At 37.3% G+C, this 72,089-nt stretch overlaps 3 protein-coding genes across 3 annotated transcripts in view; 2 read left to right on the top strand and 1 right to left on the bottom strand.

Annotated features, from left to right (window-relative positions):
- The first annotated feature begins 753 nt into the window (after positions 1–753).
- Positions 754–23,289, top strand: ggt5b (gamma-glutamyltransferase 5b). Its single transcript, XM_084103736.1, has 12 exons — positions 754–985; positions 12,003–12,130; positions 13,596–13,691; positions 15,460–15,667; positions 16,470–16,630; positions 16,750–16,896; positions 16,987–17,114; positions 17,578–17,759; positions 18,336–18,427; positions 18,519–18,625; positions 19,038–19,148; positions 20,145–23,289. The coding sequence occupies exons 1-12, from the start codon at positions 819–821 to the stop codon at positions 20,289–20,291; spliced, it is 1,674 nt and encodes a 557-aa protein (XP_083959862.1). The 5' UTR covers positions 754–818; the 3' UTR covers positions 20,292–23,289.
- A 4,959-nt stretch (positions 23,290–28,248) lies between these two features.
- Positions 28,249–41,474, bottom strand: ggt1b (gamma-glutamyltransferase 1b). The gene is made up of 12 exons (XM_084104685.1): positions 41,241–41,474; positions 40,338–40,468; positions 39,641–39,730; positions 38,733–38,925; positions 38,398–38,558; positions 37,400–37,549; positions 33,204–33,340; positions 32,645–32,832; positions 31,954–32,081; positions 30,811–30,923; positions 30,610–30,723; positions 28,249–29,085 (listed from the first exon to the last, which is right to left on the bottom strand). The coding sequence occupies exons 1-12, from the start codon at positions 41,405–41,407 to the stop codon at positions 28,939–28,941; spliced, it is 1,719 nt and encodes a 572-aa protein (XP_083960811.1). The 5' UTR covers positions 41,408–41,474; the 3' UTR covers positions 28,249–28,938.
- Positions 41,475–46,615: 5,141 nt separating this feature from the next.
- lrrc75bb (leucine rich repeat containing 75Bb) overlaps positions 46,616–72,089 on the top strand; it is a 31,589-nt gene continuing 6,115 nt past the window's right edge. Inside the window, exons 1-3 of the mRNA XM_084105611.1 lie at positions 46,616–47,145; positions 51,315–51,443; positions 57,439–57,551. Of these exons, the coding sequence (XP_083961737.1) occupies positions 46,864–47,145; positions 51,315–51,443; positions 57,439–57,551 (524 nt within the window). The 5' untranslated portion in view covers positions 46,616–46,863. The remainder of the gene's footprint in view (positions 47,146–51,314; positions 51,444–57,438; positions 57,552–72,089) is intronic.

The following is a 72,089-nucleotide window of genomic DNA, read 5'->3' on the forward strand; positions in this document are numbered from 1 at the left end:
AAGAAGTGCAAGATAGTTTTTCTAACTAGGCTCGCTCTAGATTCCGGGAGATTTTAACTAACTTGCGCCATAACTAGTGGTCCATCCAGTAGTTAAGAGCCTGAATTGTTTATAGTAATTCTGAAATTTAGTGCACATGAGTGAAAAAAAATACAGCACAGAAGAATGTCTAATTTAGCGTGAGATTTCTTTGTTAAGCGTGAGAGCGTGAGATTGAGGCTGAATGCGTGACTGTCACGCCAGATGCGTGAGAGTTGGCAACCCTGCTACTATATGTAATAAAATGTGTAGTTCCGATTCTAAATGGATAAACGCGTCTGAAGCATAGGGTCTAAAGGTCTAAAGTCGTAAACAACGATAAATGCACGTATGTGACCGCACATTCGCCACATTTGGCAACCACCAAAGAACAATATTAATTGGGGGGGAGAATTGTTTTTTGTTATCTGGATTATTAAACAATAAATGTGAACATTTATTAATTTACAATAAATGTGAACATTTACAATAAATGTGAACATTTATTGAACGTGTTTTTTTTACACCGTATTTTGGTTATCAAGGTTTTATAGCCGCAAGGTGCAGCGGCAATCATGGTATGCAACTCACGTCTCTACTGGCTTGTTTTAATTTTGATTCCTCCGAATGTAATCGTGTTCTTCTCTCACATCTCACTATCTCTCAAGTAACTTTATAAACTTAAACAGCCTTCTGATTTGTAAAGTCGCGAGACTCTTCTCCGCCCCCAGCAGTGAAAGTAAAGTGAGTGAGCAGCGCGAGCGTTTCATTCTACCTGCTGATCACGCGCTGCTCTAAACATGGCCAAATCTCAGCCGAGACGCTGCTGCCTGTGCGTACTCGCTTTAGTGTGCTCTGTTGCAATTATTTGCATTTGCATAATTTTAGCAACCAAACAGAGTCAGAGATGCGCCTTCACAAAAGCTGCTGTTGCTGCGGACTCTCTCATGTGCTCCGATATCGGAAGGTAAGACATATGATGCTTATGAGATCTGAACCTTTCAGCATTGAAAATATTTTAATGATACATAATTGACTCGCTTAAATACAATAGCCTACAGCTCCAGTCAGGTAGTAGAAAGTTAAGCTATAATATGCTGTTGACACCTTTCCCTTTGTTCTAAATCTTGTTAATATTAAACCATGCTGTAAGTATTTCAAACAGTGATCCACATGAACAATGCAACAGAGATAATCAGTTTAAGAGATTAGATAATGCAATCTTGCAAGTCTACTAGTGGTTGGACACACACTTGAGTTTAGATACTTGGACCAAACATTTTGATTTAAATATCTTCTATAGCTACTATATATTTACAATCAATACCATTTACCTCCTTCACAACTAGAGCATATCTTCTGTATATATATATCTATATATCTATATATATACAATATTTCTATAACTATATATATATATAGCACTGACTGCACTAACATCTGCATCTTAAATGCACTTTAACATAATACTTTTATATGCTCATATATATTAATACTTGTATATTACAGTTACATTAAATTTTGTGTGTGTGTGTGAATTGTATAAATATGTATTGAAATATTATATTATATTTGAAATATTATTCTATATTTGAATTAGAATGGGTCTGTCCAGACAATGTGTACATGCGATCTTGTCAATTGATCTCGGATCCTGTCTGTTTGAAATATTTCTGCAACCACTTAAACCCTGAGTGAGGGTTCCAAGATCTTTCTTTTTTCCTGAGCACTGATCAAACTGACATACAGACCAAACTTCTGTCAGTCAAAACTGGATCAACCAGCTGCACAATGCCCTATATTGACACATTTTCTGTCCTCCGTCCACGTTTCCTGCATTTTGTGCCAAACGTACATTGTGTTTCCTTGTTTCGATGTTTGAAGTATTTTATGACTGCATTTCAAAGAACTTGACTTTGGTATTTCATCTGGGGTCACGCTTTAACCTGCTCTAAAAGGATACAGAGAGGAGTTACAGTTGCCAGGCAAATCTTGTGTTGAGGAGGCATTTGTCTTCTTTTGGATTAATGGCATGTGATGCTTGGAACTCAAATTCACACATTTTGTCAAACAAAACAACATCTGACTGTGAAAGAAGTAAAGAAAATTGTGTCTTCACACACACTGCCATTACCCAGTCACTTCAGTCTGACACATCGCTATCTAATAGTTTGTCTCACTTGCCTCAAATAAAAGGGACTGAGGTTTTTTCTGTCTGGCATGATTATTATGCAGATTACATAAGGTAAGACAGGCAGAGTCATTGATGTCTTAGTGAAAGCTCTGCATTGTGTGTTCAACCCCTGCAGGGCTCAAGTAAATACATTTTGCTGGCTCATTTGGACCCTGCCAAGGTTTTTTACTTGCTTTGCCAATATGTTCAGTGGCCCATGAGTCAGAAAAAATATATGTAGATGTTTAATTATACTCTTTTTATTTACCTATTTTCTTAAACAGTTACTACATTTTACAATTTCAAGTCTCAAATTAATCTATTTTTTGACTGAGCCTTGATTCTACCAATTTTTTTTCTTCTCTATTCTGATGGAGTTTGGGTTTCCTTGCCACTGTCGTCTTTTGTCTTGCTTAGTTGGGGTACACTCAGTATTCAGCAATATTATTAGGTTGACACTATTGGATGAGAATTGAACTGAGCTGGATGATGACATCACTGTTTTCTCCAGAGCTGTTTTATAACTGAATTTAACTCATTAACACTAAACTGAATTAACACTGAACTTATTTCAACTGAACAATGACTGTTGAGAATTCCTATGGATCACATGACATAGCCAGTCATGGGAGGAGCTAAGTCTCCTCAGGTGCACTTAATGATTGATAAATCACTATTGTTTGGTGTGTTGGTGTGTGCCATATGCAATGGAAGCAGACTGTCCTTTTTTTCTCTTCTAATGAGAGCCTTTTGTAGAGTTGATGTGTTCCTGACAATAAATCATACAACGCTATATCTGATTCCCATTTTACATATGGCCTGATTCACGATCTGTTACAATAAATTAGTATGGACTGAGTAATGGACCCCTGTGTTTTAATGGACACACCATCCTGGTAGCACATTTCCTGAACCAAACATTCCCAAACTTTACATGTGGTCCTTCGAGCCGGAGAGGCTGCTAGGAAGACTCCAGCTCGAAGGACACACCAACACACCAAACAATAGTGATTTATCAATCATTAAAGGACAACTCCAGTGAAAAATGAACCTAGGGGTAATTAACACATGGTTACCGAGTCGATCGTTCCCTGCGATGCGTTTTCATGAAAATCGAATGTATAGAGTTTAATCTTTAAAAACATATTAGCTCATAACACTAGTATATGGGGCACAGAGTAAGTAAAAATAAATCGCTAGTTAATACCACTAACAAGGCTCAAAATAGCCTCACACTAACACGGTAACATAATGAGGGTCCTTACATACAAACCGAAGCATAGAGAACTTGAGAGCATAGAGCACGGCGTTCGTGGCTCGATTAGTCGAGACTGTTTTCCAAGATGGATCCTGCATGTAAACGCGTAATGTACTGTCTTTATAAAGTATCTTCTTATTAAACTGTCTGTACACTTACACAGTTCTCAATGCTTCGGTTTGTATGTAAGGACCCTCATTATGTTACCGTGTTAGTGTGAGGCTATTTTGAGCCTTGTTAGTGGTATTAACTAGCGATTTATTTTTACTTACTCTATGCCCCATATACTAGTGTTATGAGCTAATATGTTTTTAAAGATTAAACACTATACATTCGATTTTCATGAAAACGCATCGCAGGGAAGGATCGACTCGGTAACCGTGTTAATTACCCCTAGGTTCATTTTTCACTGGAGTTGTCCTTTAAGAGCACCTGAGGAGACTTAGCTCCTCCCATGACTGGCTACGTCATGTGATCCATAGGAATTCTCAACAGCCGCCCCCAAATGTGTAAACATTTGACCCTAGAGAATTCTGTACAATTATTAATTCAAGTCATTTGAAAACTTAGTAAGGACCACCAGACGGCTGACTGGGCGTATATAGCGTTTTCCTTCAATGAGAACCTCCACAACCCTTATCCTGCCATCAGGACTTGGCAAGATCTGTGTGACAGTTCCTAGGCCAGAGTCCCCGTGGAAGCTGCGGGTCGACGACCATAACTACAGCATCACATGAAATCGAATTTCCCTCCTGCATCCACTTCTGACGAATTTGAAGGGAAGGAAGATAATCTCTGACAGACAGAACTTGACTATGCCTCCACTTTCTACATGAAAGTATTTCAGAATTAGCATACATTACTTGAGGCAGGGAAGCATCTTGCCGGCTGCCGCCCCATCAACATTATATTAGGAGTTATGGGATCAGGATCTGATATATTAGATGTCACGTATCCAAGAGGTTTAGAGTACGAGCATTCAGTCAACTTCCAATCCTCTTCAGCTGGGACAGGGCTGGACTCTTAGTACTGGACCCCTGTGTTTTAATGGACACACCATCCTGGTAGCACATTTCCTGAACCAAACATTCCCAAACTTTACAATGACTATTACTATTGTGTTTTTTTAGAGCTGCTTTACAGCAGAATTAAATTCTGTTTGCATCATTGAATCATTATTTGTCTGTTTGAATAACTGTTAAGCTACTTTAAAACAACCTGTATTGTGTAAAGTGCTATATAAATAAAGGTGACTTGATGTTACTTGATTTAAGTATGAACTTTCAGATGTTTCCTAATGAATTTGATGAAATATTTGAGCAAAATATGCTTTCAAGGACTTGTTGAGTTCTCTGAGCACAATTTGAGACATTGTTGAGATCTTCTGAGACGGGTTAGGCCTACTTGGAGCTTTTTTCAGGAGAAACATTTGAGAAGCATGAGACTCCGGAAAGGTTTTACATTTATGCATTTAACAGGCAGATTTATCCAGAGTGATTTACAGTACAGTAGGTTTGAACAGGCCTCATTTCCCAAAAAGATGGACAGCTTGCTTAGAAGCAATGGCTTTAGACTATATATATATGAAAACATGAAAACATTCTTTAAGTCCCGCTGCTCTTGGTTGGATTCAAGTATTATTTCTTCAACTATTGATTGTTTTATGTTGTGTGTGTGTATATATATATATATATATATATATATATATATATATATATATATATATATATATATATATATATATAATATATATATGGTTTATGCTTATGTATGTTAATTATTATTGTTTATAGATCTATATGTTGTCCTGTAACTAATGTAAGAACAAATATATGAAAGTTGCAATAGTATTTTCTTCCCTATGATGTATATCCAAGTCAAACGGCTTCTCGAACAAGACAAACATCAGGGCGGGACTTGATTTTGGAAATTGTTTGGATGCTTGGATCATTGTGATTGCTGTGATGTCTTGTGGGGAAGATATTTGGATTAAAAATTACAACGACATATGAATTTAAAAATAAAATAATGGTGTGCAGTTATAAATCATTAATAATAAATACTGCAAAATACTGCAAAAAAACCCAAACATTCTAAACAGATAAGAATAAGAAATGAGGTATAATGAGGAAAAATAAGGAGTTTTTCTTTTCTTTTCTTTTTTTTACTTGTGGAAGAGGTTTGTCTCCTTGAAAGTTGTGATGCATATCAGTTGGAGATTTGAGGAGTGGAGAGGGTAGAGGCGCTGCTTGTTTAGACCATAACAGGCTTGGAGCGAGCACTTGTAGGAGTGAAATCTGATCTCCATTTGTTCCCTTTCCTGTCTAGGATGGACAGTTGAAATATTAAAAAGAAAATTTCCTTTCTTTACTTTTGTGTTGTAGCTGGATAACATTACAGCTTTACACTGTAACTCTGATCTAATCTTTAATATCTACCCTCAGATTTAACGGCAAACAAAGAATAGTTTTCGTCTTGACAGAATTGTTGACTTCATGTACATACCATGACAATCTGATATGCTTTCAAGGACTATTCATTATCGTGAATATGAGTGATGCATCATTATGTGATTGATGGTCAACGTCATTTCACTTACGTGATATAAAGACCGGTACTCTTATAAGATGTGCTCTTATGTTTCAGATGTTTCCTTTCATCGGGTGAAGACATTCTGTGAAATCAGACATCGGAGAACACATCCTTTGTGGCGTATTGCCCTATTATCCTTACAAGTCACTGCTGCATGCAGAGACACAACCAGCTGACCCATATATGTGCTTAAAACACAAGAGAGTGCTAACACTCATTTAGAAAAAAAAGGATTTTCTGAATTCTGCCAGATTGTGCACATGTTTTGGTGCGTGTGTATGTGAAGGCTGGAACTCTCAAGGTTCATTGAGCTCTCGGGTATCACTTCTACTCTGGCTCAGACTTGCTTGAAGATTCTCATTTTTCATACTAACATGAACACGTAAAGAAACGGTAATATCCAGTATCTGCAAGAAATGTGCTTGTGAATGTGTCATATTCCCTGAAGCATTGAGTTTTTAAAGTAACAATATATAAGATTTTTGGATTAAATTTCAAAAAATTACATTTTGTTGCCTTATGTACATAAATTATTCCCACAATGTTTAAATCCTGAATTTTCAGAGAAATCAGCCATTTAAACAGTGTAACGTCCCACGTCATTGCGTCATTTCCGTGTTACCCTCAATTTCCTCAAAGACTTTTTAATATTATGATTTCTCTCAGGACCATTATCATTAAATCAAATCAAATCAAATCAAATCAAGTATATTTGTATAGCGCTTTTCACAATACAGATTGTATCAAAGCAGCTTCACAGTATTAAAATAAAATAATACAACAAAGTTTGTTTCTAGTGGAATTTATTGATTGATAGAATAAACTTAAATATCCCCAAAATATCCCCAACTGAGCAAGCCAAAGGCAACAGTGGCAAGGAACCGAAAAAAAACTCCATCAAGCGGCCTAATGGTGTCCTAAAACTCCATCAGGTTTCACCAAAGACGAACTTCTGGACATTAGGAAACACACACCAGACAAGTTTTTTACAGATTTTGATAACTCAGACGTTTTACTGGACATTCTCGTTGGAGGGGCAGCGGTGTTGTTCAAACGCGCGGTCAGACGCAAACGCGGGAAGCGCGCGGGCGCGCTGGTTAAACTCCGCGAGCGCGGCCTCCGCACTGCACTACCCAGTATTCATCTTGCGAATCTCCGATCTCTTCCTAACAAAATGGACGAACTTCTTCTCCTCACCCGCACTATCAAGGATTTTTTAAACTCCGCTGCTCTGTGCTTCACTGAAACCTGGCTGAGTGAAGCCATACCGGACAACGCACTACATCTGCCGGGCTTCCAGCTGTTCCGAGCGGATCGCATCGCGGAACTAACGGGGAAAACGAGAGGTGGTGGATTGTGTTTCTTCATTAACGAAAGTTGGTGTTCAGATGTAACAACACTGAAGAAGATGTGCTCTCCTAATTTAGAGGCGCATTTCATAAACTGTAAACCTTTCTACTCGCCGCGGGAGTTTTCCTCATTCATTCTCGCGAATGTTTACATTCCTCCAGACGCGTGTGTGAGCGCAGCGCTACAACAGCTGGCTGAACATATAGCTGAAATGGAACAAAGGTACCCAGACTCTCTTTTAATCATTCTTGGGGATTTTAACAAAGCAAATCTCTCCCGTGAACTGCCAAAATACAGACAGCATGTTACATGTCCTACCAGAGACAGTAATATATTGGACCACTGTTACACCACGATAAAGAATGCGTATCACTCCGTCCCACGGGCAGCTTTGGGGCTCTCTGATCACTGTTTGGTTCATCTTATACCGACCTACAGGCAGAAACTGAAATCAGCTAAACCTGTAATAAGGACTGTAAAAAGATGGACCAATGAAGCAGAGCAGGATCTACAGGCCTGCTTCGATTGCACTGATTGGACTGTTTTTGAAGCTGCAGCCACCGATCTGGATGAGCTCACAGATACTGTAACATCATATATCAGTTTCTGTGAGGATACATGCATTCCTACCAGGACATTCTTATCATTCACTAATGATAAACCATGGTTTACTGGGAAACTCAAACAGCTTCGTCATGCCAAAGAAGATGCTTACAGAAGTGGGGATAAAATCTTGTATAACCAGGCCAGAAACAGACTGACAAAGGAGATCAGAGTTGCTAAAAAAAGCTACTCTGAAAAGCTGAAAAACCAGTTTTCAGCCAACGACCCCGCATCAGTCTGGAGAGGCCTGAGGAACATCACCAACTACAAATCACCATCCCCCCCATCTGTGGAGAATCAACAACTGGCTGACACTCTCAATGCATTCTATTGCAGGTTTGAGAAGCCCAGACTCACACCTCACACCCGCTCTGATGTGCACTTCACACATCCACCATCACCTCCTGCAACCCCTCTCCTCCCCCCTTCTGCCATCCAACCTGAGCTTAAGGTCTGCGTGGAGGACGTGAGCAGAGTCTTCAAAAAACAGAAGACTAGGAAAGCTTCAGGCCCAGACGGCATCTCATCTGCTTGTCTAAAAGCCTGTGCTGACCAACTGGCCCCAGTCTTCACGCAGATCTTCAACAGATCATTGGAGCAGTGTGAAGTTCCCTGCTGCTTCAAACGCTCCACTATCATCCCGGTTCCCAAAAAAACTAAAATCACTGGACTTAATGACTACAGACCTGTCGCTCTCACGTCTGTGGTCATGAAGTCGTTTGAAAGACTGGTGTTGGCCTATCTGAAGGACATCACTGGACCCCTGCTGGATCCCTTTCAGTTTGCTTACAGAGCAAACAGGTCTGTGGATGATGCAGTCAACATGGGACTGCACTATATCCTGCAACATCTTGACAGACCTGGGACTTATGCACGGATCTTATTCGTGGACTTCAGTTCGGCCTTCAATACCATCATCCCTGATCTTCTCACAGCCAAACTGACTCAGCTCTCCATGCCATCCTCAATCTGTCAGTGGATCTCCAGCTTCCTGACGGACCGGCAGCAGCTAGTGAGACTGGGGAAACTCACATCCAGGACCCTCACCATCAGCACTGGTGCCCCCCAAGGGTGCGTTCTCTCCCCACTGCTCTTCTCCCTTTACACTAATGACTGCACTTCTAAAGACCCCTCTGTCAAGCTCCTGAAATTTGCAGACGACACCACTGTCATCGGTCTCATCCAAAATGGTGACGAGTCTGCTTACAGACTGGGGGTTGAACAGCTGGCTGTCTGGTGCAGTTATAACAACCTTGAGCTGAACACACTCAAAACAGTGGAGATGATTGTGGACTTCAGGAGAAACACCCCAGCACTCCCCCCTCTCACCATCATGAACAGCACTGTGGAAGCAGTGGAGTCATTCAGGTTCCTGGGCTCTACCATCTCTCAGGACCTGAAGTGGGCAAATCACATTGACTCCATTGTGAAAAAGGCCCAGCAGAGACTGTACTTCCTTCGCCAGCTGAAGAAGTTCAATCTGCCACAGGAGCTGCTGATCCAGTTCTACTCAGCCGTCATTGAGTCTGTTTTAAGCACTTCCATCACTGTCTGGTTTGGTTCAGCTTCCAAATTGGACATCAGGAGACTACAACGGACAGTCCGGACTGCAGAGAGGATTATTGGTGCCCCCCTGCCAACCCTCCAGGACCTGTACTCTTCCAGAGTGAGGAAGAGAGCAGGTAAAATCATCACAGACTCCACTCACCCTGGACACCACCTGTTTGAACTGTTACCGTCAGGACGGCGACACAGATCACTGGCCACAAGAACATCCAGGCACAGGAACAGTTTCTTTCCACAGGCCATTTCCCTTCTGAACACTTAACATGCCCCCAAGGCATATGCCTGTAAGTGCAATACTCCCACTGTCTAGTGCAATATTCTCTAACTCAGGTGATATTTATATCTATATTATTCATACTACTCAAAATACTGTAAATATGTTTATAATCTGTAACATGCGCTAGACTCCCACTGTCTGGTGCAATATTCTCTAACTCAGGTGATATTTATATTTATATTATTCATACTACTCAAAATACTGTAAATATGTTCATAATCTGTAAATGTTTATTCGGACTAAACCCAACTGTGACCCTACTTTTTTACTTTTATACAATTTTTATTTATTTTTTATATATTTTTATTCTTAGAATTTGTATTACTATGTTTCTTGTTGTATTTGTATTTGTATATGTGCACTGGAAGCTTCAGTACCAAGAAAAATTCCTTGTGGGTGCAAGCACACTTGGCAATAAAGCTCTTTCTGATTCTGATTCTGATTCTGATTCTGATTCTAATGGAGAAAAAAAAAACCTTGGGAGAACCCAGGCTCAGTCGGGGGCCAGTTCTCCTCTGGCATTTATGAACTAGAGGCCGGATTGTAGTTTGAAACTGTGAGATTAACAATATTATATGAATGCCTGGCCGAAAAGATGCGTCTTTAATCTAGTTTTAAACTGGGAGAGCGAGTCCGAGCAACGAACAGTATCAGGAAGGCTATTCCAGAGTTTTGGAGCCAAATGTGAAAATGCTCTCCCTCCTTTGGTTGATCTGGATATCCTAGGTATGACCAAAAGCCTCGAATTTATTGATCTTAAAGAGCGCGATGGATTATAGGGTGATAGAAGATCCGCTAAATAGACTGGAGCTAAGCCGTTTAGGGCTTTATAAGTCAGTAGCAATACCTTGTAATTAATACGGAACTTTATAGGTAGCCAATGTAGTGATGATAAAATCGGTGTTATATGATCATATTTTCTTGATCTAGTAAGAACTCTAGCGGCTGCATTTTGGACTAACTGTAGCTTGTTTATTGAGGATGCAGGACAACCGGCTAATAAAGCATTACAGTAATCTAGTCTCGAGGTCATGAATGCATGAACTAACTTTTCTGCATCAGAAACTGATAGCATATTACGTAGCTTAAAGACGATTTAAGCTACGTAATATGCTATCAGACGATTAAAGACGATTGAGAATTAGCATACAGTTTGGATTAGCGGTTCTGTTCTGGGCGAGAACTCGCTGCGCATCCATGCAGCCTAGCATGGATAAGAGGGAGAGCAGCGATAACCCCCCTTAGGGTAAACAGAACAGAACCAACATGAATGTATTGCAGATATCATTATTCAATATTTTATTGTACAACATCATTTGAGAATTTAGTCTGATTCAAGGGGAATCAGAATGCCAAATCCTGACTGACGAGAGGAGGAGCTGGGGAGGGAGAAGAGTAATTATGGAGGGTATTACGGTTTTTGAGTCACAAATCGAATAATATTTTGGGATCAGCAAAAAAAAGGGGGTTGGGGAGGCATCTTTGTCAAAGCTGTGTTTTGTTGTTCGATTAACAATAATGAATGACATGGACAGCAGTATTTATTGTATAAGCTGCTGTCACCTCAAGACCTAATGCACGGATCCAATATGATGCACATCTGATTTCTTTCTCAACTTTTTATGTTCACTTAATACATAACTGACTGAGACATAACCGACTACTATTTAACCTTCAAATAAAAAAGTTTACATGTATTGTATTGTTAAAAAGTTATATAGTTATAGTTACATAAAAAATAAGCATACATTGTTTAATTTTTTTTATTCACAATTAAGCGCATTGTCCCCTAATTAGCAATTCTCATTACTGTAATATGCATTAACAGTAGTCTGCATGCATGTGCTGCTCTGCTTCCACTCTCTCTTCCCTTATACAAATGTTACAGTAATATGAAATGCTCTCAAAAAATCTTACTGTAATGCAAAAATCAAAAATAGATTTTAATTTATGCTGATTTGTTTTCATTACTTCGGTAATGAGAATGTGGGGGGTGGGGGGGGTGATTGTCATGAAAATAAAGTCAGCACAACATCTAAATTGAATGTAAATGTAATTTTTTTTAATGCAAAATATAATTTTTCATTTTTTTCTTGTTATTTTAGGATGAAAACAGATTGTAACCCTATGCTAAAGTGATGATGAGACATGTCTTGTGTTCACAGGGACATGCTGCTTCAGGGGGGCTCAGCGGTGGACGCAGCCATCGCAGCGCTGCTCTGCACTGGACTGGTCAACCCACAGAGCATGGGATTGGGTGGAGGGGCCATCTTTACCATCATGGACAAAACAGGTATCTCCTTGTTTATGTATTGTGAAAAGCACTGTCTAGTAAATTTGAGTATTATAGTTATGTTTGTTTTGGCCTTTGCTGTAAAAATTGCAGTCATAAAACATCATCGGTTTCACTTTCTGTTGAAAATTCCAGCATAATCCAGCAGGAATTATGTTTTGGTCTAGACTTGTTTATGGTGTTTTGAGCTGGTTTCCCAGCTAACAAAAACATTGGTAACACTTTATGTCGATGGTCCACTTTAGACGCTGGACTAACTATAAGTAACTTTGCAACTTCTGTACATGTCAACCAACTCTCCTTAGAGTATTAGTAAACTGTCTTAAAGCAACACTATGTAACATTTTTTTACCTTAAAATAATGTTTCCAAAATCGTTTCAGTGGTTCATCAAGTCGTAACAGGGTGAAAGGCACTTATGCCTCCACTTTGCGGTCCTTTATCTGCTATAACCACACTATGTAAGATTGCCAGATCGGGTCGCGTTTCTGTAGTTCTAATGAGACGTAAGAAAACTACAAATTTGACTTGCTTTACGGCAAGCGTTACAATAGTCATTATTTTGTTTTTCTTCTGATGTCGCAATACACCATTCTTTCATAAAATCATGCATCATACTCTACCTTGTCTGTGGACATCGTTCATTCCAAAGCCGGTGCTGGATAAACAGCTAGCGTGCGACAGTAGGCTGTGGTAGGCTAAATGATTTACAACAGCGGTAATGGACAATTCCGCTTCCAACCTGTAGTGGGACCGAAGAGGAAAAGTTCCATAGCGTTGCTTTAATATGTGCTTACACTTTATTTTGATGCTTCCCCAACAGACATTCTACTGAATATAAAGTAATACTATAAGTAACTTTGCAACAATACATGTCAACTTATTCTACTTTCTCGAACCCTAACAGCTAACCCTAACCTAACAGTCTACTACTAGTCTTCTAGTGTTTACTAATACTCTTCTGAGAGTTAGTTGACATGTAGTTGCAAAGTTACTTATAGTTAATAAAAAGTATAAAGTGAAGCATCGAAATAAAGTGTAACCAAAATATGTTCTAAGAATGTTTTTCTAACATTCCCATTAGGTTCAAAACGTCCAGTTATTTAAACATTTTAAAAAAGCTTTTTTTTAACATTGAGGGAACATTCCATTTTATCATTTTGCAAACATTATGGGAACGTTACTTTTGAATGTTCTCGGAAACATTTGAAAAACTTTAGACGACCATCCAACTAAAACATTTTTTAAGGAAAAAAATGATTTATAAATAACGGTTTTGTGCTAACATTTATTAAAGACCAGATAACTCTGGATTTTCCAGCAGGGCTGACCTGTTAGTTAAAAAGTGTTCTTAAGAGAGACAAAGAAAAGTACACATGGCGTAAATAACAAGGCTTGACTACCATTTTGGAAAAAAAAATATGCATAAACCCACCAGTTTAAGCACTCCTCTGTTTTTTTTCAAGGCAAAGTGAAAATCATCAGCTCAAGAGAAACGGTCCCAAAAAATGTCAGAGCGGATTTGCTGAATAAGTGTTCGAAAATACCTACGTTTGAAACAGGTAAAGCTCTACTACATGGAAGCAGGGTAAAGCATCCCACATTAGCCTTTCATTTAGAGTTAAAGTTCACCCATAATTTACTCATTATATACATCATGTATTCAATCTAATGTTATTCCAAAGCCACATTATTTTCTTTCTTCCATTTAAAGAAATTTTAGGTGGTATTAGTAACCGATGACATATCTTTATATGGATTTTTTGGGTTTCATAAACATGCCATTTGTATTTTTTTCCTGTTGTATTAGATCTTATCTTGTGTAAAATAACACATGAGTAAGTTGAAGATATAAAAAAAAGTTCAATGGGACATTGTGTGCGTGTGAGGGGAATTTTGTCTTGGAGAGAATTGTGTACTTAAGTGGACTTGTTTTGCTTGTTTGCACTTCCTGAACAGCTAAAACAGCCAGATAAACTGATTATAGTGACTAATATATTTACCCAGAATTACTCAAAAGCTAGATTCAACTGTTGACGAATAATGTGTAGTTGTCTAAATGTTCACACACTCGTGCATGCATAGTGGCACACTTTTTATTATTGTATTCCTGTAATTTTGTCCCAAAAAAAGAGATTAGTTTATTTCCCAAAGGCATTGATGTAAAAGAACGAAACTACACTGAAATTAAAGCTGGAAATAATCTGATTTGGCAGTAGTTTCAGACCAGTTTCACTAACAGTTAGTCTTGAAATGTGTCTTTCCTTATTGCTCACACTCAGGGTTGGTGAAATAGATGCCTAAGCCTAATATTAAACTTTGGTAACTAATAGTTAAGCAACACCCTGACACCTACGCAAAACTTATTTGAACTGTGGCAGCAAATTATGCTTGGACATGCACATTTAGGTTTCCAGAAAGAGTTTAATTAATCAAGTTTAAATGTGTGTGTGTTTTTTTAAGTGTCACATACTGTATACTACCATTTAAAAGTTTGGGATAGGTTAATGTTTTTGAAAGAAGACTCACCAAGGCTGTATTTATTTATTATTACAATTAAAATAACTGTTTTCTATTTAAATCTGTTTTAAAATGTAATTTATTCCTTTCAGCATCATTACTCCAGTCATCAGTGTCACATGATGCTTTAGAAATCATTCTAATATGATGATTTGCTGCTCAAGAACCATTTCTTGTTATTATCAGTGTTAAAAACAGTTGTGCTTCTTGTTTTAAACCATGATATTTTTGATGATAATTTTGACTTTGATGATTAGAAAGTTCAAAAATCTTTTGTTACATTATAAATGGTTCAGTCATGAAACTCTAGAGGGCGCAGGCTGAGCAGTCCATTACATGCAATCTGCATGCATTCATTACTTATGACACAAGCTGATTGGCTCTGCTGATCCTGCAGCCAATGAGATTGCTTTCTCAACATTAGTCTGGTTCAGTGTTTGCTGTAAGCTAGTCCTGCTATCAGAGTTCCTCTGAAACCCTCCAGCTCCACCTGCCTAGATCTGCTACAGGACTAATGCATGTAGCAGCAGATCTTACGTGCAGCAGCGTGTTTGTGTGTATGTTATCAGCAGCAAGTTTATACTTGCTCTGCATCAGCAGCAATAATCAACAGCAGCAGCAGATCTAGTCCGCCAAGGCCAAATACATTAATACTGCCACATTCAATAACATGATAAAACTATTCAGAGAGTTACTGTAACTTTTGATTTAATGCGTCCTTAAATGCTGACTCTGATTTTTGAAATGTAGTTTAAAGAATGCTGGAAATTCCTGACTATTTTCTATTTTATTTGTCCATGCACCTCTCAGGAAGTCACTGGATAGGCGTACCAGGAGAAATCCGTGGCTATGAACGGGCTCATCAGTTGTATGGAAAGCTTCCCTGGGCCAAACTGTTCGAGCCCTCCATCAAGCTTGCACGAGAGGGATTCCCCATGCCAGTCTTCCTCTATCATTTCTTGCAAAAGATTAAGCAGATCAATTATACTGAGCAGCTAATTTACAGCTCTGGACTCTGGTACTGCATCTTCTCCAACACTCTATAATGTTCAATTCTGTTTGTTATGACTGACATCTCAATGCAATAGTTTATTTAAAGGCCACAAGTATGATGAACCTTGAAGAACATTCCTATTGATCAATGTCAAAGAAGTAGGTTATGACTTGGCCTCAGGCAAACCACAGGAAATATAATACATTGTTGTGTAAAGAGATATTTTCTGCTGCATGATTAAAAGCAGCATTGATTCTCTTACCAGTTTTCTATTAAATAACTTTTTACTGAAGATAGGTTTCAGTTTCATCAGGCAGAAGTCAGCTTCAAGAACTCACAAAGTTCGTAGGTCGCCCTGTTTTACATTCACAAAAATCACAGCAATTATACCCTTCTTCAAGGTCTAAGCTACGTCATTACTTCAGGTTGAATGATTCTGATTGGCTAAGAAATAGATAAACATAGTAATTCTCCACACATGGACAGATATACTGAAGCATATCTCCATCGATTATCACATAAATCTCATTTTAAAATATAATATAATAATGCTGTTATTTTAAAATGTAAAAATATTATTAAATAAAAGCAACCTAAATGAGCATCTCACAGACCCCAAACCTTTGAGCATTTATGTATATAATATTATTATTTTGGGGTGAAATAGGATCCAGACATGTTCTTGGCGGGTTTAATCACATTTTGTTTCAACCGGTTGGCTTATTACCTGAAGAATGCATATGAGCATGTTTGTTTCATTTAGTTCTGGAGTTGTTTTCTGTCTGGTTTTAGTAACTCATTTCTTTGTATACTGTATGTTCTCTAGTGAACTGTTCTGCCACAAGAACAAGACACTTTTTGGCCCAGGGGATATCCTTAAGTTCCCCCGGCTTGCAGAAACCATGGAAACTATTGCCAAAGAAGGAGCCGATGCATTTTACACTGGAAAAATCGCCAAGGATTTAATACAGGATGTACAAGTGAAAAGTAAGTATTGTTTGTATACAAACTGCAGTCGCTGTAACCATAACAGATGTAGTGCTTCCGAAATACAGGTTTTTTTGGCAGGTGTGCTTATTTACAGTTAACTTTTTTGTTTTTTACAGATGGAACATTATCGTTAGAAGATCTGAGCTCTTTTAAGGTCAGAGAGAGTGATGCGTGGACAGTCCAAATAGGAGACTATAAGATGCACTTCCCTCCTCCACCAGCAGGGGGAGCGATACTCAGCTTTATCCTGAAACTAATGCATGGTGGGTCCAGAAATTCACCATGGCTTCGATGCCAACAGTTCTGAAGCAGCTGTCACCTATAAATATTCAGCATCCCTTTGTTCTCCTCAGAGTTCGGGCTCTCTCCAGCCTCCAACCACGGAGACCAGAAAACCTTGACTTTGCATCGCTTCCTAGAGGCGGTTAAGTTTGCAAATGGACAGAAGCGTAACCTCAAAGACCCCCTCTTCAACTCCAATGTATGGCTCTTGCTTCATTAATACTGTGGTGCCTGGGCTAATATTATAGTCAAAATGCCATGCTTTTCTGTCTGGAACATTCATTAAAAAATTACACAACATCAGAGGTTCTGCAGTTATATTTGCTATTTTTGGCTGTAGTGAGCATAATATCACTGGACGTCTGTGTAGGGTTGAGTAAATATTATGAAAGGCCGGATGTTGTTGCTTTTGAAGGCCACACAAATGCAAGTAATTAACGGTTGAAATTAATTTAAAATGTTTAACGAAGCATGCATTCAAAGGAAGTATGATAAGAATTTGATTTCAATTAACAACATAACAAACAATTCCAAATCTGGCATAAAAAGAAAAACGACTCCAAAATAAACATCACACTAAACTGAATTAATTTTGAATTAACTGGAACGATATTATACTGTATGAGATTTATTCATGTTTTTCTTGTGCCCTGTGAATGCAGATGCCGTACATCACAGATGAGAAGTTCATCCAGCGTATCCGGGCTCTGATCACTGACGACCGCACGCACGACGCCTCTTACTACAACATCACCCCATCAGTCGACCGCTTTGGCACCACACATGTTTCAGTGATGGCAGCAGATGGCACTGCTGTGTCGGTCACCAGCACCATCAACCACATGTGAGACACATTTACAGTTCATCTAAATTCCCTAAAAGAAATAAAACACATCAAAAGAAAAATACAACGTACTTCCCTAAGTCCTTAACCCTAAACATAGGATAAACATGTATGTAAAAGAAATGGCTTCACACTTCCATTTTCCATTAAATTGAGTATTTACAAAGAAATATTTACACAATATAACTGAAGGCCAAAGTAATTCAAAACAGCAACCTAAGAGTTATAAATCAAATTAACAAAAGCAAGTTTTACAAAACGCACACAATCACAGAGGAAACCGAGACTCATTTTCATTTTCTCACCCTCATGTTCCAAACCTGTATGAGTTTCTCTTTTGTTGAACACAAAAGAAGATATTTTGAAGAATGTTGGTAACCAGACAGGCAATATTTCACAATATTACAGTTTTTACTGTATTTTTAATCATAATAAAGCATTTAATAAAGCATATCTTATAGATCTTTGCATTTGCAAATCTTACCTTTGCATAGTATATCTCTATAATAATAATAAATATTATTAATAATGTAAATAATAAATAATCCTCTATTTATAAAATCGAATATTTTATAGGTTTGGGTCAGCTGTTTACTCTCCTAAAACGGGTATCATCCTCAACAACGAGCTTGCTGACTTCTGCGGCCGAGCAGATAACATCTCACCAGGTGAAGATCCTTCACCAACTATATCTTCTTACATTTTGCTTGTCTTGAGATTTCGTGTCACCATATTGTCTTTTTTTTTCTCTCTCTCCAGGCGAACAGCCTCCCTCCTCGATGGCTCCTGCCATCCTGCAGTCCCGGCAGAAGACTCTGGTGATTGGTGGATCAGGAGGAAGTATGATCACCACAGCAATGGCCCTGGTGAGTTAGCCAAACTTCCTCCAGTAAAAATGTTACTTGAGTAATAAAATTGTCATGCATTAACATTTCAAATATACGCTAAGGGATGCATTAAAAATGACTGTGGAAGTCGATACTATGCTGCAGATGCAGTACAGAAATCCTGCTAGAACCTAATTTATCTTAATTGTCTTATTGAAATTTGTATGAAAACCTTTTAACCAACTATTTAATGTCTGTTTTCTCTTTTTTATTATTGGATGTCCATGGTCTTGCTGTGTAAAAGAAATTCAAAATAATAGGCTAAGTTGAGCTATAAAATTGGCTGCATTAAAACGATTGTCTTTGGTAGTCGACAGCATGCCATAGATGCAGTGCAGAGATATCCTGTTGAAAATAACCTGAACATCCCTTCGTTCTCTTTCTCTTTCAGTCCATTATGAACCACTTGTGGTTTGGGATGAACCTTAACGAATCTATCGCTGCTAAAATAGTATTTGTGGATGCCAATAATAATCTCAACTTTGAGAAAGGATACAACGAAGTAAGTTCTTTGGAATTTATAATTTCCACTCTTACATTATGAAGTCACCAGGGCTTGACATTAACACCCGCCAACCCGCCAAATGCGGGTGGATTTCAGTGGTGTGTAACGCAGTCACTTCTACTAGCGACTTTGGCGGGTTGATGTTTTTGTAATATATAATATAAACATTTTTCAATTGTAGTCTTTAAAAAAAGCAATCTGAAATAATAAACTAAGTGCAATGTCGATATTTTGATACTGAAATATCTGAAACGCTTCCAATACTCATTTTCCGCAGAATAGATGCACGATACCAGCTAAGCTTTTTTCTCTTTCATCTCTCCGACAGCGCGTTACCCGCCTCCCCTCACTCACTCGTTTCATTTGCTCTGAGTGAATATTGTTGGTGTTGGCTTGAATTTCAGCGTGGGATTGAGCATATTGCGCATAATTTTACTTATTCCCGCAGATTTTGTGCTCACACCCAAAGTGCGCACACATAAAGCTGCCTCACAGTACTAAATGTTGTTAATTTCGCTTCTTATTACGCTTAAACAGTCAGATACACACACAATAATGTCAAAATGCCGGTTTTGGCGAGTATTCACTTACACAGTCAGTTGTGTTTTAACGTAAACAGTTGAGAAAGAAAACACGTGTAACAGTATAATGGATCCATGCATCAGGTCTTAAAGTGACAGCAGCCTAATATACCTGCTGCCAAATTATGAGATATTAAAAATATCTCTATGGCAGTTTTTCTCCATGGTAACGATGTCACAATTGTGGCCAGTGAGAATGCTGGTGAGCAAAAAAGTTAATGTCAAGCCTTGGATGTCACCATGAATCACACTCCCATAATCGCATGTTGTTAGTGTGGACGTACTGATTGTAATTGCTCTTACTTCCTCTGGAAACGTCCCCGGTCACTGATTATAATCATTGTTTTGTAACAAGTAATCAAAAGTGACTTAGTATACAATAAGTAGTAACATATTGTACTTTTCTTCTCAGTCCCTTATTAAGGCAATGAAGGCGCTAGGACACGAAATTGGGAACTACCCATACTTTTTCAATGTGGTCAATGGCATATCGAAAGAAGGACAGTGCATCAGTGCCGTATCTGACACTAGGAAGAACGGCAGGTCGGCGGGATACTGACCCTGCCTCTGTTTGTGCCGTCAGCTGTTAGAGATGTGGTGATTCATCAGGTTCGGGAGGAAGTGAGGGTGGAAGCAAAGGGTCAGCGCTCCCTTTCAGCGACGCCTGTACACACCACAAATTCAAACGCGGGGTGATTGTCCACTGGTGTACGTTGTTTCCGTCCGTGTCCACTTTTGTTGGACTCTTACAAAAGATAATTACTGTAAGATTTGGGTGCATGTGAATATGTTTTGTATGGATTGGGGAGACTGGGGCTAGTCGTCACGTGGAGGAAGTTGAACACAAGGGGAATATCTCAGAAACCACACTGGGAACGTTCAAACAAGAGTCAACTATTTAATATAGGTCATATCACCCTGGTTCCCTCGAAATAAACCCAATAGGATTTTTCCATTGGCTTTTGGATTATTGCAGAAAATAATCTCTGTGACCAAACTAAATTATGATTCTTACCCATTCTGTTCATCATGACAATCTTTACAAATCAACAACTTTTATGAATTTTTAAGCCCAAATACTAGTAGTATTTGTAGTATTTTCTTTTTAGAAGTAAAGCTAATAAACCACCATGTACCACCATTAAGCTTCCAACAACTCTTTCAGTCTTTGTATAAAATATTTTTTTCCTGAAAGCACACAAAGGCTGTAAAAGCAGACTAGTGAGTAGATGAGCTTACCTGTTCGCCGTGATGACGTTTATCGTCTCAGACAACCTCTGTACTCCCGTTTAGCCACTTATAGCAACCGCCTTTTCAAAAAAATCACAAGGAGGTATTACTGATGTACAACCCCATTTACAGAAAAGTTGGGACATTTTGTAAAATGCAATAAAATTCACAATCTGTGATTTGTTAATTCACTTGAACCTTTTTTTAACTGACAAAGTATTTCAATGTTTCCACTGAACAACATAATTTGATTTTGTAAATATAAACAAATTTTGATATGATGGCTGCAACACACTACAAAAAATTTGGGACAGAGGCAAAATAAAAGTGAAAGGATTATCCAAATTAGATTATCCAACTCTTTTGAAACAGTCCACAATAAATTGGTGAACTGGTAATAGGTGAGGGTATCGTGTTTGGGTGTAAAAGGAGCTTCTCAGTCTTTGCAAGCAAAGATGGGTCATGGCTCACCACTTTGTGCCAAATATCATGAGAGAATGTGCTCAGGAGTACTTAGGAAAACCGTTTTCACTGAACACAGTTTGACGCTGCATCAAGAAATGCAACTGGAATCTCTGTTACGCAAGGAGAAAGCTATACATCAGTTCTAGAGATGCCGGCGAGTTCTCTGCACCTAAGCTCATCTTAGATGGTCTAAAAGACAGTAGAAATGTGAGCTGCGGTGAGATGAGTCCATGTTTCAGCTTGTTTTTGGGAAAAACAGACATCAAGTTCTCAGTCCCAAAGACGAAAGGGACCATCCAGATTTTCATCTGCGACAGGTGCAAAAGCAAACATATGTCATGGTATTGGGGTGCATCAGTGGAAGCGGTATGGGTGACTTGCATTTGTGTGAAGGTACCATTGACATGGAGGCATATTTGGATTGTACAGAGACATAAACTGCCATCAAGATGACATCTTTCCTGGGAACCAAGACAATGCCAGGCCTCATTCTGCACATGCAAAAACTGAGTGGTTTCTAGACACTGCACCATAGAAGGGATGTGCCTGATGCTTGCCTGCAGTCCATATCTCTCTCCTATTGAAAATGTATGATCCATCATGAACAGGAGAATCGGACAGTGACAACCACAGACTGTTGAGCAGATGTCTTGTATCAGACAAGACTGGGCAAATATTCCACTTGCAAAACTGCAACAATTAAACAATTAAATAAAATTAAGTTGGTCAGTGAAAACATTGGAAATATTTTCTTTGTACATTTGTCAGTTAAATCAAGGTTCAAGAGAATTAACAAATCACAGATTCTTGATTTTATTGCATTTTACTAAATGTCCCAACTATTCTGGAAATGGGGTTGTATTTTGTTGTAGAATAAAACGTGAAAATATCTTAAGCTTGTGTTAAGCACGGACCTTATTTCAGGCATTTAACCAACAACCCATTCAAAAAATCCATTGACTTTGGGACAATGGAACTGGAAGTGCTAAAATGCAACTCGTTTCCAGGATATGGCCTACAAAAATACATCATCCCTGTTAGACTCTATTTGTTGGCTAAAATATTTGTTTGATATTTTTGTATATGATACCTTATACATTTACCTTTTTGGTGATTATTAATTGTTTGTTTTGTGACGATCTACTTAGATTTTTCTGTTTCTTAGAAAAAAAAATTTTCTGGCCAGTAATATGGAAATCTTCAGTAGCTTTTTTGTAGCCAAGTCTTTTAGCTATACAGTATGTCTATATAGAAACTGACAGAATACATCTTTGCTGAGAAATATTGACTAGAGTGAAAGTGACAACTTTTTCAGATTTTGTACAAAAGAAGCACTTATTCAGTAGGCTACTGTTTCCTCTGGGAGCTAATAGCAATTAACTTGAGGTGAATGTTTCTAAATAGCCTATACATATATAATTCACTGAATCTATTACTCTGTTTTTAAGGTTGTTATTAATGTCGGGGAAACTGTTTTTTAAGAGAATCGAAATGTGAATGTGCACTGCAATTGCATAAATTGCATTTATTGTTTTATTTCCTGTGAATGTTCTAGTTTTCATATGCACTTTTATATTTTCCATACATTTTTTATAAACATATTTTAATGTTTTAGTAGCATATATTTGTTGAACTCCAATCATAAATATTTACTATGTATTTTATACTATTTTAATTTTGTTTATTGGACCTATTCAGAGATGAAAGTTGATGGATATTCAACATAACATGTCCCATGATGCACCAGCAGCACACTACAGAGTATGACATAATAGGCTATAGCCTAACTGAATCGCATTTAAGTGCATTTGACATCTTTTTGCTTGATACGTCAAAAATAAATCGTTTCTAATGTTTTTAAATGGCTCTTTTAATTGACTTTTATTCACGAAGAAATTGGTTCAAGCTTCTCGCTGACCGACGTCCAGGAACAGGCTTAAATGAGACCGTGCATAAATCATGAACACGGAGACGTTATAGTCCACAAAATGTAATGAGATTAAATTCAGTTTTATGTGTGTTCACAGTGAGTTGAATGCAAACGGCTTTCCCTCTAAGGGAAGAAGATATGCATTATTAAAACATGCAAATAATCCTCATTCACGCACCTGTGGGGCAGTTGAAGGCAAACAGAAGGATGATTAATTCGCTCCTCTGCTTGTGCTGTGTAGGCTACTCTGTTTAATCAGGTTCACGAATCATAATTATTCCCTATTTTTTGGTTGTTTCCTTGCACAAATCAAACATAATAAACCTCAGACAAGGTTTTGTGAACCTTTTTTACACCCTCTGTGACCCAATGGTACCCAATGGTACATGTCCACTCACTGTAACGGAAAAGACAAACGCGCATAACGCTGAATGTTTCCGCTTTAAAGGAACACGTCGACTTTTTGGGACTTTAGCTTATTCACGGTATCCTCCAGAGTTAGATAAGTCCATACATACCCTTTTCATCTCCGTGCGTGCCGTAACTCTGTCTTGACGCACTCACCGCTAGCCTAGCTTAGCACAAAGACTGGAGGTAAATGGCTTCAGCTAGCATTCTGCTCCCAGTAAGTGACAAAATAACGCCAACGTTTTCCTATTTACATGTTGTGATTTGTATAGTCACAGTGTGTACAAATAACAAGGTCACATGAGACACAGCCATCGTCTAACCGTAAACCACTCCGCAGAAGCAGCAGTGCTTCGCCTTGTGAGAATATAGTTCCCAGCATGTATACGGTTAGAAGATGGCTGTGTCTCATGTGACCTTGTTATTTGTACATGCTGTGACTATACAAATCACTACATGTAAATAGGAAAATGTTGGCGTTATTTTGTCACTTATTGGGAGCAGAATGCTAGCTGGAGCCGTTTACCTCCAGTCTTTGTGCTAAGCTAGGCTAGCAGTGGGTGCGTCAGACAGAGTTACAGCACGCACGGAGATGAAAAGGGTGTGTATGGACTTATCTAACTCTGGGGGATACCGTGAATAAGCTAAAGTCCCAAAAAGTCAGCGTGTTCCTTTAAGAACGTCTGTAAAATGTACAGCGACTGCGTAAAGTCTATACTTTTTAGTACACCAATAAAACCACTATTTATAATATAGCCTACATGAACAATTACTGCTGAAAAACTATGTAAACTTTATTATGCTTAAATACAGTGTCTGTTTAATACGTTTATTAATCCACCCTCAATCTAGCCACACAATAGTTAGTCAGGGAGGGTAGCACATTTTAGAAATTAAAACGAGGCTGTTACTGAGAGATGAGTGCATTCAATAAATGGTTAACGTAATACAGCGATTGATCAGATTATTATTATTTTTTAAATCAGTAGCCTACTCCATAAAACAGTTTTTAAAATTGTGAGTTGTGGAAATACATGATTGTATTGATACATGGTCCCTCACAGCATCGTTTTAATCTGTATTAATTTCAATAAGGCATCTAGGTCTATGAAAGTGGCCAAATGGCGTTAATTGGCCTAATTTTATAAAAGATGTGTACCAATGTGACTTAAAAATTAAGCTATTATAGTAGGTAGGCCTACTAGATTTGGTTTGAAACACTTCATGACCATTAAAAAAAGAAGCTACATTCATGAACCTGCAGAATGTATAAAATTCAGACATAGCACTATCCGCCATGTTGGACACTGTTGTCACAAATCCTCTCCCATGGCCTCATGGGATAGTAAAGTGTCCATTGAATGCACACTTTAGAATCTCTGTTTTTGCATTGCATTCTATATAGTAAGGAAGTATTCTATTTCGGACACAAAGGTGTAGTCATGTTTATTTTCACATTAATTTTCCACAGCTAAAATATTTATCTTAGGAATCCACACAATCTGGATTTTCGTGCACTGCCACACAGAATTCGCAACAGGTTCAGAAAGCTGCTTGGTGTGCTATTCTTCTTTCTTTCTTTTTTTTAACAAAAGGATCTCTCCCCTTAACAGGTAAACAGCCTCAACATTATCTGCCATAACTTTGCAATTTGTTGACTGCATATGAATGCAGCGATACCAGCTGTCCTCAACTGCCATAAAATCATTAGCAGACCAATGTCTGAATCTACCGTCTGTAGGTCTGTATAGTCTCAAACTGTGTTCCACCTCAAAAATTTGACTCAAAGTCTGGGTGATCTGGGGTAAATTGTGGTGCCGCTGTAGTGACAAGTGCCATGTGACCGGGCTTTATTGTCAGCTCCTATGGGAGAGCCGGGAACAGTGAAAGAGCCTGACCTTTTCCTAGCAGCACGAACCCAACAGCTCTCAAAGCGACCCGACGGGAACAAACGCCCCTGAAAAACACAAGACAATGCTAAAATATCGGCAAATGAAGAGGCAGGGACTGCGCTCAAAACATAGGCTATCTGTGTACTTGTGTAGAGTTTGCTCTATGAGAACATAGTCAGACTTCACAATGTGACCTTTAATAATATGAACTGCTATAATAATGACAGGCTTAGAACTTCTATTTAAAGTGCAAATCAGCTTTCCTTTCCTAGATCACAGAGGTTGAAATAACCTGCTTCTGAACTCAACATTTACTGGTATAAATGAGACACATCACAAAAACTGAGGTGTCTTAGAGTCTGATGGCTGTAAACAAGAAACATGCTTACCAATTATTGATTTGGTAGCCTATTAGCTAGTATTAGCGACTAGATGCAATTAGCATGAGAAACTGGTCAACAAAATCATTAGCATCTGCAGGTACACCACTGATTTCCAAAACACTTTAAGGCACATATTCTACACTACAAGACATTAATTCATCTTCGGAACACAAATTAAGATATTTTTAATGAAATCTGAGAGCTTTCTGTAACTCCATTGACAGCCTACGCAACTACCACTTTCAAGCCCCAGTAAAGACATTATTAAAGTGCTTATTATATGAAGTGCTTATTATATGAAGTGCTTTGTTTGTGCAAAAAAACATAACTTACCACTTTATTTACAAAATATTAATCTTTAACGCTCGTTCACGCAATGTCTTTTTCGCGTCAAAACAACACTCATGCGTCGTGTTGCTCACGTGAAAATACTTTTTCAAATACTGATCAAAATACTTTTTATTTATTTTTCTGTTGCGCATAAATCGCAAATATTTTATTTAATTCTTGATTTATATGTTTGTGGTTCAGTACACGTTACATTTATTTATTCATTTACACACTGGGAAAACACAAATTACTTGCACTTAAAATGAAAATGTAAACATAAATGAGAAAAAAAAAGTTTAGTAATGCACTATGCTCTTCTCAAGACTTAAAGGGATGGTTCGGAGTAATTTCAACTTAGGGTCCTTTGCACCATGACCTCAAGCCAAACACTCACCTTTGCAAAACTCACAAGTGTAAGGGAAAAGCTAGAGAATTTAACACTCCATAGAAATAAATTTTTTCCGAAGTGTTGACAACTGTTGCAAACTGGTACTGCCAACAAAATACTAGTGCATTCCTGGAACTGGGCGTTGTTACACTACATCCTTATGCATCGCTTTCTGCCAGGACTTTTACGGGCTTTTCCCAAATCACAGAAGTGACCTCCCCGTCCGGGGTCAGCCCTATGTTCCCGCAACCCTATGTTCCCACATTTCTAAGAATTTTTTTTTTACTGAAAATTTTGAAAATTAGGCCCTATGTTCCCACAGCCCTATGTTCCCACAGCCCTATGTTCCCACAACCCTATGTTCCCACAACCCTATGTTCCCACAACCCTATGTTCCCACAGCCCTATGTTACCACAGTCCTATGTTCTCTCATTTAACTATGTCCCCTATGAAGGGTAGGTTTTAGTGCTTGTGCTGGTACAGGGATAGCCCAATTACATCCCAGACAAATCTCCCTCCTGTGAGGGGTAGGTTTAGGTATGTTAACAAATTAAGCCCTAGTCCCCTATGAAGGGTAAGTTTTAGTGCTTGTGCTGGTACAGGGATAGCCCAATTACATCCCAGACAAATCTCCCTCCTGTGAGGGGTAGGTTTAGGAATGTTAGGGTTAGGGTTATGGTTAGGGCTGTGGGAACATAAGGCTGTGGGAACATAGGGCTGTGGGAACATAGACATGCTCACCGACGTCCAGGTTAGCGGTAGCATTAGCCGTCAGGCAAGTGTTATTTAAATAAACTCCTGATGTACTTACAAACTTTCCAATGCCTCGTTTTATGAGTACAGAACCTATTTGTACTACTGTAGAGGTTGGGTACCATTCTGGGCATTATTAGTGGGGTAATTTATGATATACAACCTTGGATCCATTAGCGCCTGCACTAAGCCATTCGGCTGATATCTCTAAATAAGCTCTAACTTTAATAATGTTCGACCAAGGGAAAAAAAGCTTCTGGGAGGTGTTTGGTTCGAGGTCATGGTGCAAAGGACCCTATAGGTTGAAACTACTCCGAACCATTTAATGTGCTGCACATCATTCACATTTTCACAAACCAGCCAGAAAAAGCATTAATACTCAGAATATTTTAATTTAGTAAAACAATTTAACAATTGCATTTGTATTTGTAATAAAAACAGCTTTTCTATAATATATATAATTAAATACACTCAATGCATTTGGAGACCATTTTTAATTCAGACACTTTTTACCCCACAGATAACATTTTAGGACAAAAAATGGCAATTAATAATTCATGTAAAATCATTTGCCAAATAATTGCATTGATATGTATATTTTTTAGATCTGGATAAATTTGCTTTGACATGAAATTTGATCTGCCATTTAGAAAATGTACTTTTCTAATGTACTTACATGTCAGATTAAAGATGTCACAAATGTTTCTCATCTCTCAGCCCTGCAGCTGTATTTAATCGGCCTTTTCGAAATATTAAAGCGTGACAAAAATTACGTACAATTTGTTAGATTAAAGAGTGCGACAGTCTTTTCTTATAGTTCAGTACAGCCAAAGTTTGAAAGTTTAATTAAGGGCTGTTTATGTGATTTTTCTCTGTCCCCCACAACTTCAGGATTAATGATGCTGCTTGATGTTGGGCCGGTGCCTGTGGGCAGGACCACATACTCATGGGACATTAAAACGAGCATTTCAACTCTTGTTCATGCTTCAGCTCTCATATTAGAAGCTTGATTAAAACTTCCTCCCCTGAGACACTCCCTCTAAGTCTTGCAAAAAAATTCTCGTGCCTGGATGTAAATCTCAGAACAGACAGAAGACACGTAAGAGAGTTCATAATCGCCATCACAACACGTTTATTTGCGGAAATAAATACGATGAGCAGTACAGATGGTGTTGTGTGGATGTCATCAGAAGAAACAGCCACAGAAAGATGGTGTGTTCTCAATGTGTGTGTGTGTTTAACTCATTCACTGAATGTGGAGTGTGAGGAGATCAACATTGACAGCACTTCTGATTTGCCTGTGGGATCTCTGATGGAGGCACTTGGTTGTTTGCGAGCAGCATAGGGGGAAAGTGTCCTTGGGGTCTTGAAGTAGCATCTCGATTGCCTCCAGCTGGCCTGGAGACTTGGATCGCTGAGTCAGAGGTCAGTACCCAGCTGCGTATCCTCCCTTACGGGGGTCTGACTCAGCGCTGAGGCCAGCACTGTCCCGCACCACGGCTTGAACCACTGCGCCTGTGGACTTCAACACCTCTATAACATGGTTCTTCTGGGCGAGACCCTCCAAAACGGCCTGTGGGTTGAGTGGGATTTGCTTAGCCAAAACTATTCAGAATAACCAAAGAAGTGGAGTCAACATTTAGAAGTGGATGAAAAAAAGTTCATCAAAGTTGTCCTAAGACAAGAACGGGTATTGTTCAAAATTCATGTATAACTTTGATGAAAGGTTTTGATCCACTTCAAATGTTGACTTTTGTATTTCAATCCAGCATTGAAAGAAATTGATTTTTTTGGGGTAATGTGACCATGGATAAGTGGCTAAACTCAAAAACACACTTACAGCCAGCGCTGGGTTGATTACTAATGAATTGTAGTCTGTTATTGATTACAAATACATTATTAAAATTAAAGCCATTTATTAGACTACACATTTTAGTAGTCCAATCGGATTACTTTTAGATTACTTTTGACACAACTTGTTTATCACATAGGACCTTTCTTTGTTATCAACAACGTGAAGTGCATTAAATATTACATTACGTCAGGGTTTCTCAAACTGGAGTTTATGATAGAGCGGATGAAAAGCGTATAATTAATTTAACCATAAAAATATAAAATATGGACGTGGATGTGGGTGATGGTCTAGGACAGGGTTCACCAATCTCGGTCCTGGAGGGCCGCTGTCCTGCAGAGTTTAGCTCCAACCCCAATTAAACACACCTGAACCAGCTAATCAAGGTCTCACTAGGCATACTAGAAACTTTCATACAGGTGTGTTGGAGCTGGTTGGAGCTAAACTCTGCAGGGACAGCGGCCCTCCAGGACCGAGATTGGTGAACCCTGGTCTAGGACCTTCATCGGTCATAGACTCCAATATGTTTGAATTATTGGACAGTTTCTATACTTATGAACAGGTAATTTTGGCATTACAAATGCCATCCATGAGTGGTAACAGATCAAACCAGTTATATTTCTGAATTTCAAGTCTAAAAAGTTATCATAAAAGTGCATCTGTGAAAATTTTTGAAAGATAGTACAGTAGGCTACACAACCCATTCACAAATTAAAGCTAACTTTATGCTAATGCAGCCGGTTTTGCATATATGTGTGGATAACATTGTAAATATGAAATTATGTGAATTTGTACATTTTAAAAAGCCTTCCAAACACATAGTAATACCTGGTTAAATTGCTATTAAATAAATTCAAATTATAACGTTTTTTATGTAATTATTTGATGTCAATAGGAAATGTAGAGTTTATATTGCACAGTAATGTTTTGGCCATATGTCTCCTTAAAAGTGTGCAATTCCACAAATCTGGAAGACTTCCCAACCGTACTGTATAAGTGGTAGTCTTTTTTTAGAAAGTAAAATTTAAAAGAGAAAAAAACAAATGAGGGAAAATCAACAAATTGAATTTACAGTGTAAATTACACAATCAATACAAAAGTAACAATATTCTGATTATAAGCAAAATATAATATAATATTATTACAAGTACTTAATTTTTGGAATCTGATTAGTAATCAGATTACATCAGTTACTACTTTATTATCTTATCATAAAATGACACCTGTATACATTACTTCACTCACCTTGTCAAAGTCAGGCTCTCCCTGCGTGGTGTTTGGACTGAGTTGATTATGAATTCTTGGGTCTTCTATTGCTTTCTTCAGGTCGTATTCGAAGAACAGTGCATTTAGGATCACCTGCGCAGAGGTCAGTTATGCATGAAGTGATAAGGTTTGAACTATGTCCAGCACAACTATCTGGACTACAATAAAATAAAAATGCACCTGGGCCACTGCTGTGGTGATCTTCGTTCCTCCAGAGCCTCCTACTACCATTTTAACCTTGTTGTTTTCGTCTAGCAAGATGGCGGGACACATAGAAGACATGGGCCTTTTATCTGAGCAGAGATGAGAACAGGGTTTCCAAACAATTAAAACAAAATCTTCAAAGTTTCACTAAAGTTTGTGGCTGTGTTTGAAACAGTAAAATTTTGATCTTTTGAATAAGTCAAGAATAAGATGTTAAAATAATATCTGTTATTCTATTATTTGTAATTATTTTTTATAATTATTTTATATTTGCTATTTATATGTATATATTTGATTATATACATTTGAAATAATGATAATATTTATTACCATTTGATATTATTGATGTCAATTTTAAAAAAAAATATATATATTCATTTCGTAGTTTGCATTTTTAATCCAATTTCGATCTTTTGAATTTGTAAAGAATGAGATGTTGAAATATTATTATTATATTTTAACATCTCATTCTTGACTTATTCAAACAAGTTCAAAAAATAAAAATTATTATTGTTGTTTTTGTTGTATTTATTTTTATACACTCAATTATATACATTCAAATATTGATTGTATAATATTTAAAATAATTTATTTTTATTTAAACAATATTGTATTGAGTATTAATTTAGCATTTTTACTCCAATTTTGATCTTTTAAACTTGAATGAATAATTCAATCACATTTGTGAATTGTGACTTATTCAAAAGATCAAAATTATTATTATTATATTTATATTAAATTATATAAATTTGAAATATTTATTGTATTTAATGCTATTCAAATATTTAAGTATTAATTTTGACGTCCTTTTAGAGTAGTAGTTTTAAATAATATATATTTGCCAAAGGTGAGATAAAACACATATAACGATTTTTACTCTAACTAACTAGTGTCTTTTATCATATTGTTGTTTTTATAGAAGCTATAAGCCACGTTACAGTGATTTTACAACAAGTAATGATGATAAGACTGTAAAGTGCAATGCAAAGTGGAATAATCCTAAAGTCACTGTAAGTAAAGCATGGCACTCTTGGCTTATAGAATACATACTGCAAAAAAACAAAAAAACAACAACAAAAAAAGCAGCTATTGCCAATGGCTGTGATCAAGTTTTCTTACGTGGGACAATGAAGTTGTTGGGAGACGGAGGAACTCCAAAGTTGTTGGTGATCAAGGGAGAACTGAAGTCATCCATCTCATTGTTAAGTAAAATTCCTGTGGAATTTGACATAAGCTTGGAGCCAAAACTGGGGAAAAAGAAAGAACATGATGCCATTTACAAATATAAAAAAATGGTGTGTATTTATTGTTAGTGTTAAATTTGTATTTATTTATTTTTGGTTAAAATAACCTTCTATCTCTGCAAAGTTTCAAAGATCAAAGTGCAGAGTAGAAGATCAAATTCAGAGTAGAGTAGACCAATCACAACAGACTGAGTCATGTGACCAATCAGAGCAGAATACACCAATCACAACAGATTGCATCTGACCAATCAGAGCAGAGTAGAGACTGAGCCATCTGACCAATCAGAGTTTAGAGAGGTTGAAGTGTTTTTTGAACTATGCATGTCAACCTATTGTAGGAGAGATCCTAAAAAAAAATTAGGAACCTAAAATAGGAGCTTCCTGAGTAACCTGGAAAGTCGCACCCCCACGTTACCCCTCTTGTGCAACCTAGCATAATAAGGGCACTTTATGTAAGCCAAATCATAGGCTGATTCCCCCTGAAATTGTAAAATCTGTGACTAAGTAATGACAGATTTTTGATGCCTATATGCTGGAGAAAGCAAAGAAAAAAGGCAAATGCTCACTAAACGTTGATGGTGCTGGTGGCGGCGACTGCACTGCCGTCTTCTGCCACCACTGACACGTGAGACGTGCCGTGATTGTCGGGAAGATAGAACTCGGGTTCATAGTAGCTCTCTTGCTGAGTCGTATTATCTGTGATCTTCTGGAGTATCATGTCAGCATAGCCTTTGGAGGTAATGTTCTGGATGAACTGCCAGAGAGAAAGAGGATCACAGATCATTATTGAGGCCCTGCTGGAGGCTTGAAAGAACAGCTGATCAAAAGAGTGAACGCACAATGAGCCGTTCAATAGCGCACTATTTTCATGCTCTGTGATTAGTGTGAGATGCTGCATGTCGGATTCAATAAAGGCTTTGATCACAACTGATCGAGAGAGGCTAACATATGCCAACGCCATCTGTGTCAACCTGAACAACTGCTGAAGATACATATGAGCATTTTTACATATAAATAATACTTTTTGGTTGTGGTTTAGAAATAGTCTACTGATAAAAAGTCACTTAAAGGAATAGTTGTAACTAAATTAAAATTAAAAAAACCCTTTCTCTGTTCACAACTTACATCAGAGATGTTGAGAAATTGTGGATCCCCCAAGATGCTCCTTTTTGCATACGCAAACCGGTACGCCTCGACTATGCGATGATAGGTGAGGATTTTATTTTCAGTGGTGGAGACACTGTCTGGACTAAAGTTGTAACCTGAGGAAAGCGAACAGGAGCTCAGTTAGATTCACTACATTGATCACTCAACCATGTTAACTGTTGTCATATGAATGGATAGAACTGCCAATCATCAAGATGGCTGCCATAGAAAAGTCTTCAGAAGCATGACGTATGTTTCTCGCATTCGTCTTATCAAATCTGAATATGCAGAAGCACAAATGAGATGGGAAATTTTCAGTTCTTAAAGGGGACCTATTATGCCCTTTTTCAAAATCTTGGTTTTGTTTTTGGGGTCTAGGTTTTCATGCTTGAAAAAAACACATTATTTTTTAAATATTTGACATTGTTGCAGCACCTCTCTTCCCAGTCTGTCAGTAATGCTCTGTTTAGTTCCGGCCTCTATGAAGCCCCTCCTTCTGAAAAGCGCAGTGTGCTCTGATTGGTCCGCTGGACCAGTGTGTTGTGATTGGTCAACCGATTCGAGCGCGTTTCGGAAATGTCACACCTTTTACCATAACCGCGAGTTTCTACACACTTCTAACGCAACTCAACCAGGCCTTGCCCATTTTTTTGCGCATGTTTTGGGCAGCAGTTATTTAAATTAGGGATATTGTGATGTGTTCGTTCCCATAAGAAAACTGAAGAATACAATCATGGAGTTTCAGGGAGTTTAGAATCAGTGCGCACTGATCTAGAGAATAACTCCCTTTGGAGTGACTTTGTGCTGTAACTTTCCAGACGTTTTTCATGCTCAAACAGCAGCATTACACACTAAATACAGCTGAAAATGTAAAAAAAAAACTGCAGAATTTACTTCAAAACATCTCATTGCATGTTCCACAGAAGAAAGTAAGTCAAATGGATTTGGAAATGACATGAGAGTGAGTAAATGATGATGTGATTTTCATTTATAGGTCAGCTATGATTTTAATGTTGGACAACTGACCCAGTTTTACTGTCTGAAAACATCTCAAATTGTCTCGCCTATTTATGCCAGACATGTCTGTTTGAAATAATTGAACAATTATGAGAGTTTCAGAGTCGAAGATGTTTCATAACTTCTGAATAAATCAAGCTACATTGTGAAAAAAAACAAAAAACAAGTGCTAACAGTGTTTATCGACGGCCGTGCCCTGTCTGGCAGCAACTTAATGACTAAGTATCTCATCAGTAAAGCTACAGAGTGGGTGTTTTAAAAAAGACCAAGACACAGAGCCGTGGAGAACGTCCAGCTCGCCGCAAGAAAGCAAAGCTGATGAATCTCAGATGACAGGCTCCTTCAGAGTATCCCCTGCTGGTGGAACCCCAAGGAAAGGGTCGGAACACGCTGACTGCATGGATTTTTCCATGCTTGGTTTGTGTCCAATTAGTGGCAAACAGCCCACGTTAGTGTTGGTGTGGGAGACAGGAGGACAGGCATGGCGGAGTGAAGGGTGGAGGGATTTTAATAGCTCATAGCAACAAAAAAAAGTTGGAAAGTTCTGAAGTCTCATCCTCCCCTGACACCGTTCCACATGAGGAAATGATTAAGAACATTAAAGATTGACTAATGGTCATCCTGTAATGAGCAACTGGATGTTTCCTCTTGCTGCTAAAAAGACCAGCGTGAATTCTCATGCTGGTCAACGTTGGTTATATCATGGAAACTTGTTTCTGCCTCAGATTAAAAATAGTTCACATTGTGAGATATGAAGTCACACTGTGACATATAAAGTTGCAGTTTTGAGCAGGGTTATTATAGTTAACAAAAACTAAAACTGACACTACAGGCCCGATTTCCGTTCGCCGACAGGTTTTGGGAGATCGCTTATTGTTAGTAGGCTTCAGGACAATGAGACCTGCCCAGTCATCGATGACTTTGTCACGTAGTGTGAGGAGTCCTACCTTCAATTAAACATATCTAAGACAAAAGATATGATAATTGATTTTAGAAGACATGCCCACATGCATGAAGTCACATCCATTAAAGGTCAGACAATCCTACAAATATCTTGGGACAATTATCGACTCAAAATTGAACTTTGAGGAAAATTGTGAAGCTGTGTGCAAAAAGGGGCACCAGCACCTGTTTTGTTTGAGGAAACTGTCTTATTTTAACATTGATAAAACCATACTTACTTTCAAATCAATTTTAGCTTTCTCTTTGGTGGCATGGTTTGGGAATCTATCTTTACAGAACAGAAACTCCCTAAATCAAATTGTTAAATGGTCTAGTAAGCTGATTGGTGTGTCACAGTTCAGTCCAGTGTCCCTGTATACCAGACAGTTACAGCGGATAAGTGGCTCAATTTTAATTGATGAGCTCCACCCTCTGCAGAGTGAATTTCAGCTTCGTCCTTCTAGACGAAGTATAAGTCCCAAAGTGCAGAACAAACCGGTATAAAATAGCTTTACTCAGAGGAACAAAATGCACAGATGACATTTTGTCTAATGTAATATTGTCTAATGTTTATTGTATGTGTCTGTCTTATAAATGTGTCGATAACTCTGACACTGCGAAACAAATCTACCTAAGGGTACAAATAAAGGAACCTGAACCTGAACCTGATCAGGACAAATGCCGAAATCATAGGCAAATCGGTTCTCGTTCACGTGAGTGACAAGACGCGATCTGAGAGAATCGCTGATTTGTCGCCGATGCCCATGATATATTTAGCGATTCAAAATCATTTGATGATTATTTATCCTTTGCAAAATTATTTATTTACCCCCAACTCTCTTTGCAGAGAAGTCTCACGACGAAGAAGAACTCCGGTCTCACGCACGCGCTATCTTTCGTTATATTTCCTTATCACTTCTCACGTGTGTTTGGTTGTGAAACGTAGTTTGTGGACCAGACAGAAGTTGTCGCTCGGCGATTCTTTCTTTTGTAAAGTCATGCAGTGTGAAACCTCCCGATCCATCGTGCAGTGTGAACACATCAGCAACTGAATGTTACCCCAGATAGATGCAGTGTGACCCGACTACTTTGAAAAATCGTGCAGTGTGAACTCGGCATAAGCAGTCACTTGTGAAATGTGCAGAACAGACGGGTAAGGTTGAACTAAATTGCTGTGGTATTTCTGAATAAATAAACATTAGCCACTTGTATCTTACATTAATGAGAGACTATACACAAGAGACTATAAACGTGAACTGAATTAAAATAAAACATATAAAAATTGTATTAGTTTTATTTCGGCTAGCTGCCAATGCAACATTTTGTATTTTAATTCATTTAACTTAATGTACTAAAATAAGTAAAACTAAAATAAAAATGTATCAAAAATTGTATAGACATATTAAAAAATAAACTATTAAAAAATGACAAAAACAACAAAAACAAAAAATAAAATCTGATTTAAAATATTAATAAAAACTATAATATCTCAATACTAAAATTACACTGGTTGTGAGATATAGGTCATTATGTTTTAATAGCGCTACAAATTACAAATGGCTCATATATAATCTGCACATTAATCTGGGATAGAAGAATATTTTAATAAGCCTACTGTAAAAATTACAGGAATTATATTTATGTACTAATCCAGGGTAAAGTATGACAAATTTTTAACAATAAGATTTAATTCATCTCATGGCTCCAGACTAGGACTGAAATGGTCGTAAATGCGACATAAAATAAATATATGGTAATAAACAACATAATAAACATATACAGTACTATCATTTAAAATCCAGTTGGGAAAGCTTTGTATGCGTCCCAACACGGTTTCATATAATCTTGTTTGAGAGTGCGCAAGTGTATGTTATGTTATATATTTTTTATTATTACACATTTATGACCATTTCAGTTGTAGTCTGGAGCCCTAAGAACAAAATCTTCTTCTTTAATGTTTGTCATACTTTAGTAAATAAATATAATATATTCTTTCAAAACTGACGAATATTTATATTGCACAAAAAAATCATGAACACTAGAGTAAAATCCACCATACCGGAACAAATTTATGTTAAATGCAACAGGAAAAACACCCTCGTTTAGGCCTCGTTTATGTTATTTCAAAATGTAGACTATATATGAAATGTTTAAAACAACAATGCAAAACAATAATGTCCAGGATAGACTGTGCAGTGGTTCAACTCTAAACCTACCGCTCAGGATGTTGAGTATCAATGTGAGGACCGGGCCGCTGGCAGGCGCGTTTGGTGCCACCATTGTGAATTGACCCACGGTAGCGCTGGGGGGGTTTTCATCCAGCAAGGGCTTGTAATCTCTCAAGTCCTCCAGAGTTATAATCCCCTCTGCAACACACACAGATGCTCATATGACACATGATACTAAGCAACTTAATGAGATCAAACCTACTGAGTTATCGATTTAGTCATTAATAACCAATTGTGTGCCATCCTTCAACACCTCTGCCTGGGTGGACTATTGGCAGCAGGAATTAGTGGGATGTAACATATCTGGAAATCAATGAACCACAACATCTCAGCCACAACAGAAGCTTAGAAACTGCACAACTTAGCGTCTTTAAAACATTCATATGGGCAGTCAAGCACATCTGATATGAAATGAAAGCCAAGTTTACCAAGTTTAACCAAGAAACCTGTGGTTGCCAGAACAATTCTGTAAAAAATACAGTAATAATATTTACAGAACAACCTGTAAATTTTACAATTTAAAACTGTAATTAAAACAAAATACATTTTAGACCAGTAAATCCAACAGCCCTTTTCTGCTGAATTAGAAAGGAAATGCTACTATTTAAATCTGTTTTGTACGTTTTACATACTGACATCCACCATAAAAAACATAGGTGGTAAAGAGTAAACCACATGATGAATCAAAGTTCACCACAAGTAGTTTTTCCAAAAGCTGATGTACATAATATAGATGAGTCATGCACACAAATATATATTTATTAAAAACAAACAAGCAAGCCCGGCCCAGGTGAGAATCAATGATGCAAAAGTTACATAATGCATTACTTTCTATAAAAAGTAACTAAGCAATTAGTTACTTTTTTAAGGGGGTAATGTAATTTTGTAATGCATAACTTTTGAAAGTAGCTTTCCCCAACACTGGTGGAGATTATTTTATGAGCTGTTGACACCAAATAATGGATAGACATGTGCGAATAAAAAACCTGCAGCTTGGATGTCCCTCACAAGGTTCTCAGCGAGCGGTCCGCTGTAGAACGCATCAGGCCCATTCTCTGCTATCACCTCGTAAGTGTCTGCCAGCTTTGTAAAGGTTATGGTGTCATTTTCCTTCAGGATGTTTCCAGTGGAATCGCAGAACACAGAACTAAGAAACCAAACAATCAGCAGAAAATGTTAATGTGTAAAGGTAGTGGATAAAACTAGACATATCACACACATTACATATAAAAAGAAGAATTATAGTGCACCTTGTTAAAAAGAATAGATAGATTTTTTTGAATGTTAAATATCTTGGTTGAAAATATCCATGTGTGCTCACCATAACATGTTATCATTCGTAATGATATTTCTGTTTGATCTAATGGCACTGGCCAATGCGCTGCCAACAGGAAAGCCATCCCGGGCCAGTTTTATGCTTGGTAAAAACAGCTCTCTCCACGGAAGCTTGCCATGTCGTTTATAGGCCATCTCATACCCCCGAATCTCTCCAGGAACAGCGATGGACAAACCGCCTGTGAATGAATTTTTACATGCATGATTCCATGTGCTAGTATCTAAAAAGACAGTCAATGTACTTATTTGAAAGTAAGAAAAATTCAAGCTGAGTAATAAAAACCAAATGCACTTGATGACAGCCCTGTTTACACCTGGTATTAAGATGCGTTTTGGTCTGTCGGATCACACATGGGTGACGCTAAAAACAGGTGTAAACGGGGTGTAATACGTTTTGAGTTTGTCCATTTTCGACCACTTCTAGAAGTAGACGAAAACACATTAGACCGGATTGTTTCATAGTGTAAAAGCTCATGTGGTCGAATGTGTTCGAACAGCCACAAAAGACCCATAGACCCTCCCCTCAAACAAATCAGGACAGAAGTGGTTGAAAGTGGACAAAAGAGAGGGATTAAAACCCCAGGTGTAAATGGGTATGTGTCTTCCTCGTCTACTTGTGATCCGATCGACCAAAACGCATCTTAATACCAGGTGTAAACAGGGCCCAAGTTGTTGTGACATATGTCCATGTGCACACAGACACAGTTTTATGGCTTTCCTCGAAAAGTCCTACATTAAACATATGCAGAGCTAGAGTTATTGATTGTTGAAATTGTGTTGATAGTTTTTTATGTTTATCTCTCCATGCTGGCACTGTATCACAAGGCCGCCCATTGTGTAAAAACTGTTTCACCAATGATTTCCCGTAGTTTATGTAATGTAGTTAATGGATACCTTTCTGAGAAAGTTCTGTGCTATTTCCAAACATGTCTCTGGTTGCGTTTGCTGGGGCCGTCTCACGTGCATTGATGGTTTCGACTTTTCCTGCAAAAATAAATCAATTATACACTGCCCGGCCAAAAAGTTTGGATTTAAATATGCAAATGCATATTGCAGTGATTATTATGTTTCTATCATGTTAAATGTTTGGCAGCAGTTCTTCTAACCCTAATTGATGGAGTGTGTAGCTTTTCATTTCTTAAACAACCCTGTAGGAAGACACATCATGGCCATATTCCAGGATGACAATCACAATGTCAACATTCATCAGGCTCAGATTATGAAAGAATGGTTGTGAGGGAGCATGAAGAATAATTTTCACACATAAATTGACACCTCTGAGTTAACTTCATTGAAAGTCTTTGGGATGTGCTGGAGGAGACTTTACAGAGTGCTGGACTCTTGCATTGTCAGTACAAGATCTTGACCAAAAATGTATGCACCTCTTGATGGAAATAAATGTTGTGATGGACTCAATTCTTCATGATTCTTCATGCTAAATGATTCTGACTTTTCTTTGGCCAGGTAATGTATATATATAAGTAATAAAGTGATCTTTATAGAAAAAAGGTACATAAATTCTTCATATACACACAGTTCACTGCAGACTGGTGTGTCAGGTTGAATCAGACAGGTAATGGTGACTGCATACCTGTTTTGGCATCATAAATAGTGAAGAGGAGCCCTCCGCCGATGCCCATGCTGTGGGCATTCATCAATCCCACGCACAGCAGAGAAGCGATGGCAGAATCTACAGCGGAACCGCCTCTCTTCAGGATGTCCCTGCATGGAGAGCACAAAGACAGGGCATTTGGCATGCAAACCTGGGTATGATCATTTTAAATATCAGAGCGCAACAATTTTTATTTTTATTTTGTTGGATGAAGCACAATGTAGTAAGGTTGATTTGGTTCCACTGAATAAAATGTTTGACTTGAATAAAACCAATCAGTATAGACGTTACCACCATTTTAGGCTACTGGACAAAATATAATGTGGCACTACAAAATATCAAATATGTTACAAAATACAAAGGTTTTGTCAGAAATGATGTAGCAGTTGTCCATGAAAACTGTTTTTCTGCACTTTTAACATCTCTGATTACTGACGCGAGGGCGGGGCAATCTGTCACTCACATGAGATCGACCAATAGCAAACCACAACCATCCAATGATCCAATCAATTCCCAATGGACAAAATCAAGTCCCACCCTCAATTTTTTCTTGTTCAAGAAGTCGTTTCACTCATATATGCATCACAACAGGGAAGAAAAAACCATTGCAACTTCTGTTTCATGCCAACTTTAGTTGGTGTAAGAGAGGATGTAGTGAGGATGATTCCGCTATTAAATTAAATCTCTGATGCAAGTTAATTTTTAGGTTAACAAACCAAACATCTTTTACACATGCTCCTCATATGGCCTTCTTAACATCTTTGTTATTTATTTGCAAAAATACTATAATATATGATGTAATGAGATTTTAATGAACTAATTTTATTTCAGCTTCAAGATGGCAAAAAGGAAATATGCATTTAAGGAGAAGAGAGCTCAAACCTGCCGATCTCAGAGCATGTCCCAGCATCTGCTGCCACTGCTGCCTTGAAGTAACCAGATTCAGGAGAGGCCTTCTTGCCCTGAACGGAAAAGAAAACGGCCAAAAACGTGCCGACTGCAGCCAGCAGCAGCAATGCCAGGCCCACCACAGTAGACTTCTGCACCATTTTCCTGCAACATGCAACAACAAGTGTCTAGTTATCTGTTGCTGGTGTATAAACTTGTTTATGTTTCTATGCAACCGTATCTGCAAGCAATCATATCCTTCAAATTTCAAATCATATCCTTAAAATCATATTCTGAATTTAAACCGTTTAGATTCGTGTTAACTGCTAATTGAAGCAATATGTACTAGCCGTTCCAGAGAAGAGATAAGCTATTTGCGGCATGTGCATTTTTCACCATGACTATATTAACTTTTACAATCAATGATTGTGTAATGTAAGTTAACCGTCTCCGTTATGTAACACATCTTAATTCATAAAGCAGAAATACAGTCATTGTTGTAATACAGAATGCATATATGAAGTTAATAAGAAAACTAACAGCTGGAAATTGAATGTGCTTACAACATTTTCTGCTTTCTTGCTAAATACATAGTCAAGGCAGCAATTATGTATTCAAAAAGCATGCAATAAATTGTTCTCTGTTAGTTGGCTTTGAGTATTCCTCTGAGGGAGATTTATATAGTTTTGCTGAAAATGTAATGAATTGCTCTTTTGATCATTTCATGCTTATTGATTCCCAGTGTAAATCAGCCCTTGATTCTGTATTATTTGAGCTACAAAATAGTACTATAAAGAATGACAAAATGCATCCTGGTTCTTTCGTATTCTACATTTTATGTTGCTTAATGTAGCTTTATGTATCCCTGCCAAAGGCAGCAAATTTCCATGCATTTATAAAGAAGTGAAATCCTCCTCAGAAAAGCATCTTTTCATAGTTTCAAAGCCCTGCTACTGTCCACATTAAATCCTGTCAGGCTGTGCTGTGTGTGGGAACGAACTGCAGCACATCTCTGAGAAACCTGCAGTGCCTGCAGCCAACAAAATTAAACCCACCACACAAGAGACTAGAATTTTCTCACACACAGAGAAAAGAGCAAGAGATTGTGTTATTTCCTCCTACAAATCACAGCAAAAGAGTAAAAATTCAGTTCAGTGTGTGTCAGACAGTAAAACAGTAAGACAGTAAAAGACACAACAACATTAGGATGCTGCATGATATTTTAAATGCTTTGCTTTGCATGAGAGAATAGTTGAAGCTCTCATGATGAGTTAAGTTCATAACTGATGAGTTTAATGTACAATGCGATTTGAGTATCACCTACCTGTAGACTTCACAGGCCTCTTGTAGAGTCTCCTATAGAATGAGCCTCCTTTCCACAGGCTGACGAAGCCAATGCTGTGAACCTCTGGCTCTCAATGTCTAAGTATTATGACCATCAAACTTTAACCAAATCAACCTGTGAAATCATCCATAATTGTTTTATTGACCGTGGTGAAAAGGGCAGAGGTTGTGATGATGGTAAATTCACACGTGTCACAATCACAGTAAAATGCAGACTGAAACAACCCTAGTAAACGTTTCATAACTACAGGTGGCTTTTTGTTACTCTATCACTTGTATTCACGCATTTAATCTTTAAATGGTTAAGCCGTTCATGTGTAAGTCTATTACATTTGCTTAGTTCTAGTGAATGATTGACTATAATAAGTTTGAGCACATAATGTAGACATCTAAAACACAAATATTCAAAATCCCAGCTAACGGAACGTTCTCAGAACATTCTGGCAAGTTTCTCTAAGTTGTGAACATGGTGTTAATAGAACATTAAAGTTCTAAGAACATAGGAACTCCAAGACACTTGAATTATGTTGAAAAAAAGTTAAAAAGTCTTTATTTTAATCATGGCTTAAACATTAAAATTGGTGACCACCAATGGTGTTCTTAGAGCTTAATTATCCCAAACAACCAAAGAGCACCGAGATTTCACACCCTGTGCAGCACTTCTATGGCATTCTTTGCTTTGATTAGTACAAAGTTATCTGTTTTTTAATATTGTTCTCAAAACATTAACACGAATATTATTTAGACATTGTTCATGGAACGTATCTGAAATTTATTTGTTGGACAATCGTCTATATTCAAAAGTAACATTTACATAATATTTGCAAAATGATAAAATGGAATGTTCCCTTAACATTCGCATAACCAAGAAAACATATACATTAAATTCACAGAAAACAAAAAGTGTATATTTACCTACAATCAATTAAAGCCAAACCTGCATACAATTGTTTGAAAGTAAAATCAGGTTTGTATTATGTTCAACGCTAATATGACGCTTGAGAACTCTGTCCTTTCTTCAAAAAAAAGAAGAGATATTTATGAAAAAATTCAGTCAGGCCCCATCATAGAAACTGCATTCATTAAAATTACAAATGGCTTACTTCTAGCTACTGACCAAGGTTGCATCTAAATAGTTTAACTTCGATCTTAGTGCAGCGTTTGACATGCACTATATTTAGATCATGACATACTCTAGATTGATAACAAAATTACACCTGTATTCAGAGACAGGCATTAGGGTGCTTCAGATCGTACCTGACCGTTACCATTTTATTTATTTAAATGGGGAATTATCTGAGTTAACATCAGTAAACCATGGAGTGCCACAAGGGTCTTTTTTAGGCCCTCTGCTATTTTCAATATATATAGTTTCTTTGTAATATTATTAGAAAACATGTAATTAGTTTCCACTGTTATGGAGATGATACTCAGTTATATATCACAACGAGATGAAATCTCTAAATAATTCAAGTTGACAGATTGTGTTAAAAGTATCAAATGTTGAATGATAATGTTAATTTTCTTATATTAAATTCGGATAAGCCTGGGGTATTACCTGTACACATAATCTCTTAGAATACAATTTGCATCTAAGAGGATGTTCTGTTACTTCATCCTCTACAATTAAAGACCTTGGTGTTATATTAGACAGAAACTTGTCTTTCGATAATCATATTTCAAATGTTACAAAAACAGCCTTCTTTCACTTCAGAAACATCGCTAAGCTACGGAACATGTTATCTTTTTTTTGATGCACAAATCTAGTTCATGCATTCATGACCTCTAGATTACTGTAATGCATATTATAGGTGTAGTCCTCTATCCTCAATAAACAAACTACATTAGTCCAAAATGCAGCTGCTAGTGTTCTTAGTTCAAGAAATTATGATCATATAACCCAAATTTGTATCTCTACTCTGGTTATTAAGTTCTGTATCCATTTCAAAGTATTGCTACTGATATAAGGCCCTAAATTGTTTAGTTCCTGTGTATTTAACCAATCATATATCGCCCTACTATCCATCATGCCCTTTAAGGTCACAAAACTCTAGACTTTTGGTAGTACCTTGGATATCCAAGTCCACTAAAGGAGGGAGAGTGTTTTCACATTTGGCTCCTATAACTCTGGCCTTCCTGATAATGTTCAGGTCTCAGACTCAATCTCTCAGTAAATCTAGATTAAAGACATCTCTTTAGCCAAGCATAATGCACCGCATAGCCTTGTACTGCAGTTATATCAGATTAAATGCATGTGATTACCTTTTGCTTGAAATGTTATGAACAGCAGCTACGCTAATTATTTTCCATTTGCTTTTCTTTTTTATCTCGGGATGAGCATCTCAAGGTAACTAGAGAGTACGCCTGCTCATATGAAGATATGAACATATGCTCCAGTCCTCATATGAAGATTTCAGATGTCCGCCAAATGACGCCAACCCCTGCGAGGACTTCAGATGACGCCAGCTCATATGGACAACTGCCAAATTTTCTATAGATTGTAATCATTAGGCTCGTTTGCAATTATTACTTTAATGAGATCATTGTTTCTGCCTAAATGAATACGTGATAGCCTATTAGCTAACTGCATGATTTATATAGTCTTAGAACTGTACTATACACTCTTAAAAAAAAAGGGTTCCTCAAGGTTCTATAGGGTTCACCAATCTCGGTCCTTGAGGGCCGCTGTCCTGCAGAGTTTAGCTCCAACACACCTATTTGAAAGTTTCTAGTATGCCTAGTGAGACCTTGATTAGCTGGTTCAGGTGTGTTTAATTGGGGTTGGAGCTAAACTCTGCAGGACAGCGGCCCTCCAGGACCGAGATTGGTGAGCCCTGCTATATAGAACCCTGGGGTTCAGTACTTGGCCAATAGAACCTTTTACCAAAAAAATGGTTCTATGTAGAACCCTTGCATAGCAAAGAACCTTTTTTATTAAAATGGTTCTATAATTCATGTTTTATGACTGAAGTGTAAACTAAAGATTACACAATAATTATAGGCCTACACAACACATTCACAAAGCTTTTTGAGTCAAGACCCCATGAGAATGACTGTTGTAGTCAAAAACAAGAGTCAACAAATATTAATATCTAGTCAATGTATGATTTGAGCTGTACATTAGCATGAAACTTATATTACATTATAGTTTGCCTTTTTGACAAATCATTTTGTGAAGAAAAAAATAAACTAACCAGGTGTTTTCTTTATTTTGTATACCATATTGGTTTTAATCAGGTTTTAATCTATCGAAGGAAACATTAAAAACAAATAATCGTAAAAATGCCCCATGGTGGCGTATATGCGTTGCATCATCCTTGAATTCCTATTGGTGGATTGGCGAAGATGAACCTCGAGACAAGTGGCAGTTAATTTTTCAAACTGAGGAGTCCGCCATTTCTGCCCATTCATACACTCAGGTAAGTTAAGTTTTTACATTTTTGAAATGATTTTACTGAAATATTTAGTATTGCAGTTAATATTTATATTGGTTAGAGTAGCCCTTGTGTTAAATACTGATAGGCCTACTAGAAGCTAAATTTACCTCAGTAAAAGCACTGCTGTTGTCTACCTTTTTGACTTACGGACATTATTTGACAGTCACCTCTGATTATTCTTAATTGTAACTAAGAAACATGCATTTTTATGTAAAGCTCCTTGGAAATGATGTATTGTGAAAAGCACTATAGTATACGAATAAATGTGAATTTAATTTAATTTAATTTAATTTAATTAACAGCTATAAAAAAAAAACATTAGCGTAGGCTACCATGTAAATACCATACAGGGGCCTAAATGGTAGCCTACGTTTTGTAAATCACTGGAAATATTTCTGTGAAAATGTTCTGATTAATTTTTAGGTTGTATTGATGGTTATTATTATATCATTTTTCGTATAGGCTACAGTAGGCTACGTGCTGACAGGACAGAACGGGCTTCCCTCCCATCATCAACACATGTGGGAGTCGAGCGCTCTGATTGGACAGCGAGTGAGACATGGGCGTGGCATGTGCTGAAGCCTGGAAGAACACAAACACCGCGGAGGTTCACAGGGGCAAGAGAACCGCGGGGAAAGTGACATTTTAATATTTTCGTGCGATGAATATGCATTTTACTTGATGAATTTGATCCTACCTGAGCAACTGAACTAGATGAAGTGTAATTATGAGCGTGCACTCAGTAAAAATATCTTATAAGGTTTACTTTACGCATGCTTTATGAAACAACAGCGTTGAATTATTTGATACTTAGACAGAAATTGGAAAGTTGAAACATGGGATCCAAGTTGACCAGGCAAAGTAGTTTAGACAGCCAGGCGACGTTCGTTCGTAAGGATCGACAGCATCATGAACGGGATGTGGAGAAGACAAGTGGAGGAAGAGGAGAGTTTTTATTCAGTTCTCTGATGCTGAAGTCCGACAAGCTTCCCGGAATGCTGCGCAAATCCAGTCCCAGCCCTTACGTCCGGAGAGTGGCTTGGGTTCGGGAGATCCAGACCCTGCTGAAGGAGCAGAAGGGGGAACAAGCCATCGATGTGTTGAAACTGCTTAGAAAGGTACAAAACATCATTTTTTAATAACCCAGATTGTATCATTTTTTAGACAGAACTACAGGTTGTTGTTGTTGTTGTTGATGATGATGATGATGCTGTTGCAGCATGATGCTTTCACTAAGAAAAGAAAAATTACAAATGTGTTGTACTGTGTCTCATAGACTGCAATGATATATATATATATATATATATATAGTCTAGAAATCTCACATGCATCTCCCAGTGTTTAAAATTAATTTTCAGCATCTAAAACTTTTTAGATACTAAAGTCTGCAATGAAAAGTATGAGATTTCTATACAAATTCAAATATTTCTAATAAAATACAATAAAATGGGTACAATAAAATAATAATTAACTGCATTTGAAATAAAACAGTTAAAGTTACAAGCCTTACAAACAGTACTTTGGAAGTAGTGGTAATACCATGGTGCTTTGATATGTGCCAGGGTACTAAATGAGTATCATAATACAGCATGATATTTACTGTATAATGTACTTCAAAGAACCTTTTACACGATAGAAGGTATACCATGTTACGTTTTGTTAAATATATTATAAATGTACTGTATATTATATGTGATATAGTATACGTAATATAAAGATCCCTGGATTATTAATTTGTTGTGATATGTTTGATCATAATGGACAAACTAGCTTATAGGTGCTTTATAGTGCAGTCAGATTTGCATTTACTGCAATTGTCAAAAAGGATGATCTGGACTCCAACAACTGGAGACAAGACTTTCAGGATGTCACAAATTGTTCAGAGCAAATCCCACCTCTCCAAAGCTATTCACTGGATGTCTCCTGATCACGACTGGGAGGTTTGATAGCTGTTGAACAGTTGAGGTCTTTGTGTAGTGCTCAGATATTGCAGCTGATGATTGACAGGCTCCTCAGTGCTCCATAAGTCCATCATTTTATCCTGATAGCAAACCAGATCTGCGTAGACTAAGTCCAGTGATGCAGATTCATTGATCCAGCTTATGCTAATGAAAGCACCACAGTTCAAGCTTGAAGTGTTTATGAGAGAATGAGCACGTATGGACTTCATGGAGGATTTTTGGTCATTTAATTGTGTTTATTGAGTAGCTTGCCAAGAGGGTCCTCAAATCACAGGAACACCTCAATGTATGCAACCTGAAGATGAGGGTCCTCCAGTTGCTCACTCACTGGATAAAAGGGTCTGAGAAAAGCCTCTTTTGACTTTTTTTGTGCAACTTGAGTCTTTTTCTAATGATGTCTCCCAGCTTGTTGAACATCTGGAAGGAGATTCTTGCCATCTGAATCAAAAGATAATTGGAACAGAATGAAATGATGGGAGATCTGATAACGTCGTGAAAACAGTAAAATAAAGCTGGATTGTCAGAGTTTCTGTGCTTGTCTGTGCAAAATGATGCTAAAATGATTTCCAAGTGGTTGCCAAGACGTTGCGATTTTGTTGCTAAGGTGTTCTGAGTGGTTGCTAGGTGGTTGTTTACCCCCAAGTCTCTACATATGGGTTGTTTTTTTCATCCATTTAATTTGAGGCACAATTTCAGGTATATTTATATACTTGCACTTTAATCTTTCTGTTATCCCATTATGACTCTGCTTTGAGTCATTAATTCTGAAGTATATTTTAATGTCCCTATCATATATGTCTTAAATTGGATAAAGTCAAATGGATACCAAAATGAGTTTATCAAAATCTTTAAAAAATATATATGATCAAAAAGTTATGACAACATGCTTTTTTACATTGCTTTAACTCAACTAATTTTTAAAGTCAGTTTAATGTAATTTTTTAAGTTGAAATGAATTAAACTTCCAACTTTTTTGGGTTCTGTATAGAACCATATGTTCTTGAATCAATTTTAAAGAACCCTTTATGCCAAAAAGGTTATTTATAGGGAGAAGTGTCATAAATGAAAGTATTGCATAATAACAGTAAGTTATGCATAATTACAATTACATAACTAACCCTAAACCAAACCCTAACTCTAACCGTAACTCTGTAAGTACATGTAGTTAAAAGAAATTAAAAGAAAATGTATTCATTAAAACTAATTCCATGAAATGATCCCATGATGGAGCCCCTAAAAGGTTCTATATGAAGCGCCTGACAGAACCCTAGAACCCATTCTTTTAAAAGTGTATAGAAATATTAATTACATAAGCACGTAGCGCTTAGTTTGTTCAAATTATTTTAGTCATTATTTTAATATCTGTGAACATTTTGGATTTAGTCACGGGGGAGTGAATTTTCAGTCCACAGTTTCATCCCTGTCTAGATATGGCACATTGTCACTTGGATGCCCAGCCAGTCGAAAAGCTTTCCAAACATGGAGCCGTCTCACTCACGTCACCCCGGCCCTGGAAGCTCTTAACACCCTGTTGAAGGAGAGAGAGGGGTCACATCAAGGCAAACCTTGCTACCTTCTAAGACTGTGGGTTGTTGAAAGAAATTAATTCCTGCACATTGAAAATCAGCTTTTCTGTTCAGAGAAAAATGGATTGGATGTTAATCAACTGAGGGTCAAAAGGATGGAGTAGAATGCTTCCGTTTGCCCCAGAGAGAGTGAGAGAAAGAAAGTGAGAGAGGAGGACAAAAACAACATCCCTTATCTCTGCTCTAGCTCTTCCTGTGCCCTAATGAGTGCAATTCATTTTCCGCTGTTGACTCTCATTGAGCAAAGGCAGAAAACAACTCCGCTTACATGCTCTACTGAGCACATGCAGTGGATGTCAATGCTACAAAGATTTTGTGGTTGCGTAATATGTTGAAATGAAAATGTTGTCTCTTTGATTGCACTTTAATCTCCCAGATATGACTCGGCTTTGCCATAATGTTTGGGTCATTCCTAATGTAGTATGTCCCCATCATATATGTCTAAAAATATTGGATCAAGATGGTAGTCAGATGAGTTTGTTTACATCTTATCTTGGTATTGTTAACTAAAACTATAGTTTTTGGTAATGAAAATAAAGCTGAAATAAAATGAAATATAAATATTAAATGAAAAACTGAAACTTAAAAAAAAAAAATTAAATTCTTAAGCACATAAAATTACTTAAAATTAAAATGAAAACTAGAAATATAAAAATAAAAAGGTAATTCAAAATATTAATAAATACTATAATAGTATATATACTACTAAAATAACACTGATCACAATTAAATGAGCATAGGGATGAATTTTAAATAATTTCACTTGAATCATTTCAGTGGATTTTGGCTAACTTTAGCTTTTTATTTCATTCCTGGCGTTGTATTCATTTTCTTTACTAGTACAAAGAGTTTTTTCTGCGGAAATCCTACTAGACTCTTTTCATAGAAAAGCTTTCTTAAATTACAATGCGTTCATATTCATTTTAGAGGTTACTGTTTTCAAAAACTACTTCAGAACAGAAATGACTCGTGCTAATGCTTTATAGATGAAAAATAGAGAGCTTGGAGGAGCTTCCAGATGGCAGGGAATCCCTGAGAAAAAGAAGTGCAATACATCAGCGTGAAACCCAAAGGGAGTTTCCACTTCCCCGGACTCAGCAGCTTTCCTCCGCCTGACAGTTTCTTCATCAGTTTCAGTGGGATCTATTTTTGAATCGACTCACAGAGTGGTGTAGTTGTTGCTTTGTGATGCTGGCATTTGCCTCGATGCATTAAATGTGTTTCGCCCTCTTATTCACTTCTATATGTTTGCTTTGTCCCTTCTAATTGCGCAGACCAGTGGATTAAACAAGAAACCTAGTCCTCAGGGAATGTTTTCTTGATTCTCCCAAATGCCTTTTTTCTTTCCCTGTTGGTCGTATCAGACTTGCTTGCCTTGGCTGTTCAGTGGGGGAAAACACTTTAGCTGTCTACGATAAGCCCGGCTAATAAGCTGTCACTGTGTCTGCACACACTTTCTCTGCCATACGTAAAAAAGCTGGACTTAAAGGTTAGCAGCGCTAGTCCAGCAATAAATCAACAAACCGTTTCTTTCTTCCGAAGCACTAGAAGTAAACATGATGCAAAGATTACTTTATCTGCATGTCATTCAAAAAGCCCCTCGTGTAATCTGGCGAATGGAGATTGGAGGCGTAGGATGAAAGGATTAAGTTGTTGAATATCGAGGTTTATCAGTGACCTTTACTTGAATTTGTAATCCTGCATGCTTAACAATCTCTCTCTCTCGTTCTTTCTCGCCAGGACCTGGGTCTTGAAGGAACATCTCTCAACGACATCCTCTACAAGAACGCTGCCTTCCTCAACCTAGTGGATCCAATTTCCCATGAGCTTTTGCTCAATTTGGCCCGAGACATGCAGTGTCCAAAGAGGGTAAGCCACCAGCACTAATAAGCGAGGATGGTCGTACACATAAACTCGTGAGGTGGCTAGTCGAAGGGTTTGACTCGATATCAGCCCACAGCTGCCAACATTAACTCTGGATCCCGGTATGAGCTGGAGCAAAACCTATGCACATGTTCATTACTCAGTCTCCAGATATGTAGAGCTTTTATTTTTAGCTGTCGGTAAGAGGCTTGGCGGGCCGATTCTACCATCCCGCCGAATGATTTAGACCACGGTCAGCTGTCATCCCACTGCCAGGACTGGAGTTCGGGAGCTCGTGCTTCAGCCCTGTCCAAAATTAGTTTGCAAAGCGCGAGAAGTACAGAAAGATGGAAGTGACCTTTATTTTGCTCAAGAGAGCCATCAGTGATGTTTTCATTCCATGCTGAAGTTCCACAGTCCTGTTTGGACTTAATTGGACAGAAAGGCCAGAGAGAGGAGCACTTTCCAATAATAGATCCACTTGAAGGGGCACGGCTTGACTTTTCTGAATAGCGGATAGAATCAACATTTGTCATATTTCCAACCTAAATATGTTTACCTAAATATACCTTACCTCTGCTAACATTTTTGCAAAACTCCAAAAACTTATCTATATATAGGCTACTGTACAAGATAAAAGACAGTAAAACTACTGGTACTGTTCGCGTGTCGGTCAATGAAATGATTGTACTATATTTTAGTTTTATAATATTTTTTATTTAATGTTTTGTATTTTTACGGGATTTTATGGCACTAAATTGTATTTATACAGTAGTTATAATCTATGTATTCACTTTTTGAGCATGGACCTGAAAATGAAATTTCCTACTTAAACTGTGGTAAATTTTGAATGCTTTAGAGCACAGACTTAAGTTTGGTCTCTTTTTAAAGTTGAAAAAAGTTTAAAAAAATGTTACATTTATTGTTATGAAAAATACACCATTTTTTTTTTAATTTTAAAACACATTTTACTCTAAAACTGTGAGAAAATCAAAGCCAAAAATCTAAACAAGCTGTGAAAATTTGTTTGTGCGCCTTACCAAACGTTTCCAATTGATGAAATTCGTCTCCCATTTTTGACCACGAACAATACAAGTGTAACTATTTTTTTCAGGACCATTTAAGCTTTTCGAATCATGTCCATGATTTGTTTTTGTGTGTGTTCACACAGCAAGTGCCAAAACACAGATTTCGTACCATTCCGATGAGGTAGAAAAATTCTAAAATAAAAAAACTAAACGTAAAAGTTTTCGGTCAAAAATTAATTGAACAGCACCAGAGGGTTAATAAAGACTTATTATTTGCACTCAGTTCTTTGCACAATTTGTTATTACCTTAAAACACTTTTACCATAGCATAGTGCATGATTTGTAAACTAATACTTTTTGACATTTGCATCACATAATCAGCGGCTTTCCTGACGTAGTAAACTTTCTCGGTAGGTCACTATAAAAAAGCTCAAAGACTTGTAGAACAAGGTAAAATGGCATGGGTGCTTCAGCAAATGTGTTTTTATTTCAAATTTTCTTTGATTAACGCTATTCATTACGGTTAAGTGTACAGTATAGGTGGTATGTTATTTTCAAACTTGATAAACCACCTTTATTTAACCTTTTAGCTCTTCTGTACTGCTGCAATACGTTTAACAACCAACAATAGATGGTTTTTCAGATTCACCTTCATCTGTTTTGGATTGGCTTTTAAGTGCCACTCAATGGACTTTGAAATTGTCACAAAATGACAGTAGCAATGTAATATCATTTTGCAGAAATGTCACCACAGTCATGCTTTTCCCAATGAACTTGGGTAACATATTTCTCATATAAACAGAAGTGCAGAGAAACTTTTTGTCAGTCAGTGTGCATATCTGATAAAACAAGATTCTAGCCAACATTTTGGGTAACCTACTGTAACCCACCGTCACTCACTCAATAAGAATGTAAGAGGGGTCACTGACTAATCGGCCAGCTCTGGCATTGCTTTTCGATTCTCTGTCACGTATTGCAATGGCCCATTTTGACAGTAAATCAATGCGAGGCTCACATAAGTTAGAAGAGGAGCACATCACAAGCATAAACAATTGTAATAGATTTAATTAGGATGCAACTCATTAAGCATCTTTACCCTGTCAATGTGTCGGTATAGAAAGCTGGGTTGTGCGCTGTTCAGAATTTAGTTGAGAATCAAAATTCCAATTCAATGCAAGGAAGTAAATAGTTGGAATTGAAATAAATACATGTAACTGTAATTTTTAAATAGAAATGCAAGACAAACATTGAATGTTGGATTAGATAGATAGATAGATAGATGGATGGATGGATGGATAGATAGATAGGGTGGGTAGATAGATAGATGATAGATAGATAGACAGATAGATATATCCATTTAATGTAATAAAACCCAAGTAAAACGTTTGTTTGCACAAGCACCGTCACAAGCATTAGCATTTACCTTCTAGCTTTGAGTTTGCCGAGGAAAACAAGTTTGAATCAGGTCTGAACAGTGGGATTAGTGGGAGTATTTTAACATTGCAAAAAGAGTGTTCAGGCTGGATTTTGATCTCAGTTGGACTCTTAGCAGGCGTCTCAACAGGAGAAGCCTTGAAGAGCTAAGCATCTAAACCCAGAAAACGAGAGCGAGGGATTGAAGGGCTCTAAATTTCCTCTGCTTCTTTTCTTCCTCTCTGACTTTATAAACATCAGTTTCTGGCTGACAGGTAGACAAAATCCCATCCTACTGAGCTCAGAAAAGCCACCATGCTCCTCAAAGAAATGGATTCATGCCATTCAGATGTCATGCCTGAAATCCAAACCTGTTAGACTTTGTTATATAATCAGCGTTGGAGGGTAACGAAAAGTAGAGAAAATGTATAGAGTCAGAAAGTCTGATTCATTCTAATGAATTAGTTTGTTTGGACAGTTTGTGTACATGAACCAGATTTTAAAAAAGTAATTTCACTGATCCCAAACTCTATAAACTCATATGCAGCCTTGGAACATCTGACACATTTTATTAAATCAGTTTGTTCGGACAGTTTGTGTACATGAACCGGATCAAGAAGAAATGATTCAATGATTGAAATCTCACTAAACTTATATGTAGCATCAGATAGTCTGAATCATTTTAATGAATCAGTTCATTCAGACAGTTTATGTAATTAACTTCAGTATAAGTAACTTCAGTATAGTTTTTGTTGGTAGCTTAAAGTGTGACATAATGGTTTAAATAACATCTACATCTACTTTAAATAAGAAAGATGTTGTCATTTCAACAATGTATTTCAAAACAGCATTAAATACTGACAACAGTTGTAGCAAAATCAGCTTCTTTAGCCTGAATTTGTCAGCGTTTTATTGTCTTTAGATATAACAAAATAACATCCATTCAAACAAATAGGGGAAGGGGAAGCAACAGACATATTATCAATAATTTAAGTCCCCCTGTGGTGAAAATCAAGTTGTTAATGTTGTTTAATGTGGTGTTTTTATATGCTTTAAGACAAACCATGAGCAAATTCATATCAACCAATCACGTCAACGTGTGATCGTCAACGAGTGGATCTCTTAGCTGGTGTGAGTGAGTGGAGGCGGGGCTAATTTGCATATTCATAGAACTGCGTATACTTAATGAGGCATGGGTGTAGAGTTACATTCAAGCTATTTTAAGGCATGAAGAATTTTTTTCAAGGAAAAAACATTTAAATATGTCATTTTGGTGATCAAAGATGAGTTTTAAGGGACGCAATTATTGACTACAGGGGGACTTTAACAATCTGAAAAGAGAGGGGAAAAAAGGTTACTTTATATGGTCATTCCTTTATATAATCCAATATGTTGGAAGAAAAACATTGCCATGCATCAATGCTACTAGGTAGCCTTATTAAATCGTGCTGTTGTACATTCACTATTCTAAGGAGGCTATGAAGCAATTGGCTGTTTTGACTGAGAAGCGTGACTTTCAGTATTATAGCTGTGCGTGGATCTGTCTCTACGAGTGGTCCTTCTCTGGTTTAACATCTTCTCCGTGGGTAGCTTAGTGATACGGTTTTAAAGTAGCTTCTGATTGTAAGACAGGTCAATGTGTGTCTCAGTACACCACCATCTAATGAAGTTTTGATTCCCAGGAGTCAGCTGATCCTCGATCGCAGCAGTTAATCATGATGGGAATCATGGGAAATATGGAAAGGCATTTTAATGTTCTTTTGTTTGTGCGCAGCACATAGATTTTGTTTATCATTTAGCTGTCTTGCAATTGACAGTTTTTCATTAAATCGTGGCAGTTGTGTATTGAGCAATAGTGTCTTAATGTTGAGTCCCTGATTGAAAGTTCATGTAAATCCTTCCGACGATAAAACTCCCTCTGGAGTCAGTGGGAGATCAATAAAAATAGTTCAATAATTGCTGTCACTCACTTCTACCAGCAGCCAACTTAATATGCAATAGAGATTCGACTAATGTCTTTGTTTTGACTTAATAGCCATCAGAAGGCCACCAAGATGTACATGTTTAGTTGGTGTCGTTTCTTAGCTAGCCGACTCCAGTCGATGGCTTCGTCCAGTCTTTTGTGTTTTCCTGCCTCGCTTGCGTTGTTGTGCTGTAGATTTAGATTAGATTTACTCAGATCTGCTCCGGCCAATCCGTTTAAAGAGAGAGAGGCGAGCCAAAGCCTGTTTTGATGCGATGGCTGCAGGCATTGTTGTGCAAAGGACTTGAGATCATTTTACATCAACCTCTCACCCAGCAGTTCAAAACGGCATGAATAACTAAGACCTTTTAAATGAACTCTCATCTTTATCTTAAGCTACATGTTTAGAAAGAGTACTGCTCTTAACAAAAAATAATATGATATACAGTTTTTTGGGGGGGAATTAGAAATTATATAGAAATTGAACCCTATTTTTAGGACCATTAAGATTTATTTTACAATATGACGTTATTTTAATGACAATTAAGCCTATTTCCCCAAAAAATTTGAATTAATGTGGCCAGACATTTCACTTTAGGGTTTTTTGTTATTCCCATTCTCATTAGATTCGTATTACTCTAATACAGTATTAATTAATTATTTAAATCATCGTAAATTTTGGGGTCGGTACATTTTTTTTTTTTTTTTAAGTAAGAAAGAAAGAAAGAAATTAATACTTTTTTCAGTTAGGATGCATTAAATTGATAAAAAGTGACAGGAAAGACAATATTACAAATTATTTAAATTTTAAAATAATTCTGTTCTTTTGAAGTTTCTATCAATGAATCCTGAAAAAATGTATCACTGTTTCTACTAAAAATATTAAGCAGCACAACAGTTTTCAATAATAATGATAAGAAATGTGTGTTTTTTTCAAGCAACCAATCAGAATATTAGAATGATTTCTAATGATCATGTGACACTGAAGACTGGAGTAATGATGCTGAAAATACAGCTTTGCATCACAGAAATAAATTATATTTTAAAATATGTTGAAATAGGAAACATTTATTTATAACACTGAACTTTCAATAAATTATAATAATATTTCACTGTTTGTATGGTATTTTTGATCAAATAAATGCAGCCTTGGTGAGCATAAGAGACTTCTTTCAAAAACATTAATAAATCTTACCAACCCCAAACTTTTGATTCATAATGATCGTTATTATTAATAACTTTAATTAAACATTGCTGTCTTTTATCAAATAGATGTTCATTTTATTTTATTTTTGCTGTTGCCACTTTATAGTGTTTTTCACCACGGTGAGTGCTGCTTATGTGTCGTGTCATGTCTAACAGCACCTCTTGACTATGGTAAAATGTCTAAAAAGCAATGGCCTCTTGTGTGACACTTTTTAAACTAAATCATCACTCACAGATTAACTTGAATGTTTACTTCTGTTTAACCCTTTTAATAGCACTAGACATGGTAAACATCCAAGTTGCTTTGGATTACACTGTCAGTGACCATAAGCCCTCCAGTCTCCCAGAATAGCTCTTCATCACCCTCTTCTTCTCATCCTGGCTTTTGCAGGAGTCTGATGCTCTCAAGTCCACTGAGAAGATCTGCAGGCAGCTGATCTATCACCTGACCCCTCACTCCAAGTGGAGCAGACAGAACGTGCCCAGGAGGAAGTCTCAAGCCTGGTAAGAGTCTTGCGTCTGTCCATCTGCCCCTTATTAGGATACACCTCCACAGCCAGCACAACAACTGACATCAGAGCTTAGAAAAATCAGTGCTGACAGATTGAAATACTAACAAGTGGAACGAAACAAGATTAGCCTTTCCTGACGTCGGCATAAGATGCTTAAACAGGGGTATGAAAGAGCACAAAGAGTTTAATTGGGTTAATATTGAGCGACTTCAATTACTTAAAGGAGCAGTTCACCGACAGTTCAATAATGAAAATTCTGTTGCCATTTACTCAACCTCACCATCATAAAATGTATGACTTTCTTTTTCAGCGGAATTAAAAATATGCCCAATGGAAACGTCAATTTCGCAAAAACTCCCATATATCGCAAAAAAGTTTTTTACGCTCGCATGAGGTGTTTTTTTCAGGCAATTCGAAAAAGGAATATTTGCAATGGCAGGAGGGAGAAACACAGAAACACCTCATACGAGTCGCTCCCAGTATAAAGGCTTTCCTTGCCATTAATGCTTGGATAACATGCCCACGTCTCCTTCCATTAAAAATAATGGCTAGTGCGGTGGCTGGGATATACATAAACCTACCAACATCCGTTGCCATGATTTTTGGAATGACTTATCGCGAGAGGGAAATATTACGTTTTAGTCGTATAACATCGGTTAATGGAAACGCCGTCATTTCGCAATAGTTTTTTATCGACATTTAGAAAATATCGCAAAAGTTTTGTGCAAATCATGCCGGCTAGTGCCTCAGTGTTTAATATAATTAAAGTCAGTTAGGTCTAATGTTGTTTGAACATTAGACATTCTTCAAAGCATCTACTTTTGAGTTTAATACATTTTTTGTGTGTGTGTCCTGCTGAAGATAGAAAGTCATACAGGTTTGGACGGTGAGGGCGAGTAAATTATGACAAAATTTCTAATTTTTAGGTTCCTTTATTGAATTCATTACGATTCCCAACTCGAATACACATCCTTATAAGCTACTATAATAAAGTTTTGTGAGGATCAGACCAAAATGTATATCTTATTTGCACTTGTGCCATTGCTCCTCACATTTCTCGTAACCAAACTGTGCCCAGTTTGAATATGTGGAAATGTGCTTTTACATTTAGGCATTTGGCAGATGCTTTTATCAATGGCAGTGTGTTGTGTATTCAAAGGACACTTTTTTTATTTTTTTTATTATTAAAATTTAAAATAATTTCAATATATATATTAAAATGTTATTTATTCCTGTGATGCAAAGCTGCAAATGCAAATTTTCAGCATCATTACTCCAGTCTTCAGTGTCACATGATCCTTCAGAAATCATTCTAATATGCTGATTTGCTGCTCAAGGAACATTTCTGATTATTATCAGTGTTGAAAACATTTGTGCTGCTTATTTTTGTGGAAACCGTGATGCATGTTTTTTAGGGTTCTTTGATAAATAGAAGGTTCAAACAACATTTATTTGAAATAAAAATCGTTTGTAAATGCCTTTACGATCACTTTTGAGTGAAATTATTAATTTCCTTCAAAAAAAAAAAAACATCTTACTGACCCCAAAATGTTACACGGCAGTGTACTGGCCGTCCCTGGGAGTCCAGCCAACAACTTTGGTGTTGCTGGCACTGTGATCTACCAACTGAGCTGCAAAAACTACTGCAGTTTTTATCTACTGATCCTGACACTTTCCATCATGTAAAAGTGCAGATGTTGTTACCCTAGAGGCAGCTGTCGCTTCAGAATCAAGAGATGCTAGACACTCTTTATTGCTACGACTCTCGGTATCATCCCTTACGAGTGGCGCTTTGCCTCAGTGTCAAATACGGACAGGTGAAACTTAGATGAATGTTTCTCTCAGATGAGTTGCTCTGTCAGATATCATCAAACAGCAAACAGCATACGAAACACGGGGAACGTCTTTCCCTCTGGACGTTGGGCAGGTATGGTGAGAAAGTCATTATGAAAGGGAAAGTCTTTTTAATGATATCCATGTTCTCTCCCCATCCCAGAGCAATTAACCCAGTTTGGGAGATTTCAACAGCTGCAATTTAGTTTCTCTGCTCCTTGTTTTATCACCAACTCATCTCTAAACAAGCTCCAACAATAACAAGCCATCATCTCCATCGCTCACGTTATTCGTGAACCTCTGCTCTTTCAATCTCTGTTATGAAAACCTAATCTGCAGAAATGCCTCCTCCGTTTGTCTTGTCACACCCTCGGAGGCGATCGTGGGGGGAAAAGATTGAATGCTTTAGCGAAACAAGACCCCGTTAGAGTGTGAAGATATTGTCAGGCCGACCGTTGTTCTATTTAAAGGGAACAAGAGGAGAGGAAAGATGCTGTGTTGCTGATTCTCTCGGCTTCTAAAGACGTCCCATCTCTCTTTCCTCTTTCTAATATTCTTTAGGAGAGATTTCAGGCTCCTTTAAACCACATTGATTTTTTCTTTTCTTTTTTCTGTGTCTCCTAGAAAAGCTTTAAAGAGTGAGGTTAGGTGGCCGGAGGGGAAAACCTGAAAGATAAAGAGCATCAGAGAGACTTGAGTAGAGCGAGAGAGCAAGAAAGCTGAGAAATACTGCATTTGTTAGCATCTGTAACCATAGTTATAGGGAAAGTTCATCCAAAAATGAAAATTTGGTCATTATTTACTCACCCTCATGGCGTTCCAAAGCAGTAAGCAGTAACTTTTTCAGTGGAGCACAAAATATTCCTCCAAAAATGTACAGTATATACAGTATGTGGCATTTATGAGCAACATGTGAGAGTTTCTTATACACTGTAAAAATGATATGACCAATAAGTTAAGAAAACATTGCTTTTTTGTGTTATACAAGATTCAACAGATTTTTTAAGTCAGTTTAATGTAATTTAAGTTGAAATGACTTAAAAATCCAAGTTATTGTACTTAAAAATTTAAGGCAGTAACTTTTTTTTTTTTTTACAGTGCATGTGTTTTTCAGTATTCACTTTGCAGTCTCGATGCAATAAACCAGTGAATGCATTGTAGTTCATCACTGAGCATAGTTGAGTACTGTGTTGCACTGTAAAAAATACAAAGTTCTGTCATGAAACTCTAGATGCCACATGCTGATAGGTCCTTAACTCAATCTGTTTGCAATCACATCATTCTCTATAGGGACAGCTCATTGGTTCCTGCTGTATCAGTAGCCAATGAGTTCGCTTCTCAACCTTCAAATACTTGATCAGCATTTGCTATAGCAGTTGCAGTGCGCTTTCAGAAACCCTCCACCTTCCCCAGCTCCACCTGTATAGATTTGCTAGATTTCGGGTAATTCATGTATGCTATATTGTACAGCAGCAGCATGTCTTACTTGCTCACAGCAGTGTCGTGTGTGTATTGGCAGTAGCAAGTCCTGTACTTGCTCTGCAGCAGCAGATCTATTCTGGCAAGACCAAATATATATACATTTTCATATCCATTACCATGTTAAACACATTACCAAAGTTGTCATGACATACGTATTTTTAACAGAAAAATAACAAAGAATAAAACCAAATCTAAAAGTAATCCAAAGCAATCCATGCAAATTATTATATTTATATTACTTTATATTTAATTATTTTATACTACAATATACTATATTATATTAATATATATGTATACAATATTTTTATATAGTTCTATATAATAATTTTTATATTTTATATATTATATTAATATAATACAATATTTTATTTATTTTATAGTTTTTTATACTTATTTTAGATTTAATTCTATGTGTATGTGTGGGTTATATAGAATATAATATACAATTAATTAAACCTAATTTAACAAAAAAAATATTGTAAAAAATGTTTTTATACTTATTTTAGATTTAATTCTATGTGTGGGTATATAGAATATAATATATTATATGATTAATTAAATCTAATTTAACAAAAACAAATTGTAAAAACAAATGTATATATCTTAAAAATAAGTATATATATATAAGCATTTTCTTTAGAAATAAATATATACAAGTGTTTTGATTGTTTGTACTTGCAATTGCGATGCATTGCAGATCACGTCTCTCTGTCGCCTCTACGTTTGAGAAGCCAGTGTTGTTTTGTCGTGATTTTAAAATCTGTTCTTGATTTCAGGCTAATCACCCACATATTCTTGATAGCTCCTGGAAAATCCCCTCGTGCGAGAGCACGAAACAGCACAGCGGCAGTTGTTATTTCATCAACCCGGCGCTCCTGCAAGGCAACCGTTTGCCTCTCAGCCGTAACGGCCTCTGAAACGAAATGGAATGATGAATCTGTTTAATAAAGCAGTCGGCAGGGGTGTGGATGAGACAGCAGCAGTTCTCTGTGTAATTATCCCCTCTCGTATGGAGGTCTCGGCTCGGCTTCATGTTGATGCAAAGTTTATTGGGGGAGCGTTTGCTCTTGCATTAAAAGCAGCAAGGAGTTGGTGTTTGTCAGCTAACATCCTCCTCATTCGAATAAGCACTATGTGGGGCATGTTGGCCGCCTGCCGCTGGGGTAAAAGATACACGACCCATCGCTGCCCTAGTCAGTGGATAGCCAGAGTTAAGAGCGTGATGGGTGAGAACTCACAGCGGTCTGACACAAATGAGGACCTGCGGATGGCCACGGTGGCCTATAAAACAGGCCTGAGATGACCGGTTGAGCTGAACACATGTGAGGCGGCTTGTGTTTCAGCTTATGTGATGCATGTGCCCGCTGCTGGCTGACATACCCGCACGCTCACGGGCATATCCGCGCACGCGCCAACCCGGGAGCCCACATTTGAAGATGCTGCCGAGCAGAATGATCCGCATCCGATCTGTTCTGCATCCCACATCCCTGTTTTGTGTCCCATATGTTCCTGCGGACATTTACTCCCTGTGATGTCTTTGAGATTATAAGAGAAATGCACTTAGAGGAGGATTATTATTTTGCATTCCACTCAGATTTATCTTGTTTGGAAGATGTTTAGATATTTTTATTGAAGAAAAAAAAACATTTCTAGCTACTGTACTGTGTAAATTATATCCCTCTCAGAAAATAATGTGGCAGTACCGGTGTTCAGTGATGGCATCAAATGGTACTACAATGTTTGATTATCATACAGTACCTGTCAGAAGTTTGGAAACATAAAAAAAAAAAATATGTTTTTGAAAGAAGTCTCTTATGCTCACCAAGGCTGCATTTATTTAATCAAAAATACAATAAAAACACTAATATTGTGATAAAATATTATGAATTTTCTATATGAATATATTTTAAAATATAATTTTTATACTGTGATGGAAAAGCTGAATTTTCAGTCTTTAGTGTCACATGATCCTTCAGAAATTTGCTGCTCAAGAAACAGTTCCTAGTATTATTATCAATGTCCAAAACAGTTGTGTTGCTTAATATTTTTGTGGAAAACATGATACATTTTTTTTTCAGGATTCTTTTTGTGATGAAAAAAAGTTAAATAAACAGCATTTATTAAATAGAAATCTTTTGTAACATTATAAATGTCTTCACTGTCACTTTTGATCAATTGAATGCATCCTTGATGACTAATAGTATTAATTTCTCTCTCTTTTTTAAACTTACCACATATGTTTGAAATGGTATTATTGTTTCCACAAAAATGTTAAAAGCAGCAAAAACTGTTTTCAACATTGATAATAATAAGAAATGTTTCTTGGGATTTAATTGTGCAAATTTTCGTAATGTAGCATAAAAACTAAAAATATTTCCCTCCCCAATTTGCATTTTAGTTACTTTAATGCATAAAAAGTTTATTTACACATTCAGATTCAATTAGATTCAATTTGAATGTTTTACATGTAAAACATTTTTTTAATCGCCGCTAATTAGCCAGAAATACTGATTAAGTTTGTAGCATATGATTTAGTTGCCCCCCAAAAAGAATAATAATATTTCTAGCTAGAATCATTTTTTAATTATATCCCTCTATAAAAGTACTGTGGCATTATCATAGTTCTTACATGATATACCATGATAATGTCTGAATATCATATGCATATACCATGTTATTTAATTGGTACTAAAAAGTATTTTGCATTGCGGCATAAACATTAAACACAGTTCCTTCCCCGATTCCCATTTTCATTACTATTAATTTAAGTTTATTTATACATTATTGGAGTATTTGCTGTAATGATTTTATTTTTATGCTGATTAGTTAGATTTTGTTTTATTTAAAAGTTCTATTTTACCACTTTTTTTCTTGAAAACAAGACAAAAAATATAATATTAAAATTATTTTTGTAGTGTACACTCTAACCCTTTGTCTGCTGTTTACACTCCTTTTGATACCTTTTTTATGTATTATTTTTTCCATTTCTGCCTCCTGACCTCTTTGTTGGCTGTGTCTAAATGTGTTTGACCTACATACTGTGTGTCTGGGCAGCCCTGGAGAGCCGAGGTTAGAAATGTCATCAACAGGTCTGACTCATCTCTCCTGTTTCTCCAAAGCAGCCCTTCACTCTCTGGTCGCCCGGCTTTTATTGAACTTGAAACTGTCCTTAATTTATCACTCTGCTTTGTTCTCTTCCCCTTTGCCCTGGTTAAAGCGTCGAGCACTTACACCTCGACGCTCGATTTAATCCAATCAGATACGCGATTCTGTGAACTCTACCTTGACAACAGTGTTAAGCTGGCATCTTTGAGCCTTATCCCTGATTAATCGTCTATAGAACTCCATGTGGAGAACTTTTGGTACAGAACATCTCTCTAGTTGTAAATAACAGGGTGAGACGACTTTTTTCAACCAAACTGTCATCCTCGTCAGGCATGTTTTGTTTTGACTATTGTAGATTATAGTAGCACATTCCTGATTTTAATTTATATAAATATATATATATATATATATATATATATATATATATATATATATATTAATATACCAATAAACTATAGTACATCCACAGTATACAATATGATATCAGAAGGTAGTACATGATAATGTTTGATTCTTGTTGTACTGCCTTTTAATATATGCTTATTATTTTTAAATGAGATTCACTCATTAAGACTATGGTACAGTGAATTTTTCTTTATCATTTTAATATATAAAAAAAAAAAAATGTTTGCTGTTATACATTTTATGGTAAAACCACATGATTTTCTAAGGCATAATAGAGCTGCACAATTCTGGATAAATTAATAATCACAATTATTTTGTTTCAAATAGAGATGATCCCAAGATTCTGAACACACAAGTAAACAAAATAACGAAATTTACTAGAGGTTCTGACAAAATGCCAATTGTTGCAGTCTATTTAAAATGTTTAATTAATCTGAATCATTTAAAAAACTCTTTTTTTTGAATGAATGATTCAATGACTCATTAATACTTCACTTGTTTCATTACTGTATGAATCAGCGTTTTTGAATGAATCTCTTGAATGAATGATTCAATGACAAATACATTTTCTAACAGTCACTAGTCACGATGTAATTGATGTAATTGTTATTTGAAGTACCAAGTTACTTTCTAAAGGTGATTTGTTCTATTTTGATCGCTACTGTTGACATCAGTGTTTTTATCCGAACTATAAACTTTTATACCAGTACTAATAAGAAGAATATTTGTAATACTGTGTGGTTGAAAAGACTGTTTGTGAAGCTGTTTCATACCTACACATGACAACTGCTCTCTCTGGCTCAACGGCAGCGCCAACGAATGTTGAATTTGAATGTTCCGGTATTATTTTGTCAAATATCAAGCGTAGCATCAGTTCTGTCAGGTCACGTTAGTCAAGCTCGCATCAGCTGACTCTCAGCTGGTCCACGTCTACCTATAGGAATACGACGCCTATCACTGTATACATATATAAGCTCTTCAGTATTATCAGCTGCTATCGCGTTTCTCAGGAGTGAATTACCCTCCTCCATCCCCAGCTCCTCCTCTCGTCAGTCAGGATTTGGCATTCTGATTCCTCTTTGAATCAGACTAAATTCTTGAATGATGTTGTACTTTAAAATCTTGAATTAATGATATCTGCAATACATTCATGTTGGTTCTGTTCTGTTTACCCTAAGGGGGGTTATTGCTACTCTTATTGTCCAGAACAGAACCATACCGCCAATCCAAACTGTATGCTAATTGTCAGTCGTATTTGATGATAGTGATCCTGACAGAAGAGCGGGTTACGTCGTTTACGAATAAGATCGCATGGGTGTTTGAATTAAGATCGCAATTAATTGTGCAGCTCTTATAGAAATCTATTTAAAAAGTTATGTTACAGTATTAGCATTAAAACAGACGGGCCATAAAATCTCTGCCTCGTGTTGAAAAGATGCATTTGCCCTCCAAACGCTTTGATTAGCATAAACATCACATCACTGTATGTAGCCTTGGCAGAAACCAAGCCAATGTGCCGACACATAAATTCCCAGAGGGCTGACGCATTAAAAAGGCCGAGCAGACAGTCGGCACCGATCCGCTGTACAGTAGAAGAGCTCAAACCAGCTATCAGCCGCTGGGATGCATCCCTTCTGAAGCAATACACTTTAATGCTGTTTCTGTAGCCATTTTGCAATGACTCTGCTAGCTGGGCACCCGCTTTGCTACTGTTACATAATCCATCACTTCCTTGCAGACGGCCCTCTCCAATAATTCAACTTTCAAAGCCAGGAAGAAAGGAGGTGCAGACATTAGACTCATGCTAGCAAATACATACAAGCATGTAGCATTAGCGGCGGACAGGGTTTTAAGCTTGATCTCTGCAAAACACTGCACTGATGCACTTGCAGAGCTTTGAAGTGTCTTTTTTGAAGTGTTTCTTTCTGCAGATACGAGGGAGCACAGCTCCTAATCAGCCATTTTAGGAGCACCATGCTATCACACGCATTGTGTGCTATTATCATCATTATAATTATTGCTATCATTACTCTTGCCATGCCATGGGCTTTTATCAAAGGGGAGCTGGTTCAATGGCTGCAAATATAACGCTACTACATGTCTAAATTGGGGAAGGGTACGTTATAATCCGATTCAAATCGGGGGTATCTTTGTGCATAATTAGACATACTTTTCATTAAAATTACTGCGATGTTAGCGCCACTGAAAGTAGCCGTAGCCCTCGATTATGCTGGAAATGGGTCCTCCTTGGAGTTCCAGGAACAATCAGCCTGATAAGTAATCTGACATGCTAAAACCTTGTTTATGAACTTTAAAATTATCTAGCTTTTCTGCTTTATCTAGATACCTTCCTATATGCATTTTAATCTTTAATGTTTTTCACACATTATCAAGTAGCATGTGTTTTCCACTGGCATTGTTGGTTGAGCTAATATATGCTACTTAATTTGTAATTTTTCAGTATTTTTATAGTATTACAGTAATGGAAATATGGGTTTAATTTTATATATATTCTTTATAGAAAATATAAATTATTATTTTCTCTTTTGATTTGGGGGTAAAATGTGACCCAGAAATGTTTTCTAATGATAATTTATATGAATCATTTTTTTATTCAAAGTCTAATTGTGTAAATAATGTCCCAATGCAAAATCATTTTAATGGTTCTAAAAAAAAAGAAGTTTTTTTATGAATTTTTCTTTTCTTTTTTTCTTTTCTTTTGACTTTGGGGTAAAATGTGACCTTAAAATATTTTTGTGATATTCATTCATTAACATAGTACAGAAAAAGCAACAACAAATAAAACCCCAAATGGTATTCATATAGTATTATTTGCTATGGTACTTTTCTGATTTATTTATATTCTGTAATAAGCCTTTTTTAGTCATCATTATTTATTTCCTTATTTTACCGTATTAATAATTGTGTTTAATTGTCTTGAAAACAATGCCACAATAAATAAAAAATCTCAATGACTTTACTTTTTTATGCAAAATATAATTTCTTTTTTTTTTTTCCTTTGGGTTGTGAAATATTTGGCTTTGTTGCTTAATTTAGATTGCTTTCTATATGCCTCTAATCTTTAACGTTCCTCTCACATTAGCATGTGTTTTCCACTGGCACCATGTCCTAGGTGAAACCCCATGGAGAGGCAGCAATGTCCTGAAATCTCACATGTGATTGTGTGTTTGTGTTGATTGAGTGTGGGCATGTGTGTTGAGTAGGATTAGCTGCTCTAAGAACTGGCACTACTTCAGTCTGACACTCACTGTTAAGCCCGCAGTGGCCTTCTGACAGGTTGGCATGAGCTCACGGTGCCACACCGAGCAACGGGTGGTATATATATATATATATAGCTCTGTCATCCGGGACCTTCGCAGTGCTTTTATACCGAGTTCTCTGTCTACACTTGACTTTATATATAGCCTCGACTATCCCACCAGTAATGAAATGGGATTATCCAACTGGAAAGTCATTGTTCTGTGCAGTTCGTGTTTAAGATGGCTGGGGAAATGTGTATGTGGTACTGCTGAGAGAAAACCTGATTACCACCTGCAGAAGGTTTAGAGAATGACCACAACCATCATCCCTGGAGAGATTCAGAGCCCATGGAGAAGAGATACATTTCACATTGCATCATGTCTTTAAATCTAAATAAAGTCTCAGAGACATCAGTTCTTATAGAGGACATGTCAGAGTGTCAGTATGGAGATATATTAATGCAAATGGGCCTTCAAACCTGCCACGTCGTCAGGGCTTGGTAGAGAAATCATCTGAAGAGAGTTTTGACAACGTTATTTTTAGAGTTATGGTGGCATGGTATGCAGCCCTGACAGGTTTTCTTGAGCTGGGCACACACTACAAGATAATTTTGCCCCCCCACTCTAGACAATCCTAGGTAAAATCCTGATTATCTTGATGGTTCTACAGATTATATTATGAGATTTTCCTGTGGTGTGAGGTGTGTTAGAGTGATTGAATCTGCTCGTGAAGAATGTCAGGGCTGCACCAATCAGAAATCCTGTGGTGTGGGGGGAACCCCGAGGACGAACGCGCAAACACTCTATAGATTGTCACGTGGAACGAAACGATACCAAATCAGAAAGCGAGCTGACGGAAGCATAACATGACTTCATCCAAACCTTTTTCATTTTTTACATGAATTTTCTGTAAAAAAGCAGTCCAAACACTATTATCGCCATTTCTTCTTGCTCATCATCCTTCTTGTTTGTTTAATCTAAAGTTACGTTTGATCGTGAGAGATTTTGTGAGATTGTTAGTCTGGTTGTTTGTGAATGGAATCTGTTAGTTCGTGGTGTGTGTCTTGGTCACATCATGGCACTCCACACACTACAGTTACAAAACAGTTAAATCTTTGATTTTTTTATCGTCAGGTTTGTGGTTTCTCACATTTAAAAAATCTGATACGATTTTAATAATCTTTTATTGTGGGCCAGCCTTTAGTCAAGCGATTTAACGGCACAGAAGATGCAATACAGATCTTTAGCAAATGAAATCGTGTTTGGTGGTAATGAAACATTGTAACATTAACTTTTGTCACATTAAAGTAGTGCTTTTTTGTAATGTCTATTCAATGTTTTTGTCTACCACAATAATATAATTTATTTGAATTATATTTATTTTGGGGACTTTCTCTGCAAATATTGATGCATGTGATTAATTTGATTAATTAATGAACACGTGTAATTATTCAGAGTAAAATTATTCAGAATGTGTCTTGTGTGGCGGCCTCCTATATTTAATGCTCGTTTCATTGTAATCTCTCGCTGTTTTTGAGGTTGTATTTGATAGGTCATGTAAGCTCTTTGTGAAAACATGTCAATATCCCAAAGGGCAGAGTGGATGTATGAGGCAATTAGAACCAGTATATCTCTCATTAAGCAGGTTGTTCAGCTCCTCCGTGGATTCTAGACTGTTCCACAGTTAATTTAATCAATGGATTTATTGGTTTTGTCTTCTGACCTTACACATGACCCTGGAAAATCACTTTTCAAATTCCATAATTTACCTCAATGTTTGATTTTTAGATATTTTAAATGGAAAATGAGTGGAAAAATATCTGTTCAGTATATATATATACTTTTACTGATTTTACTACTTATTATTTTACTATTATTTTATTTTGTAGCAGTTATGTTATTTTTGATTGCCTGTCAATGGTTAAACATGCTATTTGCCTGATTATTGTTGTAGTTACAAACTCAACCAGTAGGGGCTAACTGCCAAACATAACCAGCCAAACCTTGACCTCCTGGGCGATTCCTTTCTTATAATATTTAGTAATACCATGGTTTATTCATGGTCTATGTATCTCACAGTATGTGTAGTTTTGCCACATTACTTTTTCAAAATGCAGTCTAAAATGGTTTGTTCCTTTGATCAACAATGTCAGGAGACCATGTTATCAACGTCGCTTAGATAAAGAGTGCATGATCTTGAGTCTATACTGGAATTAGCACTTCCATGTTACCTTGCAGATGGGCAACCAATTCTGGATTGCAGTCTGCTACCTACCCCATCCATTCCACCCCCATTCCAACAACTCCAGGAGCTCTCAGCACCCTTCCTCACGACTATAACACCAACACACAGTGTTGTTATTGAAAAGGGCTGATACGTGCGTATTGTTTGGCTGGACCTCTGGCTCCTACGCAGAAATGTGTAAGCAACGTGCCAGGCAGCCCCTGTAGAAAAGCCCTTAATCCAATAAGACAAGCCCAAACTCAGAACAATGAGCATACGGCGTAGGAAGTCCAAATCCTGCAGTCACAGCAAAAGCCCCTCTGAATGTAAGGCTGTCATGCCAAGCAGAGGAGAAGCAGATGGACTTTCCCCGCTGCAGAGGGGTGGGGTGCTGCAGGCTGATTGAAGAAGGGAACTGCATTGCTGTTCAGTTGTCAGCTCTCTAATTTAAAGCGTAGTTAATGCACAAGGAGCCATTTCTAATGCGTAAGAGTCTTTATTATTACCCATGTATTCAGAATATTTCATGTTGAAGTAATGCAAAAAATAGGTCTGTCTTCCATAAATATGGAAGACAAGCTGAATTACATTTAATTTCAGGAATCGACAACCTTGCTCATTTAAGCTGATGCCCCCTGGCTCCTGTGTCATCCACTTGTTCATCTGCAGACTAGTGTATGGGGGAGTTGCAGTAGCAGTACATCGGAGCAATCCACACACAATTGCAAGCATCTCCGTCAGCCCGACTTGCCACAGTTTTCCATTTTTTGGTGTGTGTACTCATTTATTCTGACAGCCTTGACTCTCTTGTCAACGTGACTGCTCTGGGCAAGAACAATGACTCAATGAACCCTATCCATACATCCGATTTTCATGTTTCCTTGCCTATTTTGTGAGTCTAAGAAAGAGTCTAATCTAAATGTTGGTCTGGCTTTGCATACATGGATATGCGAAAGATGTGCTGATGGGTAATGTGTGGAGACAGAGTGGGAAATGCAAGCGCGGTGCACATCACAAACAACATTGGTCATCACCGTAAAAAACATGTTGGCAGAGTTAGATTTAAATTGCCTGTAATTGTATGACCCTTTTCTGAGAAAATACACTGTCTGGTTAAGTCACATGGATTTTGAGATTGAATGATGACTGATGTTTGAATCACTAAATTGCTTTATAGGGATCAAGTCAACCGTAAAATACTGTCACACATTTCATATACTCTAATAAGTTGTAGGTGTGTTTTTGCTGTGTAGTTGTGGATATATTTCCCAAAAGTACTTTTGCTCTATTGAACAATCTCCCTGGAGCAACATGCGTTTGGCTTTTGGAATGCAAAATGAGGAATTACCCCAGCGTCAAATGTGCTCAAAAATGCAACAAATGTGCTGTCAATGTTCATATTGTGTTACTTAGACTGTTTTTAGGTATCAGAAATCGCTTTTGCATTGGCAGGCGCGGAATTCTACTACTGAACCACCAATGCTTGTGGAACCCTATTTTTGATGTTGCCTCAATGGGATTTCACAGGCCTGCTTTAAAAATGCCCTAAAAAATCACTTTTGCATTGGCCGGGAATCGAACCCGGGCCTCCCGCGTGGCAGGCGAGAATTCTACCACTGAACCACCAATGCTTGTGGAGGTCCTTTTTTGATGTTGCCTCAGTCGGATTTCAGAGGCCTGGCTAAAAATGTGTGAAATTTGTGGCTTCAAAAGCCACTGTTGCATTGGCCGGGAATCGAACCCGGGCCTCCCGCGTGGCAGGCGAGAATTCTACCACTGAACCACCAATGCTTGTGAAGGTGCTTTTTTGATGTTGCCTCAATCGGATTTCACTGGCCTCCTTAAAAATGTGTGAAATTTTTGCCTCTCAAAAAGTTCTTTTGCATTGGCCGGGAATCGAACCTGGGCGTGGCAGGCGAGAATTCTACCACTGAACCACCAATGCTTGTTGAGGTACGTTTTTGATGTTGCCTCAGTCAGATTTCAGAGGCCTGGCTAAAAATGTGTGAAATTTGTGGCTTCAAAAATCACTGTTGCATTGGCCGGGAATCGAACCCTGGCCTCCCGCGTGGCAGGCGAGAATTCTACCACTGAACCACCAATGCTTGTTGAGGTACGTTTTTGATGTTGCCTCAGTCGGATTTCAGAGGCCTGGCTAAAAATGTGTGAAATTTGTGGCTTCAAAAGCCACTGTTGCATTGGCCGGGAATCGAACCCGGGC

Source organism: Abramis brama (genome assembly GCF_963993115.1).
Source record: "Abramis brama genome assembly, chromosome: 25".
NCBI classification, from domain to species: Eukaryota; Metazoa; Chordata; class Actinopteri; order Cypriniformes; family Leuciscidae; genus Abramis; species Abramis brama.

What these genes read in the sequence shown, in the direction of transcription:
- ggt1b (XM_084104685.1), bottom strand. Translation starts at nt 41,407, where the DNA reads ATGGTGCAGAAGTCTACTGTGGTGGGCCTGGCATTGCTGCTGCTGGCT. An exon ending in ACGAATGATAACATGTTATG is followed by an intron (nt 38,559 to 38,732) that starts GTGAGCACACAT and finishes TTGGTTTCTTAG; the next exon opens with TTCTGTGTTCTGCGATTCCA. An exon ending in GATACTCAACATCCTGAGCG is followed by an intron (nt 33,341 to 37,399) that starts GTAGGTTTAGAG and finishes CGCTTTCCTCAG; the next exon opens with GTTACAACTTTAGTCCAGAC.
- ggt5b (XM_084103736.1), top strand. Translation starts at nt 819, where the DNA reads ATGGCCAAATCTCAGCCGAGACGCTGCTGCCTGTGCGTACTCGCTTTA. An exon ending in ATTTACAGCTCTGGACTCTG is followed by an intron (nt 15,668 to 16,469) that starts GTACTGCATCTT and finishes TATGTTCTCTAG; the next exon opens with TGAACTGTTCTGCCACAAGA. An exon ending in AGCAGATAACATCTCACCAG is followed by an intron (nt 18,428 to 18,518) that starts GTGAAGATCCTT and finishes CTCTCTCTCCAG; the next exon opens with GCGAACAGCCTCCCTCCTCG.